Source organism: Urtica dioica, chromosome 5 (genome assembly GCF_054948205.1).
Source record: "Urtica dioica subsp. dioica isolate 48M chromosome 5, U.dioica_male_clone48M_v1_H2, whole genome shotgun sequence".
In the NCBI taxonomy this organism is placed as follows: domain Eukaryota; kingdom Viridiplantae; phylum Streptophyta; class Magnoliopsida; order Rosales; family Urticaceae; genus Urtica; species Urtica dioica.
The window spans coordinates 836,944-889,497 of NC_142760.1; the positions used below are offsets into that span (position 1 = coordinate 836,944).

A 52,554-nucleotide genomic window follows, 5' to 3' on the forward strand; every position below is an offset into this window, starting at 1 on the left:
TAGCCAATCTTTTGTAAATTTTTTGTAAATAACCGGCTCAACTTATTTACGGTACTCATAAAGACAAAAATATTTCCGCTTATTTTGAGTTTTTTTTTTTGTCTTTTTTAGCACCGTAAATAAGTTGAAGTGGCTATTTACAGAAAATTTACAAAAGATTGACTAATATACAAACGCTATAAATCAAATGACTATATAACTAAAAGACTCTTATATATAAAATCGATTGCGCTATTAAATAATAATCAATGAGGTGATAATTATTATGCTATTATCGTTATTAGTACTATACCACTTGATATGTGATACCCTTCTTCTCTAAGTAGCCGAAACCGAAGCGAAACGATATGCAGACTATCATTTCGGATTGATTCATGATAATCAAAAGGGACGTTATTGATCTGTTTCAAGATTTCACAAATTTCTTCCTCGAAATGATACGAGAAACCTAGCCGTTTGAATGTGTCAACCAAATGTAGGGCTTCTGAGAGCTTAGAGACAGAAGTAGCCGTTAGCATCATCTTAACCTCCTCTTTCAGTTGTTTATAATTTTCTTCCACAATCTATACGTACACACACCAATTATTACAATTATAAAAAATATATATCCATCATATGCATCTTTAAAATTAAAAAAAAAAAAAAAAAATACACGCAAATATTTATATATAGAGAGAGAGGGTTTTCTATACCGATGATTGAGAGCCGCAATATTTGAGAAAATAATCGCCCCAAATAGTAGGATGAAAATCCGCAGATCGACGAAAGTCATTTTCCGAAATGTTGTTTGTGGCCATTATTCTCAAGTTGGTATTATATATTAAACAGTATTTCTTTTGAGACAATAAGTTTATGGTTCTGCATCTCTTTATATAGCCTTCAGGCATTGACAGCAGGCTGGTAATTTTCTTAATGTAATGTTAATTATTATTACTTTGCCTAGTCGTGTAATTTTCTTGTATTTTATAAATTTTCCTCAATTGAATGTGTTGGATTTTTTTCTTCTTCTTCTTGTTTTTTTATTGGAAAATGAATGTGTGGAACAGTGGAAAGAGACATTGTTAGATTAAAAGTACATGCAAGACATTGATGAATTCTAACACGCAACCCAACCATTTAGAATAAAATATAAAGTAAATTTTCTATTTGAAGATTAGAGTTAACAAAGTTTTAATTAATTTTAAAAGCTGCGTGACGACAAATTTATGATAAATTCTCAATTTAAAAGCTTTACATTTTTATGACAAATGAAAAGTTATTCAAAAAAAAAAAATACTAATATTATTAGGGTCTAGTGGCTATCTAATCATATGAATTACGTTAGAAATTTTGAAATAACTAACGTTTCGTTAATTTTTTGTAAATAGTCACGTAAATCTATTTACGCTATCAAAATAATAAAAAAAAACACAGAGTAAATTTCTAATAAATATGACTATTTACGAAATATTTACAATAGTTTTTTTGCTATTTACGAAAAATTTACAAAACGTTGGCTAAAACGCAAACGCCTTTAAAGTCTTGGTAGCTTTCTGTCAGAAAAGAATATGCTTATATTGAGTTCTTGTATAGTTGCTATTCGTCATACAAACGCTTATGTTTATGTGACTTATATCGCTAAATTTTTGATATTTTTATCACTGAGTTTGTGAATGTATTATAGATTTTGAGCTATTTAGTTATATTGTGTGTATTATTTTTTATGTTTGAAATTTAGTGTTTTATTCGTACTATCTGTGTATGGATATTTCTCAAATTCATGATGGTCACTAATTACCTTCGTAGATAAATTTGCTCAAACCTGAGAGAAGGATTGCTCAATTTGTTTGCAAATCCACCGTTTGTCTTGTCAGTAAACTAAATTTCTATTTTAATACAGTATCCATATGTTAATCTTATCATGCTATGAACGCGTTTTTCAAGTTTCAATAACAAAATTGACAAGATATGGAGTACGATCTGCCGACATTGTCTATCTTAAGTGTGAATTGATCTATTTTATGGTTCGGTAAATTATCTTCAGTTTCTAAAAAATTAGATATGTGGTACTGTGAAACGAAATAGAATTACTAATACACTTAACACTATTAACGATTTGATGTTTAGAAAACTACTCAATGAATTTCAGTCTTTTGGCTAGGCATTTTCTAAATTAAATTGAGAGATGGATATACTCTTGACTCTTTATTAAATATGGTGCTATTGGATATTATTACGGGTTGACTTTGTAGCTCTGTTTGATCAAATAAACATCTAATACCTTCCTCCTAAATTCGCGTCGAGATTATATTTCGCCTCTAGAATGGTTAGAGCGTTTCTAGTATTTTGGAGTAGAGACTCTTATAATTTTTTTTTTAAGAAAACCACTATAAATATTACGCAAAGATTCGAGATGTACAGGTCAAAATAAGCAAGAATAAACCAAGTTGAATACCGTATTTTAATACTTATCCTGTTATGAATGTGTGATCAGACACACAAAGCCACAGCCTGCCCTGCCCAAGGCCCCTCTCAATTTTTTTTTTTTTTTTTTTATTATTTTTTTTTTTTGCAGTTTTGTCCATGTTTGATTTTTTTTTACCTTAAAAATTCATAAATCAACCTCTTATGATTTTTTTTTTGCATATTAGCCCCTAGTCTAGATTCTCGGATTCATCCTGTGCGTGATTACTCTTTTTCAACAAGATTCGACTGAAAATATATATCGTACGTCAAATTTGCCAATTCTCGCTTTGTATTCTCAATCAATTAAATTTTATTGCGATAAATTCACACACGCAAGCGTACGTGTCGCCGACCTAATATAGTGTATAAGAAGTACGAGTATCGATCTCACGAGAGCTAGTAATTTTAACGATTTTTTTACCTTGACGCGAATTGATTCAAAAGTAAGAGTAAGATGGTTTTATACGATTACCAAAAATAATTGAACGCAAGAAACAAATCTAACGAGTTTAAACAAAGAGAGAAGCAGGGCCACGACTTCACCACCAAACGACTACGTTACTATCCATATATTGTCTATTGTTGTCTCGTTTCTATGTTACCAGTTTCACCCTCTCTAACATATTCACTATCATTGCTCTAGCAAATCTATACAATTGGCAAATTGTTATCCTCTCGGCCTCTAATCCTATTAAAACAATCTACACATAAAGAACGAGAATTTAAACGATGGCATTCTCGCCTAGAGTTTTCTACTAATCTAGGTTGATCATGATGATAGTAACAAAAGCACGATAATTTACTTTTTCTCGAGTAGCAAACGGTTTAAACAATAATTCAAAGGTAGCTAATCAATGAACTAACATTAAGCATGGCTAATAATCATGCAAACAAAATTAGAAACAAGCAATAGACAAATATTAGAGAATCATCAACTCGTAATATCGGTTGGGCTACATCGCAATCGCATAAAAATATAACCGCTAAAAGAATTCATAAATAAGCACAAACACAAAATAATAATAGTAAGCAATAAAATCATTATTGAAAAGAAAAATGAATTCATATTAAATAAAAGATGTTCAACAATAATCTAGAGCAACAAAAAATAATAAACAAAAGAAAAGGAAGAAGAAAGAATGAAGTAGAGATTGAAAGACTCATCAGGTTGTCAGTTCTGGATAATACGTTAGTATCGGTTCGGGTTACTTCGCAGCCGCATAAATATAAAGAATTCATAAACAAGCACAAACACAAAATAATAATCGAAAGTAATAAAATCATTATTGAATAGAAAAATGAATTCATATTAAATAAAAGATGTTCAACAATAATCTAGAACGGAAAAAAAAAAAAACAAAAGTAAAGGAAGAAGAAAGAATGAAGTAGAGATCAAAGACTCGTCAAGTTATCAGTTTCGGGGAAGAACACTTTTTCTCTTCTCCAAAAGCTCTAAAAACAAAGTGTCGAGAACGATTGAGTCTCTCTGCTCTGTACTTTTCTTGTCTTGTTAAAATATTCTTCAAGGAAACAAATAAATTAAAATAATCAGCGAGTAAAGTCAGTAACGCTTTTTATATTTAATATATAAACGTGATGGTCCGGATTTAAAGGGTATAACTAAAATTATGAAAGCTCAGATTCTACGCTAGCAGTTATTTATTGATTGGATTATGCTCTAGTTTTTTTTTTTTTTTGCCCTGTAATATTCAATGGGGAATATTACGTTTCGCCAACAGGTAGGAGATAATCCAATGGCAGTCAATTGGTTGCCCCCAAAATAAACTAAACAAACGAAATTACAGACATTTTCGTATTTACATGCTAAATAGGAAATAGCATATTGATTTTAAAAAGTTTTGAGACATTCATAAATTTAATAAAATTCTGTTTATTTATAATCAACTGATAGAAGGGGAAACCATAAATTTTAATCAGAAGTAAAATAGTCCGAAATGAAGAGTTAAATTTACTATAAAAAAAAAAGAGAAATAAACAAATAATTTAAACATCAATGATAACAACGTTGAAGAAACTACAATTATTTGCCACATTAATGATGGCGCTTGCGCACTCACATTGAGTGAGACTGAGACCCATTTAACATATGAATCTCACAAATTGTGTGTGCGCTAATTAAGTCAATTAAATAAATATGTATATTATTTTTTCTCGTATTTTATAAATTTTCCTCAATTGAATGTGTTGGATTTTTTTCTTCTTCTTGTTTTTTTTGGAAAATGAATGTGTGGAACAGTGGAAAGAGACGCTGTTAGATTAAAAGTACATGCAAGACATTGATGAATTCTAACACGCAACACAACCATTTAGAATAAAATATAAAGTAAATTTTCTATTTGAAGATTAGAGTTAACAAAGTTTTAATTAATTTTAAAAGCTGCGTGACGACAAATTTATGATAAATTCTCAATTTAAAAGCTTTTTAAATACTCATAACATTTTTATGACAAATAAAAAGTTATTCCAAAAAAATACTAATATTTTTAGGGTCCAGTGTCTATCTAACCATATGAATTACGTTAGAAATTTTGAAATAGCTAAAGTTTCATTAATTTTTTGTAAATAGTCACGTAAATCTATTTACGCTATCAAAATAATAAAAAAACACAGAGTAAATTTCTAGTAAATATGACTATTTACGAAATATTAACAATAGTTTTTGGCTATTTACGAAAAATTTACAAAACATTGGTTAAAACGCAAACGCTTATGTTTATGTGGCTTATATCGTTAAATTTTTTATATTTTTATTACTGAGTTTGTGAATGTATTATAGATTTTGAGCTATTTAGTTATATTGTGTGTATTATTTTTTATGTTTGAAATTTAGTGTACAAATATTCATACTATCTGTGTATGGAAATTTCTCAAATTCATAATGGTCACTAACCTTCGTAGAAAAATTTGCTCAAACCTGAGAGAAGGATTGCTCAAACCTGAGTGTCCAATTTGTTTGCAAATCCACCGTTTGTCTTGTCAGTAAACTAAATTTCTATTTTAATACAGTATCCATATGTTAATCTTATCTTGCTATGAACGCGTTTTTCAACAACAAAATTGACAAGATATGTAGTTTATATATGTGTTTTTGGGTGCCTAATTTTGTTTATATATGGTTTACGGTGATTTTCGGAGCTATTTGGACTCTTAAATGAGATCATACGGTAAAAAAATACTTAAAATCGGAAAATTGATGAAAACAAGGTTTTTGGGCACCGTGGCGCGGTGTAAACACTAGAATTTCACTGCAGCGTGTTGAAACTGGAGAGTAGCGCAGTAATTTGAATCGGCCGTAACTTCTTGCTCTATTGTCAGATTTTTGCAAACATGCATTGGAAAGCTAAAAGCAAGCTCTATCCAATGGTGGAGAGAATTCATCCAAAATCATCAAAATCTCAAATCATGCAGAAAAAGACGTCAGGTTTCTTTATTAGCTCTACCTCGTTCGAAAAGTCTTCAAATCATCCCAAATTTGCCTCATTGCTCTCAAAACACTTTTAGTTCATGAAATACCAATAAGAACAAAGAAAACTATAGAAAATACAAAGACACCTGAGGAATAGCTTCGATTCAAACCCGGGAACGAACGATTTGTCTGAAATTGGCTCTCAAATTGGAAATTTGAAATCAAAATCCCCGTAAGCAGATCTGTCAGATCAACGATGCCTTAAACTCGTCGAAATCGTCCAGTTTCTTTTCCTTTGTGCCTCGCTTTGTCGGCGTCGTTGCAGACTCTCCGACCCCGTCCCTATCATCAGCATAGGCTAGGTCTAGGTCGATGAAGCCCCAATCAACACCGACGAGGTTGGAGGTGGGAACCGTTTGGGGTTTTAAGGTTTTTTTTTTTAGGGTTCAACGTGTTTTTTTTTATGAACAAAGGTTTTTTTTATGGACGAAGGGTTGTGGTCTCTTGTTTTTATTTTATTTATTCATTCTTCTGAGTAAATCAATTGAGATGAAAAGGAAAATTGATTTAGGGGGGAATGGGAAAAAAGAAAGAGAGGGTGATTTTAAAAAAAAAATAGTTTCGTAAAATCTCTTAGCACGTGTAAAAATATTATTTATATATATTTTTAAAGATTCAATTTCTGTGGGAGACTTTTAACTACTTTTTTTTTAATACAGTAGTCTATAATATATTATTTACTACGTTTTATATTTCAAATGTAGTCTTGTTACTTCATAAATTCAGTTGAACGTAGTTTATTCTAAAAGACTATTTTTTTTTAGTTAATGTTAATCGCGTTTTGGATTAGCACTAAGAACCGTCCGTTGTTCGATCTGGGGCCGGACCCTATGACCGCTCGTAGGTTGAGTTTGGTGAAGTTCTTCTATTCTCGTCATCCTTGCCTCATCGGAAAGTGGTTTCCAGTTCCTTGTCACCTCGCCAATAGTCGGCCTTCGTGTTCTTCACGTTCTTCGTGTTCGTCGTGTTCTTCAATCTGAGAATCAAGAAACATGAACTAGGGGGCGCGGAGGGTTTTCCTCCGACGCGCGCTCCGACGCTCAACATTAGTAGAGGTGGGGGGTCTCATCTCGTCTCTAGAGGGTAGAGAGAGGAAATATTTCTCTAGTAAGAGAGAGACAGAGGTTTTTCAAGTCCAAAGAGAACTTACTCTGAGAGAGAGTTGAGAGGGGTATTTATAGAGGCTTAAGACTTGTCTTGATTATGAGTTCAAGGAAAGAGAGGCTGGAGGCAAGTGGGGTTGGCAGCAAGATGCTTTGGGCAGGTTGGCGACAAGGAGTCTTGGGAAGGTTGGCGGCATCATAATTAGAGGAGTTGGCGACAACTGCCTCTAAGTTGATTTTTGGGGTTGGCGGAAACCTGGAGTAGGCGGCATTTTGAGTTGGCGTCACCTCAGGTTGGTGCGTCATCAAGTTGACGTCACCTCAAGTTGGTGTCACCGTCAAGTTGACGGCATGACAGGTTGGCGACACTATCAGGTTGGCGACGTCATCAATTTAGTGCCACCATCAGGTTGGCGACGTCATCAAGTTAGTGCCACCATCAAGTTGGCGACGTCATCAAGTTAGTGACATCATCCGGTTAGCGACACTTCAAGTTGGTGCCATCATTAAATTGACTGCATGGCAGGTTGACGACATCATCAAGTTAGTGGCACCATCAAGATGACAGCGTCATTAGGTTGACGGCGTCATCAGTTTGGCGATAAGGCTTATATAATGGCCAAGAAAGTTTGAAGACGAAGCTTGTTTTGTGGCCAAAATGAGTTGGCGTCAAGAGTCAAGGTTGACTCGAGGTTTGACCAAAAGATTTCTCTTGTGAACTTGAGATTTATGTATGAGCTAGCCTTGTCATTTTTGCTCTCGGGGTGTCATTTCTAACTTGTGAAAATCTGATCCAACGGTTAAAATGTAGTCTTTTAACAAGAAAAGAATGTAGTCTATTTAAACTTTTGTGGTAGTGTCAACTCTCTCCTTTAATACTTATCCATATTTTAACTCTATCATGTTTAATACTTATCCATATTTTAATCCTATCATGTTATCCATATGTTCATGAACGCGTTTTTCAGCAACAAGAATGAAAAGATATAGTACGTACGATGTGCCAACATTGTCAATCTTTATTAGGTATGAATTGATCTAGTTTATTAGATAAACACAATGTTGTGTCAAACGATCAATCAGAATTACTAATACACTTAAAAACTATTTGATGTTTATTAATTATGAAAAACCACGGCAATTTCTATATTTTCATTATAATTCTCGTGTAATAGTGATCCGTACGTAAGTTGTAACAATATAAAAACACAAAAGATAGAGTTATTAATATTTAAAGAATAAATCACAAAAATCAACCCTAACCTAAAAGTTTAAATATGACCTGAATGGTAATATACCCTTAAATTAGTAAGAGGTGTATTTGGAATTGCCAAAACTATGTAATAATAATAAGAGGTACATTTGAGTAATAATGTTGAAGATTTGTCTACAAACACTATTTGTAATCAAAGCAAAAAATTGTTCATAACAGCACCAAAACGAACGAGAGAGAGAGAGAGAGCTTAATAAGTGGAATCAGTGACAATTAGACTATTTGCTCTCTTTCAGCAATAGACTTTTGGGACATATATACCCTCAATAATAAAATAAATAAAATAGAAAATAAAAAGGTTTTCAGCAATAGCTTGTCTGTCTATGTTCACTATTTCGGAGACAATTCTCGTACAAGTGTGTTGACCGGCAAAAACAGTGATCTCAAACCTTTTGGATTCCTCATCTTTAATACGCTTCAACCTGTACTGAGAGCTTTTATCACAAACTCAATATTATCTTTCACTCAAAAGATCTGAGAGCTTTGTTTTACAAAGCGAACTTGTTTTGAAAGGTCTGACCAACGTAAAGGTCATTGCAACGTAGAGGTTAATTAATTTAATCACGAAAACATGCATGTGGTTCATCAAATTAAATTTTGTGCAAAGCTTTTTTTACCACTTTTATTTTCTTCATGATAACAGAGAAGGGCAAACAATAATCAACATATATTATATAAGATTTAGCATTTAAAAATTAAAGACATATTAAAAGATATTTTTTTTTCAGATTTTAATTTCTCCCAAATAGTCGAGCCCTAATCTTGATACGTAACACTTATTAACATATCCCAAAATGTTATCGACCTTTTTTTTTTGTCTCATTGGTGATTGTTACCAATAAGCTATCAAGAAGCGGCGAATAACGTAAAGCTGAGAGACTCCATGGATGAAGAAATCAAGCCCATCATGATGAATGGTACATGGGAATTTACTACAATTCCACGAGGACACAAGGCAATTGGAGTGAAATTGATGTGGAAAAAAAGAAAAAAACTGGTGGCGAAAGATTATAATCAAAGACATGACATTGACTACGATAAGGTATTCGCTCCCGTTGCTCGAATAAAAACATTTAGACTAAACATTTCTATGAAAGTCCAAAATAGATGGAGGATCAACCACATGGATGAAAAGTCTATATTTCTTAATATAATGAAAGTCAAGATGAAGTGTAAAGACCAAACCATGGACATATTTATCAAGACTTGAAAACCGGTGGCAAATTTCTTAATAGTGAAAAGAGTTTTCAAGATGAGAAATTTGTTTGGAGAAACAAAATCTAGTTTAAGAGAAGATGTTTAAATAATAAATTGATTTTGGGTTTGTAGTTTTGGGCCTTCGGAGTTTTAAGCCCAAATATTTGAAATGTGTTTAGTAGAGTTTGCTAGAAGATGGGGGAAATGGCCTTAATTAGTATCAATTTTGATAATTTGGACCACAGTAGTAGCAACTGTGTTTTTGGACACTTTTACTAGTAATTGTAGACATCAAAGTATACAGTTGTCATAAACTGTAGATTTACAAGTCTACAATTAACAACAATTGTAGATATATAAGTCTATAGTTACTAGTAAAAGTATTCAAAAACATAGTTGCTACTATTTTTGTCCAAAATATCAAAATTGCTACTAGTTAAGTTCAGAAGATAAGGATATAGTTGAAATTGTGAATAACATTCTAGAGAGGCATTTATAGCCATTAGATTGAGATTTGTGGAGAGCATTTTAGAGAGTCATTTATAGCCATTAAATTGAGTTTGTATTGCCAAAATCTCAATCATTCATCTAGGAATATATAATATATATATATATATATATATATATATATATATATATGTTGATGTACTTGTGTTAGTATCAACCAAAAATTATATAACACTGTATTCCTCTGTTTACCAAGTATTTAATTACTTCCTCCCCTATCCAAACACTTCACTCGCCACTCAAAAGTAAAAGGAAAATTGCCAAAACTAGGACTAAATTAAGGGACATTTCCATTTTTCTACTTTTTTAAAAAATTTACCAAACTAGGACCGGTCAAAAAAAAGTCAAATGAGAGATACACAAAATTCTACCTATTATACCATCATACTAATTACCAACCTACAATCTTCCCCAATAAAATCTCTTATTTTTTTTCTCTTTCATTTTATTTTCCCGTTCAGCCCATCGAGAAAAAGAAATTTTTTTTTTTACTAGTCCTAGTTTGGTAAATTTTTTAAAAAAGTAGGAAAATGGAAATGTCCCTTGATTTAGTCGTAGTTAAGGAAATGTCCCAAAAGTAAAAAATTGCCCCTGTAAAGCTGAAGCGTGTTCCCGAAAACAAAAACTTGACGACGTAAATAAACTTCAGACGTTGGCGAATGGAATCTCAAACGAGGGAAAAACCAGAAGCATTACGAGCTTCTTGAGCCTTCTACAAATCACAAGGATCAATGTTTTGAAGAACAACCATGTCTCTCTTCTGAAACCAATTGCAGACTAAACACGTTTGCACGAAACTCTAACGACCAGGTTCGCATGATCAGATAGGAACCTTAAATCACATCTCGTAACTTCTGTTGTCCACACACCTACCGGAAGGGAATAAAATGAAGTTTTTGTTAGCCCGTGATTATTTATTTGGCCTTGTAAAGAGAAATTATGATCTTCATTGAATTTTAGGTTCTACAAAAAAATAAATATCATGATTGGTATAGTTCTCGTGTAATTTTACTTGTATCACAGAATTATTAGTGTTCAAGTTTTACCAAAAATTTTCAACGAGCAAGTCGTTTGCTGTTTTATTTACAAAAAATTGGCTACGTAAGCCACCTAAACTATAGGAATTGTAAATTAGCCAACCTTTAGTAAATACTTTGTAAATAACCAACTTGCATACGTGACAGCCTATTAACTACCTAAAATATATGTTTGACTTTGTTAAATAAGTTTTTTACTAATCTGTTAATAAATCTACTTGGTTATTTACAAGAAATTAACCAAATGTGGACTATATCTCAATTCACTATATCCGTGTGGCTATATAATTTAATAACCCTAATATCTAATAACCGAGGCGGACAAAGACATACGAGAATAGAACACGTCTCAACAAAATATACATAGAATGTCTTTACTAAAACTATTATTATATCATCACTCACTCTCTAACTCACAGTCTTCTCATTTGAAGCTAATTATTGACAAAAGAAACTGTACAAAGAGAGCCGCTTATTTGAAGGAAGATTCACACTTTGACACCTATAATCTCAGCAACCTGAAAAAAGAAAAAAGAAAAAAACATTGTTATAGACACTTGTGAATAAAGTGAATTAAGAAAGGCTAAATGAGTTCAAAGTACAGTTCACCATACCTATTTAAGAAAATAAACACAAATTATAAAAATGGAATAAAATATGCAATGAAAAGACCATTAATCAACAATATACCACATATCAGAATAATCGCCTCGTCCAGGCTTTCTTATTGATACCAAATTCATAAATAATGAAGGTCTAGATCCTAAATTATGCATATGTTTTTCTTTTTAGATTCAGTGAAATGAAAGACGAGACGCTTAATGTAATTATATAAACTGTGGACACTAATTAAAATCGACATCAGTAATTGGACTTGGTTAGGTATGTCAAATCAATAAGATCAGTAAAATTGATATCAGACATACATACCACAAGCAGGTCAAAGCCAATAATCTAAAGTCTAAACTACGGCGGCTAATATGAAAAAAAAAAAAAAAAAAAAAAAAAAAAAAAAAAAAGTTCAGCCGAGGGCTGATTTGTAAATTTTTAGGCTAAAAAAAATAGCGATAAGGTCCAAAAAAAAAATTTGAGAAAGGCTATAGCCTCCTAGGCCTATACTGGTTTGGCCAAAATAAGTAGCCGGTACATCAGTCACTAAAATCAGAACCTCGATATCGGTATCAGTACTTTAATCATTGATTAAGACACCTTGAAACGTGAAATTCATGAGAGAGAGAGGCTATAGCCCCTTGGGCCTATACTGATTTGGCCAAAATAAGTAACCGGTACATCAGCCAGTAAAATCAGAACCTCAATATCGGTATCAGTACTTCAATGATTGGTCAAGACACTGTTAGAAAGTGAGAATCAAGAGCCCCCCGGGCCTATACTGACTTTGCCAAATTAAGTAGCCGGTACATCAACCATTAAAATCAGAACCTCAATATCGGTATCAGTACTTCAATAATTGGTTAAGACACCATGAAAAGTGAGAGAGAGAGAGAGAGAGACCTGATTGAAGGAATGGACGTCGGTTCCCCAGAGCCAGGCGTCGCAACCGGCGTCTCTGGCGCCCCAAACATCGTTCCTCCTATCGTCTCCGACATGAACCGCTTCCTCCGGCTCGACCCCCAAAAGCTCGCAAGCCCTAAGGAATATCGTCGGGTTCGGCTTCTCCGCCTCGATTTCAGCCGAGACCGCCACCTCATCGAACCACTCGTCGCACCCGAGGCTCCTCAGCAACGGTCTCAGCCGCGTGTCGAAGTTCGAGACCACAGCCAATTTCACACCGGCTCGCCTCAGAGACTCGAAAGCCTTCTCGGCGCTCGGGTCCACTAATCGCCACGCTTTGTTTGTCGCAAAGTAGTCGTAGAGCTCTTCGAAGTATTGTGGGTCCGAACAACCCGTCGAAGCCGCAACGACGTCTCGCCAGAAGGGCTTTCCGTCGTCGACGTATCGGAGATGGGATTTTCCCCACGGCTTCGCGTACGCTCTTCGGTAACGGTGGAGAATCTCGTTTTCCGAGTAATTTACTCCGTATTTCCGTCCCATCTCTTTGTATACCTATTCATATTAGACCATTTACCAATAATTATCATCATAAAGAGGGATATAACCCAATAAATTGGGCGGATTGTGAAGCAAAATTCGCCAAGAACTGAAGAAAAGAAAGAAAAAGACAGTTCTCTCTCTCTCTTTTTTTTTTTTTTAATTTTAAAAATGAGAGCTTGATGAACAAGGATTCCTAATAATAATAATAATTTGATTTTCCCTTATTTTTGTCTCTAAAGTCTTTTCTTCATGATTGATTTTCCCTTAATTTCGTCCCTATAGTCTTTTTGCTTCAATAAATCAACTCTAATTGTTTTTCTGTTATGGATGATGGATCAGATGAAAATCATAACAATTTCCACTTCCGTTACTTTCGTCTCTAAAGTCTTTTTGCCATAACAATTAATCAACTCTAATTGTTTCATAATAATTTCATTTTCCCTGCCATAACAATTAATCAACTCTAATTATTTCTGTTATGAATCGGAGGAAAATCACACAAATTTCATTCTTCCGTAATTCTCGCCTCCGAAGTCTACTTCCCTTTAATATATTATCATTATCTTCTAGATTAAATAATTTACTCATATGGGTTTGAAGTACAAAATGAAATATTTCAAAAAAAAAAAAAAACGAAGCCTAAAGTTGAGTATTTTTGGGGCAAAAAATTCGAAGAAGAAGAGAAAACCTGAGCGGTGGGTTGAGAAGGAACGAGAAGAGTTCCAACGGCGTCGACGAGCAAAGCTTTGTGAGTGATTTCGCCGTAAAGAGATTTCCGATACTCAAAATACTCTTTCACTCCCATCATCTCCGCCGCCGCCTCCGAGTACCACCGCCGCCGGAGATACGCCGTCGTTTTAGACGACAAAGCCTTGCTTATCACTCGCCTTCCTATCATTTCAATTCTCAAGTTTCTCAACACAAATCACTTCACTCTCTGTATTTTGATGATTTACACACAGACACTTCTTTTGCTACTTTTAAAAAAAAATGAAAACAAGTTTATGACTTTATTCTTCAACTTTTACTTTTACGGTTATACCCTCGTTCTTTTTATTTTATTTTATTACAAGACTCTGATTTAATAATTTTGAAAGCAATACTTATAGTTGTAGTTATAGACTTGAAAAATGTGATACTTTGCTTAATAATATTTGTGTAAGAATTACAAAATGTTTAAACTCAACCCAACAAGGCTAATTTGGAGTCAACCAAGATGTCCAAAAAGTTACCGAGGATGAATTTCGTTTTTACTCGAATGTAAATCTCAATCTCAGCAAGCATTAAGGGCGTGTGGTTAAAACAGGAAATGATTGGGTTTGCAATACTTTTATTTCAAGTCTTCATAAAGAGAAATCAATGAGTGTGTGATTTGACCGAACAAATGTTTGTGCCCATATCTTTTTAATTGATCGGAATAATGAAATTTTTAGGATCCATTTCCAACAGAACCCCATTAACAAAGTGACACGTAAGAAATATTATTGACAATACGTTGCCTTTGTTGTCATTTTCATCCAATTCCAGCCACAATTTTTCAACTTTCAGAGGAATAAATATTATTGACAATGTTTTCGTTTTTCTGTCACTTTCCTTCATTTTTAGACCACATATTTTCTACGCCACACAAGTTTTTCAAGCATATTTACCAATCGCAAGTTGACAGCTAAGCCACTTTTTCCCTCATAAGATACACAAATCGGGTTCGTGATTGATTACAAAGTTTGAGTTGAGATGCAAAATTAGGTTAAACAAATACTCTTACTTATTTTTTAATTTAAATTAACCAGTTAAAATCAATCAAAATTTCGATTAATTTTAATCGATTAATTTTCGGTTAATCTAGATTATAATACATTAAATAAAAAATAATACAGTGTATAATTTTTCAAATTAAATTCATTAATTAAACCTTAATTATAACTAATAATATATTATAAACAAAATTTATTTTAATTAAAATGAAATTTATTAAAATTTATTTTATGAATGCATAATAATTTTAAAAAATATATATCAATTTACTAATTAATTTAATTATAATGAAACTAAAGGTATTAATTTCTTAAATAAATTTAAATATTAAATAAAATATATTAAAATAATTCGGTTAATTTCGGTTAACCTAACTAAAAAAGTTCGATTAAGCGGTTAACCTTTAACCAAAATTTTCGATTATAGGTTAACCTAGATTAATTGAATTTTCATCTTGAGTTGCACACAGTAATTCATTATTCATTATATTTCATAAGTTAAATACTTTACATGTGATTACCGATAAATGATATTGATCATATAGCTTATTTGGCATGCACCTCTCGAATCTTAGAATAATATTTCTAGTAATTTGTTTAATTTTTTAATAAAAGCCTTACCTCCAAAACATTGGAACTACTATAACCCTTCTCGATGAGAGAAATAATCTCAACATATTTTTTTGGAGGGATGAATTAGGCGCTTTTTACCAATCATAGCAAAAAAGTAAATCTGTCCAATAGACCAGATATAGATTTTTTTTAACCAAACTCACATGACGCAAGCGCACGTGTCCCCCATGTAATAAAGCATGCTAGAGCACGATTATCGAATCTCACGAGGAACTCGTTCTATTTTTCGATGCAAACTAACAAGAAAATATAAATGAATTGTGAAAATACAAAAGAATGGGGGTTTTGGCTGTTTTTATTAAAAACTAATTAAAATTTATAAATGAACAAAGGCAATTAAATAAAGACTTGACAAATTAAGGAGAGCGAAGAGGCACGACTTTGTTGGGTTCTTCATTTCGGTCGGTTCTAAGGATTCTAGTAACGACTATTGTTTAGATAGATCTAGTTTAATTCTCTCCTGAATACGCATTAATCTCTCTCGAGTAGAAACGGGCCTAATTGTTTGAAGAAGTTAAACCTCTCGGCATGGATCCAATTAAAACAAACAATTGCATTTTCTGGACCTCATACAACTACACAAACCTCCTAATCTTTCTATATTCTAGGTAGGTGGGTGAGAGAACGGGTTGAACACACTCGATTATCACTTCTCGGTGTCTAACGGGTCTAGAGATTCATTACGTAATTAGTTAAGCCAAGTAATGATATTAACCACACCGATTCTCTTGATTATTACAAAACAAACTACAGTTAAGCACAATCCTTTAATAATCTTCTAACAAAAAAAAATCTCAACCAATTTCATCGCACCCCTCCTATGTGTTTAGCTATTCGTGATTGTGATTAAGCAAAGCAATATTGAATGACCACAAACATAAACACAAGGAGATACATAATCATTCAACAATTAATATACCACAATTAATATCCAATTCAATGAAATCCAAAGTATAAATCAAGATCAACAATAGTGAACTTAAAAAGCTTAAAAGATTCAACTAAGAAATGAAAAAAGATAAACAAAATAGAGTAATGGATATGGTACGGGTACTACCCATTAAATATTATATGTGTATAAATACGGTTTGATTTTTAAGTATCCTACAAAAGACCCTACCCATACCCTACCCATTTAAAATTATTTCTGTATTTATGAATTCTAAGCAAATTTTAGTGTATGTATTTATTAATTTAAGTATTTTTTTAGTTTATATTTTTATTTTATATTAATAAATCTAATATTAAATTGGTAAAAAAAAAAATACCCATAGGTTATCCTGTTCCCTCTACTATTTTACTCAGACCCATTAAATATAAATAGATATGAACAATGTATGGTTTCAAAAAAATTCGGGGGTAGGGTCTGGTTTTGCAGGACCCTACCCATTTTCACCCCTAGTCTTCAATGCTTCTGGACACTCATGCGGCGCGCCAAGGTCAGGCGCTCCGCGCCGTGTCCCAGTTATGCTATCGGTGTTTCGTGAACTACAAAAATAATATCAAACCTCAAGAAAAAGTCTCGATTCGCTTTCAAAAAGCGTTTTTAAGTGTGAATTAATCGTTCTTATCAAAACCATATTCCTAAAGAGTCAAACGTATATTCATCTCTCGATTTAAGCCATAAAAAGCATAGTCGCACAAGTCGAGCACGCCTTAGAACGGCCGATCAGGAAAGGCTTTCCAAGAGTGGAGGCAAAATATTTGATCTCTATCTACCATGAAGACCCTTCTCATACTTAGGTCTTGCACAACTTTGCCAATCTAGATATTGATCATGTCCCAAAAGTTGCACCATATGGAGCTATGTGAACTCACGAGGTATGTCATGTAGGCTTAAACCCTAACTTATTCCTAAATTTAATTCAAGAAAAACAAAACCAAATATCTGAATAATGGAAGCATATCCGAGTCTATTAGACATAGGTAGGTTCGCCCAAGTTTATGGAGATACAAGAATATTACATACTGAAATCAAGGACCATATGTGTTATAAAAATAATTGTCACACAGTTAATAAGAAATATTGGTTATTTCTTATTTGGCCTTTAATCAAATTAGAATCAATATTTGTGATATCCACACAATGAAAAATTTGTTTTTAAGTCAGCATTTTATCTTAAATTAGACTACAAAAATTTTGACTTATCTGCTAATGACTCAACATATATATATATATATATATATATATATATATATATATATATATATATATATATATATATATATATATAAACTTATATTCCCAAAATTAACTGAAATCTCCTATTTTTAACCACGCTTATCATAAATAATTTTCTCTAGGTGGTGGAATGTAGCGACTCGAAGTTTTAAGGTTAATTTTGTAAATTAAGTTAATCCAAGGACGAGAAAATTTTGTAAATTAATTTTCTAAGTAGTATTTCCAGTATTTTGGATTTGAAATATATTAAGGTAAGGAGAAATCTCGGAATAAAATAAAGGATTTATCGAGTTCGTCGTGAATGATAAATTATTTTCCGATGAGATATTCCGGAATTTAATTTAAGAAAATAAATTCTTAAGGATGAGAATTATTTCCGAGAAACCTTGAGTATATTTGAGTTATTTGAGAACGAATGAGAATTTTCTTAGTTTTGAAGCTTTTAATTAAAGGTTCGATCGGTTATGGTTGAAGTCACAAAATTTTGTGACAAGGACGTGGTTGTCATGTTTTTCTGGAGTTAATTGAAATAAAAAGCTTGAGTCGGGGTCAATTTGATAGCGGTGGAATTAGGAAGAATTTAATTGCAAAGTTTGAAGAATTCTCTACACTCTTCTTTTCTTTTCTTTCTTCTTCTTCTTCTATTCTTTTCTTCTTCTTGCCTTTCATTCTCTCGTGCGTTACCTGCAAAGAGAAACAGAGAAAAAAAAAACAACAAAACCGACATCAAGGACATCATCGTCACCGCCACAATCTTCACCACCACCGTCATCTTCTTCACCTTCCTCTCTTCTTCTTTAGTCTTCGCGCGCCGTCAAGCCACCGAGCCATCACCGCGTGCGCCCGCCGTGACCGAGAGAGAAGAACGCCGCGAGCTCACACCGCCGCCGACCGGAAGAGAAACACCGGGAAAAGAAGGGAATAGCATCAAGGAAGTCGAATTTCTCGAGGAAAGGTAAGGAATCGTTCTTTCCCGAATTGATTTTGGAAAAGTTTAGGATCTGCTCATTGAATTGGGGGTTTTCAATTTCAACGAGTTTTTTTGTGAAATCAACTTGTCATTGCTCCTGTTTATGATGGATTAGTGATGATTGTTACTCGGATTGGAGAGTTTGAGCATGTTTCTTGATGAAATTTTGGATTTTGGACGAAAAATTAGAAGTTTAGGGTTTGTATAAATCTGAATTGGGGGTTTCGATATTCTGGATGTGATTTGACGATTTTGGACTGAATTTGTGTTACAAAACTGAGTTTAAGATGGATTGTGTTTGGATAATTGGACGAATTGTTATGGATTTTTGATATTGAACATTTGGTTTTGGTTTTCTTGCTTGGCCATGAGTTTGTTTGGCCGTGAGTTTGTTTGACCGTGTGATGTTGATTTGAGATTCTGGTTTTTGGTGATTAATGATTCGATATACTTGAGATAAGTTATTCAATATGGATTTGGAAAAGAAAAGAATGATACTTGTTTCGTTAGAATTATTTTCAGATTTCATTATGGAAATGAAATTAGACTCGTTCAAGAAATGCGAATTTTGGACTTTATAGTTAGAAATGTCTTTGGGTTATACGATTATTAAATCGTACGTTTGAGTTTGAGTATCGTGAATTATTCATAGGATTCTGATTCAGGATCGGTTTGATTTACCGTGATAGGACTCAAGACTGAAAATCGTTTAGAGGTTCACGGAGTAAGTGAACGTCTGGATTCTTGATATTAGTGAACGTTCAACTTCACAGGACGAGCGGACGTCTCGTGGAAGAGCGATATAGACGCTTACTCTTGAGGTAGGTTATTATAACCCTTCTCTCCTGATTTTATGGTTTGGCCTCAAGTATATATTATTTTCGAAATGAAAATGTTTGTGAACGTGCCACGAAACCTAGAATCGTTTTAGAAAATGTGGCGGAACTTCAACTCGGGATATCCGATAATGAAGTTGAGAATATTTTTCGATATTATACATATATCCCGTATTTACGAAAGAAATGTTTCGTATATCCTGGACAAGCCGGTTTCACACACATGTTTACGGTGCGGAGAGTGCACCTTGCTCTGATCAGAGGACTGCCACGGGTTAAGTTGGCAGGCGGCTCAGGAGATAGTACACGTTTTAGAAGTATCTAGGGACACATTTAAATTTCTGTCATTTACATTTCTGCAATTTACATTTCTGCAAGGTATACTTGTACGTGTATGGTGATTTACACGTGACAAGAATAGTAATATTATAAAGCTAAGTATTATTTTCGAAAATCTTTTTAAAATCAAATCATTATTATAGCACCTACTGGGCCTCAGGCTCATCCCTATTTCTTCAATTTTTTTTATAATCAGGGAACGAGAAGAAGGGTTAGGACAACCTCGGAGTTTTACGTCGTCAAGTTTTTGAAGTTTTTAGTTTCGTTATCTAGCAGGTCTGTATATAAGCTTTTGGTTTATCAAAGTTTGTTATATTTTCTGCATTCTGTTTTGTTTATCTTTGGATCTGTAAAGCGAATGACTGAGTATGCACTGTGGGATGTTTAGTTACTCGTTTAGTGTTTAATAAAGTATGTTTAATATCGCTTATCTTCGCTTAGTTCACGTCTCGGTTCTCGGGGCGTGACAGGTTTGGTATCAGAGCGTCTAGGTTATAGAATCTCTAGGGAATGCATACTCGGTTTGCTTTACACTCATGGTCCATTGATTTACTTTCAGAATGGCACGACGTGGTAGGCTGCCAGGTGCGAGACCACATAACGTTCCACCATTACGAGGACCCGTGCGACCCCCTGAACCTCCTGAAGATGTGGCTGCTGCGATGTATCGCGCCTTTCAGGAGATGGCCGCACGTGCACGGAACGAAGTGCCAGCTGTTCCTTCAAGGAGTCAATGTCTGAGAGAGTTTCAGCGACTCCATATCTCTGCATTTAAAGGTGATGCTGATCCATAAGTGGCAGATCATTGGTTTCAGAACCTTATAATGCAGCTGGATACGATCAGAACTCCACAAGAGTATCGCGTAGAGTTTACGGCTACTAAACTCGAAGATCGTGCTGGCGTTTGGTGAAGGCAACTGAGGAGGACACATGACGTTGACGCCATGACGTGGGAAGAGTTTGAAGAGCTATTTTACAGGCAGTTTTTCCCACAGAGCTTCCGAGATGAAAAGGTTAGAGAATTCATTGGACTTACTCAAGGAAGCATGACGGTGTTTCAGTATGAAGCGAAGTTCAGTGATTTAGCTCGCTTTGCTCCTTCGATTGTGGAAACCGAGCACATGAGGTGCATAAGGTTTGAAGATGGTCTGAAGGCTTCCGTTCGAAGGCAGATAGTTGCTTTGGAGATCCGCGAGTATGCTAGACTCGTGTCAGCAGCTTTACGTGTCGAACAAGACAGCCTAGCGTATCAAAAAGAGCGGGCTGAGAAAGGTGAATCTTCTGGAGGACCAACCAGAAATGTTCGTCGTTCAGGAGCTGGACGGGGGCAGTCCAGTAGTGTTGCAAGCGCAAGCCAAGCTGGAGGAAGTGGTACCCGAACGTCTGGTAACAGGTTGTCTGGTGGCAGCAGCTCTATACCGTATGGCTACACGTGCTACATATGCGGAGAACCTGGTCATCTCAAGCGAAATTGTCCGAGGAATCAAGGACAACAACCTCCGCAGACTTACGTTCCACCGAGTTATGGGCCAACAAGTTATGGTCAGCCAAGCTATCGGCCGTTTGTGCCTCAGCCACAGTATCGACCACCAAGCTTCCCACAGTCTTAGGGAACTGTGCCTCAATACTTTCCTCAACAACGACCACAGTCTTCGGGAAGTGTGCAATCCCCGATGCAGAATCAAGCTAGACCTGGAGGCCAGAGAGGTTCTTCTGGAGGAGGAAAAGGACGAGCCGAGGGGCAAGCTAATGTGGTGATCGGAGAAACTTCAAAGGCTGGAAGTAGTCACACTGCCATGGACGGTATGATTCTCATCTCAACATCTTGGGCTAAGGTGTTGTTTGACACTGGTGCCACGCATTCGTTTATTTCGGAAGATTTCCTTAATATCTTGAGATTAGAAACGAATTCGTTAGAGAGACCTTTGTTTCTGCATACACCCATCGGTGAGGCCAGAGCGACCCTTAGTTGTCACAGTCAGGTAACCAGTGGAAATGGTGAGCAACTAGATGTGAATTTAATCGTGTTGCCTATGACTCTGTATGACGTCATACTTGGCATGGATTGGTTGTCAAAGTATAGAGTCCAACTAGATTGCCATAAGCGAAGAGTAACGCTACATACGGGGTCTAGGAAAACTGTCCTATATCGAGATGGTGAAGGTCAGGAAGCAGGGAATCATATTTTGAAGGCATCTGTTGGAGGACGGAAGAATTTATCGTGTTATGCACTCATTGCCTCGTTAGAAGAAGGTGTAAGGGATGCTCAGGAAGAGTTAGCTATTCATGTTGTGGATGAATTTCCAGATGTTTTTCCAGAGGAATTGTCTAGCTTACCTCCTGATCGAGAATTAGAGTTCTGCATTGAACTTATTCCTGGTACAACTCCAATCTCTATTCCTCCATACAGAATGGCACCTGCAGAGCTACAAGAATTACGAAAGCAACTTAATGAGTTGGCGAGTAAAGGGTACATTCGAAATAGTACGTCACCATGGGGAGCACCTGTGTTGTTCGCTAAGAAACACGATGGAAGTCTGAGATTATGTATTGACTACAGAAAGCTGAATGCAGTGACGATAAAGAATAAGTACCCATTACCCAGGATTGATGAGTTGTTTGACCAACTGGGAGGATCTCGATTCTTTTCCAAGATAGATCTGAGATCTGGGTATCATCAGCTGAAGGTTCGTGAGGAGGATATTCCTAAGACGGCTTTCAGGACTCGTTATGGTCATTTTGAGTTCCTGGTAATGCCTTTTGGATTAACGAACGCTCCTGCAGCTTTTATGGACATGATGAACCGAGTTTTTCGACCATTCCTTGATCAGTTCGTCATTGTCTTCATTGATGATATTCTGATTTACTCGAAGGACGCGCAAGAGCATGAGCAACATCTTAGAGTTGTTTTGCAGACTCTTCAGGAGCATCAGTTATATGCTAAGAATGAGAAGTGTGATTTTTGGTTAACCGAAGTTAAGTTTCTTGGGCATGTAATAACTGAAGATGGAATATCTGTAGACCCTTCTAAGATAGAAGCAGTCCTAAGATGGGAGCCACCAAAGAACGTTGGAGAGATTCGAAGTTTTCTGGGTTTGGCTGGATACTACAGAAAGTTTGTGAAAGATTTCTCACGGATAGCCGCACCAATGACCCGCCTCACAAAGAAGAATGTTCGGTTTGAGTGGGATCATCAGTGTGAGAATGCTTTCCAAAGGCTGAAAGTTTGTTTAACTAGTGCACCAATTCTCGCTATCCCGAAGATGGGCGAGCCGTATGAAGTCTACTCTGATGCTTCTAAAGAAGGTCTGGGGTGCGTTTTGATGCAAAATGGACGCGTAGTTGCTTATGGTTCTCGTCAACTGAAGCCTCATGAGAAGAACTACCCAACTCATGATCTGGAGTTAGCAGCCATCATCTTTGCGTTGAAGATATGGAGATGCTACCTTTACGGTGTAAGATTTCAAATCTTTTCTGATCATAAAAGTTTGAAATATCTCTTCACTCAGCGAGATCTGAACTTGAGACAACGTCGATGGATTGAGTACATGGAGGATTACGATTTCACTCTCGAGTATCATCCGGGCAAGGCTAACGTGGTAGCCGATGCACTGAGTAGGAAAGGTGCAGGTGTTCTAGCAGCGCTAGCATTGCTTGATTGGAAAAGAGAAATGGTAATTGGGGATTACGATCTTAATCTCTTCGAGAGTCGTGATTCAGCGGTGATTTATAATCTGGTAGATCCACCGTACCTGGTCCAGCAAGTTAAAGAGAATCAGCAGCAAGATAAACATCTTCTAAGTGTTCTGACAAGATTGCAGAATGGTGAGACGCTAGAGCATTGGAATGTTCGAGGGGATGGAAGCTTGTATTTCAAGAATCGTTTAGCTGTTCCACAAGTAGACGAGATCAAGAAAGCGATTATGGAAGAAACTCATAAGTCTCGTTACGCCATTCATCCTGGAGCCAATAAGATGTACCAGAATCTGAAGAAACAGTTCTGGTGGCGCAATATGAAAAGAAACGTCCTCGACTATGTCAGGAGTTGTCAGAATTGTCTCAAAGTAAAAGCTGAGCGACAGAAGCCAGGAGGAATGTTGCAACTGTTGCCCATACCAGAATGGAAATGGGAAGAGATAACCATGGATTTTCTCACAAACCTACCGAAGTCACATGAAGGTTTTGATACGATTTGGGTAATCGTGGATCGACTCACAAAGTCTGCACATTTCATTCCCATCAAGGTAACGTACTCCAAGAGGAAACTAGCTGAAGTGTATCTAGAAAACGTGGTGAAATATCACGGTGTTCCTCTGAGCATTACTTCAGATCGTGATACACGATTCACTGCTCATTATTGGAGAAGTTTCCAGGAAGCCATGGGGACAATACTGAATTTCAGTACTGCTTTTCACCCTCAGACAGATGGACAATCTGAGAGAGTTATTCAAATCCTGGAAGACATGTTGAGAGCGTGTGCTTTGGATTTTGGTAACAAATGGAAAGACAATCTCTCGTTTGCTGAGTTTGCATACAACAACAGTTTTCAGTCCAGCATAGGCATGGCCCCATTTGAAGCTCTGTATGGAAGACCGTGTAGATCTCCTGTGTGTTGGATTGAACCAGAAGACCGTGTTCAGACAGGAGCTACGATTATTGAAGAAACTAATGAGAAGATCGCGATCATTCAGCAGCGACTGAAGACAGCTCAAAGTCGACAAAAGAGCTATGCTGATAAAAGACGAAGACCACTCGAATTTGAAGTAGGAGACTATGTGCTCTTAAAGGTATCTCCACGTAAAGGTATTTCCCGTTTTGGAAGGAAAGGGAAATTGTCTCCTCGATACGTAGGACCTTTCCAGATTACTGCACGAGTAGGTCTTGTGGCTTATCGACTTGCTCTACCCCCAGAGTTAGCGTTTGTGCACGATGTTTTTCACGTGTCAATGCTTCGGAAGAGCGAACCCGATCCTACAGCTATCGTTCAACTCGAAGATGTACCGATTCAAGAGAATGTCACTTACGATGAAGTTCCAACCCAGGTTGTCGATAGAAAGATGAAGAGTCTTCGTAACCGTGAGATTCCGTTGGTGAAGGTTTTGTGGACTCATCATGGAAGCGAAGAAGCGACTTGGGAACTGGAAAGCGATATGATGGAAAAGTATCCGTACTTATTCCATGTGGGCAGTTAGATCTTAAATTTCGGGACGAAATTTCTCTAAGGAGGGGAGAACTGTAGCGACTCGAAGTTTTAAGGTTAATTTTGTAAATTAAGTTAATCCAAGGACGAGAAAATTTTGTAAATTAATTTTCTAAGTAGTATTTCCAGTATTTTGGATTTGAAATATATTAAGGTAAGGAGAAATCTCGGAATAAAATAAAGGAATTATCGAGTTCGTCGTGAATGATAAATTATTTTCCGATGAGATATTCCGGAATTTAATTTAAGAAAATAAATTCTTAAGGATGAGAATTATTTCCGAGAAACCTTGAGTATATTTGAGTTATTTGAGAACGAATGAGAATTTTCTTAGTTTTGAAGCTTTTAATTAAAGGTTCGATCGGTTATGGTTGAAGTCACAAAATTTTGTGACAAGGACGTGGTTGTCATGTTTTTCTGGAGTTAATTGAAATAAAAAGCTTGAGTCGGGGTCAATTTGATAGCGGTGGAATTAGGAAGAATTTAATTGCAAAGTTTGAAGAATTCTCTACACTCTTCTTTTCTTTTCTTTCTTCTTCTTCTTCTATTCTTTTCTTCTTCTTGCCTTTCCTTCTCTCGTGCGTTACGTGCAAAGAGAAACAGAGAAAAAAAAAACAACAAAACCGACATCAAGGACATCATCGTCACCGCCACAATCTTCACCACCACCGTCATCTTCTTCACCTTCCTCTCTTCTTCTTTAGTCTTCGCGCGCCGTCAAGCCACCGAGCCATCACCGCGTGCGCCCGCCGTGACCGAGAGAGAAGAACGCCGCGAGCTCACACCGCCGCCGACCGGAAGAGAAACACCGGGAAAAGAAGGGAATAGCATCAAGGAAGTCGAATTTCTCGAGGAAAGGTAAGGAATCGTTCTTTCCCGAATTGATTTTGGAAAAGTTTAGGATCTGCTCATTGAATTGGGGGTTTTCAATTTCAACGAGTTTTTTTGTGAAATCAACTTGTCATTGCTCCTGTTTATGATGGATTAGTGATGATTGTTACTCGGATTGGAGAGTTTGAGCATGTTTCTTGATGAAATTTTGGATTTTGGACGAAAAATTAGAAGTTTAGGGTTTGTATAAATCTGAATTGGGGGTTTCAATATTCTGGATGTGATTTGACGATTTTGGACTGAATTTGTGTTACAAAACTGAGTTTAAGATGGATTGTGTTTGGATAATTGGACGAATTGTTATGGATTTTTGATATTGAACATTTGGTTTTGGTTTTCTTGCTTGGCCATGAGTTTGTTTGGCCGTGAGTTTGTTTGACCGTGTGATGTTGATTTGAGATTCTGGTTTTTGGTGATTAATGATTCGATATACTTGAGATAAGTTATTCAATATGGATTTAGAAAAGAAAAGAATGATACTTGTTTCGTTAGAATTATTTTCAGATTTCATTATGGAAATGAAATTAGACTCGTTCAAGAAATGCGAATTTTGGACTTTATAGTTAGAAATGTCTTTGGGTTATACGATTATTAAATCGTACGTTTGAGTTTGAGTATCGTGAATTATTCATAGGATTCTGATTCAGGATCGGTTTGATTTACCGTGATAGGACTCAAGACTGAAAATCGTTTAGAGGTTCACGGAGTAAGTGAACGTCTGGATTCTTGATATTAGTGAACGTTCAACTTCACAGGACGAGCGGACGTCTCGTGGAAGAGCGATATAGACGCTTACTCTTGAGGTAGGTTATTATAACCCTTCTCTCCTGATTTTATGGTTTGGCCTCGAGTATATATTATTTTCGAAATGAAAATGTTTGTGAACGTGCCACGAAACCTAGAATCGTTTTAGAAAATGTGGCGGAACTTCAACTCGGGATATCCGATAATGAAGTTGAGAATATTTTTCGATATTATACATATATCCCGTATTTACGAAAGAAATGTTTCGTATATCCTGGACAAGCCGGTTTCACACACATGTTTACGGTGCGGAGAGTGCACCTTGCTCTGATCAGAGGACTGCCACGGGTTAAGTTGGCAGGCGGCTCAGGAGATAGTACACGTTTTAGAAGTATCTAGGGACACATTTAAATTTCTGTCATTTACATTTCTGCAATTTACATTTCTGCAAGGTATACTTGTACGTGTATGGTGATTTACACGTGACAAGAATAGTAATATTATAAAGCTAAGTATTATTTTCGAAAATCTTTTTAAAATCAAATCATTATTATAGCACCTACTGGGCCTCAGGCTCATCCCTATTTCTTCAATTTTTTTTATAATCAGGGAACGAGAAGAAGGGTTAGGACAACCTCGGAGTTTTACGTCGTCAAGTTTTTGAAGTTGTTAGTTTCGTTATCTAGCAGGTCTGTATATAAGCTTTTGGTTTATCAAAGTTTGTTATATTTTCTGCATTCTGTTTTGTTTATCTTTGGATCTGTAAAGCGAATGACTGAGTATGCGCTGTGGGATGTTTAGTTACTCGTTTAGTGTTTAATAAAGTATGTTTAATATCGCTTATCTTCGCTTAGTTCACGTCTCGGTTCTCGGGGCGTGACATGGAAAGAATTGGACCTTTAATCAAAGGTACCATACGCTCGAGAGAGATTTGCCGAGTGCTACTTTTGGATGATGGGAGTTTATTTTGAGCACAAATATGCCCTTGGGAGAAAAATTCTGGTGAAAGTAAATTTTATGGTGTTAGTTATCGATGACACGTATTATGTTCACGGAACAATCACAGAGCTTCAAGCGTTCACAAAAGCGATTCATAGGTACGTTTTCTTAATAATAAAAAAAAAACATATGTAAATGTCATTAAGTTTAATACATGGAGGACGACTACTTTGGTCTAGAGACTTCCTGTCTCGATGATGACGTCGGTTTCGGGGATTGCAAACGTGAATGATTACAGTTTAGTTCTCGGAGACGTTCATCGTATAATGAATAATGAATATAATTACTACTGTATAATGAAAAATACTTTTCAGTTTATTAAAATGAAGAACATAATGAATAAGAAGGAAAGAGTTTCATTTACTAAACTTATAGTTCTTACAATCAATGAGTTCTCATTCAGACTAAAGGAAGGTACAAAGAGTAAATGAAAACAGACATTAACAGGCTAATCACAATCAACGACCAACATAACATAATGCATTAATTCACGCGAGTAGAAAGGTAATAAGCAAAGCAAAGCAAAGGAATCCATTAAATGCAATTGACCTATACATGTCCTTGGAGAACCTTGTCTCTAACAAAATACAAATACATTTCTACACGCTTAGTCAAAGCATGAAGCATTGAAATATGAAACAAATTATCTAAGAATTGAATAGATAGTATGCATATAAAGTCAAACAACCTTAATTTGAAATCAGGCAAGAACAATTAAATTAACAAAAAATTGGCTGCTTAAGCCACGTAACGTGTAGCAATTTAAAATTGACCAACCTTTCGTTAATATGCTGTAAATAGCCTAGATGATTACGTGGCAGCTCATTTAAGAAGGATTTTTTTTACTTATTTGCCCTTATTTGACCGATTTTGTTAATTCTTTTTTAGGCAATTCTTTTGTTTGAAATTTGAAAAAAATTTCGGCAAGTTTTAATTATTCAATATTCAAGTTGGCGAGATTGTAGAAAGTTTTGATTCAAAATTTTAAATTTGAATTCGTGCATGTAGTTATTTATGAACGCATATTTTTAGGAAATTAGTTTCTAATTTTGTTACAAAATATATTCTGAAAATCTGTTAATAATTAATAGCCCATTTATTGTTATGTTTTTGGAAGTTTTTAGCGTTGACTTTAGGTAATTAGTATCTATTTTCGTGGTTAAACTCTGTAAATATATTCTTCATTTATATTTATTATTTTGTCTTCCATATATTCATAATTTCCAGAATTTTCGTGCTCAAAATATTTCCAGAATTTTTTTTCAGTTCAAATATACTGTAAATATGCTTCTTATTTACAATGAATATACTGTAAATATGTTTTTGTATTTACAATGAATATACTGTAAATAGGCTTCTTATTTACACGAATATACTGTAAATATGTTTTCTATGAACACCAACCAAAAAAAAAAACTGTTCTTCGCGGTGTCGCAGATCGGGACCTTGGACGCAGATCGCGGAGACGAGGACGAAGTGACGCTTTGACGGCGGTGGTGACGTGATGGTGGTCGTGATTATTAGTGGTGGTCGTGAAATCAACTCTCCGGTGCTCTCTGCGCCGTTTACCGGTGTCTCCTCTCAGTCCGGCATCCTTGGCGGCTCGTGGTTGTCCTCGTTTTCTCGGCTGGAACACGCGCGGGTGGTGCTCGGTCTCGGCCATTGATGGCGCGCAAGGAATGAAAAAGAAGATAGGAGAAGGAGATGAAGGAGACGGTTTTTTAACCATGCAAAGAAAATTAAAAAAGAAGAACAATACGATTCTAGGTATTCGATTTATTTACTAACCTCGGTTCGTCCAATTTCTTCGTCGCTGTTTTTGATGCTTTCTTGTCTGGGTTTCGATTTTGTTTGTAAATAAAGGGGTTGGATTTTAATTTCGGTTCAAATTTGGGCAGCTGCATTCTCGCGTTTTTTTTGGGGTTTTTCTTCTTTTTTTTCTATGGAAATTATTAATGTGGGCGGTTTTAATTACTTCCTTAATTTTCGCGAGCATTAATAACGAAATATTTGAGCTGATTACGTTGACTAAGCTGCTAGAAACTGGGCGGGAAAAAGAAAAGGGTAGTCTAGTCAAATTTTGGCTGTTAATAAATCATCCGGGCTATTTACCACTTATTTACAGAACGTTGGCTAAAAATAAATTAGCTATTTTCAGGAGGCTATTTAGCTTAATTACCCTTAAATTAATGAATCGTCAAACGTGTTAGAATTCGACACACAAATTCGACAAAAAAAAAATAATAAATTTCGCAAATAACAAAATTACACACACAAATTTATAGTGATTCATTTTCAATGCGAAAACTACGTCCGCTTTGCCGTTACAGATTCTCACTAAAATAATGTGTTTACAACTCTCTTGCGCTCTACAAAGAACATCAGCGCATCGAGTGTTTATAAGAAAAACGTTAGGGCTAACAGACAGACCTAAAATTTCCAAAATAACATCAACTAATAATGAAAATAAACAGCGTCGAAGTGACGAGCTGACGACTTCTGAAGACCTGAAGACCTGATGACGATGAAGACCAAGAGGGCCAATCTGCAAGCCCAATTGAGAAAGCCAAAAGTAATGAAAATATGTAAAATAAAAAAAATATATAAAAAGTTAATGATTAAATTCTTGTTTATAGCATCACGGACACTGGGCAGTGACGACGTATAATAAAAATGGAAAATGATTCAAAAGTCGAGAGAATGGGGAAATTGCCAAATCCTAAACCCTATTCATTTCCATGAATTAATTTCTGTATATTTGACACAAAAAATGTATATATACATATATTTATCAAATAATATATAAGGAAAATACGAAACAACAAAATATAATACAAAAGTATTGGTTAAGAAACGCAATAAATGCAGGGTAATTAATTGTACGATTCTTACTAAATATATTAAATAATAATAATAATAAAAGGAAAGTAACCATTATTTGATTTTATAATTTAGGTGAATACGCAAGTATAGCGATAGGCGGTTCAAGCTTCAAAGAAAGAGTATAAATAGGGCTAAAGAAACTAAGAAACCCTAAGCCCCCGAAAGCGCAGAAGCGATAATAAAAATATCCAAAACAATGGACGACGACTATACGCTGAGCGAGATTCTTCTCCGGCTACCGGACGCCGGAACCGTACACCGGAGCAGTTTGGTTTGCAAGCGGTGGTATTCGCTCATCCACGGCGGCGGAAGCTTCATCCGGACCTGGAATTCCCGGCGAGCCAACACAGTTCCGGCGGATCTGTTGATCAACTACGAGGTTGAGAACTTATCCGGCGGTCCACAACAACCGTTCCAGGAGCTGAGAGGGTCGACTCTGAAGCCGTGCGATCTGAGCTTCGTTTCCGATCATTATCCGATGATCATCAGAGCCACGCTCGGCGACTTGGTGTTGCTTTCCCGCGACGGAAGCAGACAAATGTTCGTCTGCAATTGGCTCACAAAGCAACGACTCGCTCTACCCGAAATCCCTCCGATCGACCTAGTCATCGGAGGTTGTAACGGCTTCGCCATAGTCCGGAACCTAGACAGGTATTTGTTCGACATACCAAATTACTTGCGAAACAAGTAACACGAAAAGTTCCGATCAAGACGATCCTAAGCTCTAAAGTTTTATTTTTATTCTTTTTGATATCTAATGCTTTTACCATTATTTTCACCATTATTTTCATGTTAGCCCTCCTAGATATATTTTTTTTTTTCAATTAGCACACTCCGTTTACACATATATATCTATAATCTATAATATATTATAAGTGAGAATCACAAAATCACTGTTCATACATTGACGGTTGATTTTCTTTTTAACCTACTAGATCACGACACATCATAGTTTTTTTTTTTCATCATTTAGACGCAACTCTTCGTATCCTAATTATTTCTCAAACAAAACAAAAACTATATATATATATAGGTACAAGGTTGTGATCGTATACGCGTGTAGCTTCCTCGGAACAAAGTACGAATTCAAGGCATTGATCTTCGAGAACGGCGAATGGAGTTTCTTCGAGATCAACATTCCGTGCTCTTACTCGCAGCCCGACTTGGCGTTTGAGGTAATACCTCTTCAGGTGGTCATGCATTGGCTCGTCGGAGGCGAGACTATATTCGGCCTCGTGGCCTTCGACCCATTTTCCGGCGAGTCTCGCTTGATTTCCTTCCCCGACGCCGCTCTATTCAGCACCGTCCCATTGTGGTGTTGTAGGCACAAAGTGCACCTCGGGCTCGTCCGGGGCCGCCTCAGGCTGTCCCTATCGATGACCCCCGGCCACGGATTATACGAAGCCGAGAGGTTTAGGTTGAGAATTTGGGAGTTGAACGACGACTCTTGGAATTTGGTGCACGACGTCATGTTTATCCCGACGAGTCCGGCGTCGTTCTTTGTGCTCGCGTTTGATCCGAATCACGACGACGCGATCATCGTCGTGTGTGACATGCAAGTCTTACGCTATCGCATCTCCGAAAAACACTTCGACGTAATTTGCGAGTTTGTAGATTTAGCGATTCCCGGCACGAAATTGGCGTTCATGGAAAGAGTGGCTGTCTTCTTGAATGTCTTGACCGTTGTGCACCCACCTTGGCCAACGCCACTTTCTGTATTATCTTAATTTTTTTCCCTCTAAGCAAAAAAGCCTTAGGTTTATAAAGGCATGAAAATCCCGTAATGTTTTCCTTGGCTATGATGTTATCGCTTGTTTACTTATTTTTCATCTCTACTCATTAGATCAGTGGTATTGTAGATTAGCGTAAGGCTTACGCTATGTGAAGAAGAATAGTAATAAGGTAAGAAATTAGACAAGCGTCCCTCGACATGTAGCTATATTTTTATGAATAGGGAAAGTTTATTTTATGATAAATACTTTTGATCTTAGCTCGCGTTTCATATTCCAAAATGTTTTGTGTTTGTAACTAATTATAAGTTGTATGCAAAACTAAGAATTTAAAGAGTTATGGACTTATATACAGTGCAGCTACTTCGTTAGATTACATGTTTCGCTACTTCAATAAAAATAAAAAAGAGAGAAAAAGGAAAGTAACTATTATTTTATTTTATGATTTTGAATGTAGGAATTGCGGAAGTAGCCTTGGGCGGTGGTGGAAGAATGGGTAATCCAAACAGTATAAATAGGGCTAAAGAAACTAAGAAACTCAAAGCCCCCAAAATCTAAAAAAGCGAGAATAAAAAAATATCCAAATAATTGGACCACAACTATACGCCGAGCGAGATTCTTCTCCGGCTACCGGTCACCGGAGCCATACACCAGAGCAGTTTGGTTTGCAGGTGGTGGTATTCGCTCATCCAAAGCGACGGAAGCTTCATCACAACTTGGAATTCCCGGCGAGCCAACAACATACAACGGAGTGCTTTACGGCTTCGCTATCCATGGTTCGGATCAAGACGAGCATGCGCTCTTATGTTTTATTATTATTATTATTATTATTATTATTATTATGGAGAGTTAGGCATATAATTCATTTAAATCTCCTACATTAAAATTCTAGCCGAAGTTTTTAAAACTCAAAAAATACGCATGCGTCATATAATGGAGACATAGACACGAATTCAGCAATTCTTTTATTTGAATAATTTAGCTATAATTTTAATTGAACATGGCCATTTGATTATTTCATATAGTTTTTTGTTATTTTTAACGTTGTGCAGTACCAATTTTTATTAATAGATCTTACTTATGGTGGAGGAAAACCGTTAGTTACAACCGTTAGAATATGAAAAATATGGCTTCCGGGATTTAGTTTCTATCATTGTTATTTTGTTCTACATCATTATTTTAACACATAGAAATTTCAAATTAGTCCTTTTAGATTTTTTTCCCCAATTAGCACCCCTAAAACAGCATATGTTTAGCTTGAGAATTTGGGAGTTGAACGACAAAGTGCATCCCGAGCCAGTCCGGGGCCCGCCTCATGCTGTCCCTTACGACGACCCCTAGCGACAAAAATAGAACTACAACGACGACAATGATAACGACGAAAATATCTTTAGCTTGAGAATTTGGGAGTTGAACGACAGTTACTCCTGGATTTTGGTGCACGATGTCACCTTGGTCCACGACACCATCGTTCTTCGTGCTCGGTTTTGATCCGAACAACGGCGACATGATCTTATTGCTGCGTGACATGCACGTCTTTCGTTATGACATCTCCAAAATTTTAAATGTATGTGTTTCAATTTTTGTTGTTAGAGCATACTATATTTTGAAGATTAGCTTTAGGCCTACAAACGTGTCAAGCCGGCCCTAGTATAAGGTTCTGATCATATAAGAGTGTAGCTTCCTCGAAGAAAAGTACACCTTCAAGACGGCCATCTTTGAGAACAACGAATGGAATTTAGACGGATTCGAGTTTCCGTATGTCTAGCCGCGTTGGGGGTTGAGGTTTGAGGAAATACCTCTTAAGTTCGTTGTCATATGCGTGGGAGTTGCGTATTGGCTCGTCGGAGATGCGACTATACTTGGCGTCGTGATCTTCGACCCATTCTCATGCGAGTCTTACAAATTCAAGGCAAGAAATTTAGAGAGAGATATATACTTAGAGTAAATGGGAGAGAAAATGAAGAGTGAAATAATGAAGTGGAATAATTTTCACTTCTTTCCTTATGCATGTATTGGTAGGAAAATTTGGGACAACAAAGTCAAGGTAAAATAATTGGTACACTGCCAGACACCAATTATAGAGGGAAAATAATTGTGAAGTTATTAATTATTTACAAATCCTTTTTAGCCCGAATGATCCAATCAATATTTGTAACACTCGCTTTTGGGATACTCATTATGATATTTACGTGTTCACATTGGCTCGTTGAAAATCTTACTTGAAAATATCCAGCGGGATAATAATAATAGTAAGGGAAAAAGAGTACAATACCCAAATTAAGCTCCCCCTCATGCTGACATTGCTGCGTTTCTTTATAAATTTTGTAAGTTACACATTTCAATTTCATGATAGTATTCTAGCTAAAAGTTGGAGGGGAGGGTGCCTTTGTGAGAAGATCAGATGAGTTCTCACAAGAACAAATGTACGTCATCTTGATAAGATTGTTCTTTTTCCAGGTCTTGAGTGAATGCAAAGAACTTCAAAGTGATATGCTTTGCTATATCACTACTCTTGATAAATCATTCGTTCATTTGAGAAACACATGCGGCATTAACTTCATTAAGTGTGATTAGATACTCGATTGTTGAATGAAAAGAACTTCAGAAGAATATGCTTTGCTTTGTCGCTCTTGATAAATTCTTCCTTCATTTGAGCAACAAATGCGACATTAACTTCATTAAGTGTGATTTGATCCTCGAACCACTTGCGGCTCTAATATGTTGCATCATGAATCTCGGTTAAACTCATTAACACCTTGCTTCATGTAATGGAATAATTTACGCATGATTTGATGATTTAGCGATGAGCGTTTGTTTTTTAGAATGCCAAGAAAAAGTAGTCCCTCCGCATGTAAACACAGATCCAGTTTATGATCCCTTTTTGTGTAGATCTGACAAGTAACTTGCATCTGCATAAGTAGTAGTAATGACGTTTTTTTATCAACGACGCCATCCGAACTAATATCATTAAAAGCATTATTTGTAGTAGTTTATGCTTGTTTTATTGCTTCTTTGTGTGATTTTGCATAAGTAATTAATTGATTTGACAAGTAACTTGCATATGCATAAGTATTAGTAATAGCGTTATGTTTTTATGAACGACGCTATCAAAACTAACAACGTCAAAAGCATTATTTGTAGTAGTGTATGCATGTTCGATTGTAATTTTAAAAACCAATTTTTTTTTCCTTCCAAAAGATGTAAATAAAAAGTAAATAAAATTAAATAAACGCGCTTCACATCAACATCATCCAGTTAGAAGTTGGAACGTTGAAAAGTTTATTTGTCACTCATCTAACCATTGATTGAAATATTAATGAACCTATATAAGAGTTTTCACACCCATTACATCTATTTCATCCTCACCAATATATATATATAATATATATATATATATATATTAAATAAAATGATGAACGAGTTTCATAGCAACAACGTTATGTAACAACGTTATATATATTAAATAAAATGATGAACGAGTTTCATAGCAACAACGTTATGTTACTGACTAGTGAAAATTATTAAGAAAATTATTTATTACTCATCTAACATTGAGAGAGAGAGAGAGAGAGAGAATCTGTTTCCCAGAAGTTGTACCTTTGAAATACTTATTTGTCACTCATCTAACCATTGGGTGGTTAATGAACGTAGATAAGAATTGGAAAAATGATATTTTTGGTCATTCAACTTTGCTATCAATAATAAGTTGATCCCCGAATAAAAAAAAATTGCATTTTTATTACCTCTTCATCATAGTCACAGTTTCCAATTTGATCCTTCTATTACTTATGTCATCAAAATAAACGGGATTTGGCCATGTGATTGTCATGTATTGGCGATCTCCCACAGAAGAAATCCATTCGACAATGAGCCCAAAAAAATTGGAAATTAAAACGAGATATTGCATTTCAAAGTTATCTCAGAAATTCAAAAATAATTACTTGTCGAGTCTTAACTTTTTAAGGACTTCAGAGCTTCTGTCTCTACCGGCAACGATATCAATATACCTTTTTTTTCAATACATTACAGTCAAATGGCCAAATTCCGTTTATTTTGATGACAAAAACAAAAGAAGAACCAAATGGAATACTGTGACTATAACGAAGAGGTATGCAGTTTTTTTGTTCGGAGCAATTTGTTATTGGTGACAAAGTTGAAAGACTAAAAATATCATTTTCCCATAAGAATTTTTAACACCCATTACTAATCTCTCTCTCTCTCTCTCTCTCTCTCTCTCTCACACACACACACACACACACACAAGCGATAAAGAAATAATATATGAAATGAAATAAACGAGTTTCATATCAGCAACGTTATGCTACTATCCCGCTAGTTGGGACTTTTGAGAAAATTATTTATTACCCAACTAACAACCGGTTGCAATGAAGCTGATCAGCTACATACTCATTATCATCTAATATTTCAGCCTCTATAAATAAATACGGAAAATCAATGATCATACCATAACCAAGCATCACATAAACTTGTATTACTATTAAAAAAAAAAAACCCTCTTCGGAGAGATACTTGATCAAACTAATATCCTCTAAAGATGTCAATCCCTCCAACTTCAGCGGAGAGAGGCTGCGCAGCTATGTATCCGCAACCTCTAACCGATCTCGCCATACAGGGAATTCAAGCAGTGGTGACACTTTTGAACACCCACACTGTTTGGAGAGATGTTTCACCATTGGATCATATCACATACAGAAGCGGCGATAACAATTACGACATCCGCCACCACGTGTTCCGTGATGGATTCGAGACGAGGCGTGAGGAAGGCACTCCCGACCGAACCTACTTCGATTTGGATCACCAAACCTAGATATAACGAGGCCTGCAGCACACGTCTTCATTAGCACCACGGTGAACAGCGGATGGCGTCCTCGTGTTACCGTTCAAGCAGGGGAGCAGGCTGAAATCTATCGCTACGAGATCTATGCTCCCGGTGGTATTTGGGTTAACGAGACCCTTGGCGATAGCTACCGCTACCGTAGACAACAGGAAGTCGCCTTTGTTGGTGCGATTGCACGTCAATACATTCGTTGTGCTCAATTAGTCACTTGCACTCGTAATTCTACCTCGAGGTAACTACTTGCTTAGTGATCTCATTTTAAATTAGGGTCTTTTAGCTATATAGCCATTTGACTTACAGCGTTTTGTATAAAAGCAAACTTTTTGTTAAGTTTATGTAAATAGTCACCTCAACTTATTTACGATGCTAAAAAAGACAAAAAAAAAATCCAAAATAGGCAAGAATTTTTTGTGTATTTTTTGTCTTTTTGAGTGCCATAAATCAGTTTAGGTGTTTATTTACAAAAAATTTACAAAAGTTTGGCTATCTAATAATTCTTAAACTTTTGGTGGCTTATTTGGCTAATTTTTTGTTTAAATTAAGGTCTGGCTAAATAACTAGCCCAAACAGTTCTCTTCTTTTGATATTATAGCTCAACTATTAACAAATTTAGGAAAGTAACCAATTTGTTGTAATAACATTCCAATAATACCATTTAGGGTTAATTTATTAACTATCAGAGTAAATAATATTAATGCTAACAAGAAAAATAGTGTATGTCATTAACGGTAACAAGAACAACAGTAAATCTCATTAATGGTAACGCGAACAATAGTAAATCTCATTAACCGTAACAAGAACAATAGTAAATCTTATTAACCTTAACAAAAACGACAACCGTAACAAGAACGACAATAAATCTTATTAACCGACAGTAAATCCCTCTGAAAACCCTCGTCGGTTTCACTTTGTCAACGTCGGAGCCAGAATGGAAACCTTGTGATTCTCCTATGAATCGGATCGTACACACCTCCGACATCAAGAACAGCATCAAGACCTTCCAAAACCTAGAATAACGCTATAGATTTTGATGTTGCCGAATCGAAATTTAGAGAAATCATCTAAAAACTCTGTTGATTTCATTACTTGAGAGTCACGAGTATGGACGAATTCGGCGGCGGAGAACATTCTGGAGAGGCGGATCATGAAACATCTGAGGGCTTCGTCGCAGTAGATCCGAGAGGAGATGACTACGCGCTCTTAGATCTTCTTGGTGATGGAGAACGTCCGTGGCGGCGAGCTCTTGGCCTGGGCCTCCTGAGAGAGAAGAATGACGGAGAAAGTGACAAAGAGAGCGAGAGAGTGGGATAGAGGGAGAGATGAACGATGGAAATGGTTAAGTTAGAAGGGTAATTTTGGAATCTAAAATAATATGGGTCATTTTCTTAATAAGACTGATAGTTTTGCTATTTTTTAATTGACTCCATTTAAATTGCCTAATTTGTTACAAATCTCTTAAATTAATTTCCCAAAAAATATAATCAATTAAGAAAAATTTGTTGCAACTAAGCCAATTTTTAAAATTAAAAAATTAAAATTCTAGTTAAAGTTTCATTTTATTAAAAAAAAAACATAGCCCATCAGACTGAAACTAATTAATAAACTAATTAGGTTAATTTAATTTATTTAAGTTTGGTGGACTATTTTTCGAAGTAAATTAAGTTAATCTAATCAATTAATTAATAATTTATGTATAATTAGTTATTTTCTTAATAAAATTAAACTTTGACTATAATTTGTAAAAGAGGGTGACTATTGATCTACTGACTTAATTGCCCCATTAATTAAATTAGTTTTTTTAAAATATAATTTTTTAATATTATTTAACTACGTTTGCGCTAATGTGTACTGTCAAGTATTTTAGAACTTCGAAATTAAGGGATCCAAATAGTAGTTAACACTATTAAAAAAATAGTCAATTTAAACATTCGACATTCCTAAATAGCCAACATTTGATAAATCTTAGGTAAATAGCCACTTTCAGACATAAATCTTAGATAAATAACCACTTTCATATATACTAAACGTTGGCTATTTACTTAAGATTTACGTCTGAAAGTGGCTATTTACCTAAGATTTACTAAATGTTGGCTATTTAGCAATGTCAAACGTTCAAGTTGACTTTTATTTTCCTAATTTTATGTTAAATTAACCTAACAAGTTAATTAATTTACTTCGGTCTGGTGAACTATTTTCTTAATAAAATTAAACTCCGGCTAGAGTCTTAAAGGAAATTTAAGGATTGACTAGTTGCAAAAAATTCTTCTACATTATTTTTCTGATTTTTTTTTCATTTTTAACTATTTAATGTCTATTTTATATTATTTATGATATAAAACATGCTTGTAAATTTTTTCAATGTCGTGTCATAATTATTTGTATTTCATTTAAAACTCAGTTTTATAAAATAAATAAATAAATAAATAAATAAAAATCATATATGTGTAATAGGAAACACCTATGTGGTTCAGGAATGAACAAATTAAAGTGTGTATATATATATAAGTAAATTTTTCTGGTCTTTTTTAGAACGTGGTTAATTTTGAATATGATTACAAAAGGCCTATTTTAATATATCGCCCGAGACCCCCTAATATCTTAAGCCACCTCTGTTTGTCAGTGAGTAGTATTTCAGTAATTTTTTCATTGGTACCTCGTAAGGAATTTCAAATAATTATATAATATTGTTTGATATCTTCGTCCGTCGGTAACTGATATCTCACTATAATCAAATCATAGATATCTAAATACTTGCTTTTATTACCTGACTAACCGATTATAATACAAATTGACAAATTGGTTAATTTTCAAGCATTAAATATTGAATTTGCATGAAACTGGCCCATTAAAATACTCACCATTACAGGTATATCCAAGGTATAGGATTGGCAGTCCAATACCAAACCATAATTTCAATCCACTGTCGCATCCTTACATGAATTTACGAATCGTGAGACCTATACGTCAACGTGCCAGGTTATTGAACGAAACAGAATGTGTTAATGGGAATCGACATATAAGAAGTGTCTCGAAGGAGATCGCTGATCGGTATGATGTCTCGGATGAAATCGTTGATTGGTATTATGATCGTGTAGAAGACTATGAGAAATGTCAAAATACTCGATGGTCCTATGAGAATCGATAACATGTTCCCTTGCCTCAAAGGCACGGTGTTCGAGAATTCCATTGACGCGGCATTTGCAGCAACTGCGCAGAACGAGGCTTACTTATTCAAAGGCGAACACTACGCACTTATAAATTATGTGTCCAAGACTTCCATTCCCATCCGCAAGATTTCTGAAGGCTTCCATAGTTTGGTAAACACAATCTTTCAAACTGGAGTCGATGCAGCTTTCGCTTCTCATCGGAGGGACGAAGCTTACATTTTCAAAGCATACCAATATGCACTTATCAACTTCGCCCCAGGCAGTGACGGAGCCAGAAAAGCCCATCAGGGGGGTTAATTTGAAAAAAAAAATTCAGGGGGGCTTGATTGTAAAAAATTTATAAAAATTGGGCCAAAAGTATAAATTTTCAAGGGAAAAAAATGTAATTTTTTTTAAAATGGGCAAAAAGTGCAAAAAAAAAAAATTTGAGGGGGGGCTTAAGCCCCCTGGGCCTTAGCTGGCTCCGTCATTGGCCCCAGGCACAACCGATGACTACATTATCGGCGGCGTGAAGCTTATCGATCCCAATTGGCCCTCTCTTCGCAGCATATTGCCTCGCAAAAATATTGGGCTTGATCATGATCACCACAACCAAGTACAAGCTGATCGAGTCCACGATGAACTTTGAAGCTCAATTTCCTTTACAGAAGTTCATTGTACGAGGGTGTCCATGTTGAATATAGTTCCTATATACGATATAGTGTGATGTGATCATAATAATAAAGACGTCTGTTGGACGTGGATGTGTGCATGTTAAATAAGGTTCATATGTATGATATAGCCATTGTGATCGGAATAAACACGTCCATTGTGGACGAGCTTGCGTTTTTTATTTTCTATTATTTTATGTAAGTTACGCCGTTGAATAAAGGGTGGAGTGGCACTACTACAAAACTGAGATCCTACAACGCTTAAAAACAGTTGTAGAATGATTCTACAACGCTTAATAAGCGTTGTAGAATCCAGCGTTGTAGAAGCTTCTACAACGCTTAGACATCCGTTGTAGAAGCTTTACGGCTTCTACAACGCTTAGGATCCATTGTAGAAGCTTCACGGCTTCTACAACGCTTAGGATCCTTTGTAGAAGCTTGAATTCTACAACGGATATCTAAGCGTTGTAGAAGCTTCTACAACGGTACAATTCCATTGTCGAATTCCCAAAAAAGACCAAAATTTCTTGCCGCGGCAACGCATATTTTTCGCCGCGGCGAGACATTCTACAACGGATCAGATATCCGTTGTAGAAAGATCTCGCCGCGGCAAAAAATATATGTCGCCGCAGCGAGAGTTTAGTTTTCTTTATTTTCAGTCAATTGTTTCCAGAAAAAGAATAGCAATTAACAGAATACATTTCATTCAAATAAAAAATTAAATCGTACAGATTCATTATAGTAAAAATATTGGGCTTGATCATGATCACCACAACCAAGTACAAGCTGATCGAGTCCACGATGAACTTTGAAGCTCAATTTCCTTTGCAGAAGTTCATTGTACGAGGGTGTCCATGTTGAATATAGTTCCTATATACGATATAGTGTGATCATAATAATAAAGACGTCTGTTGGACGTGGATGCGTGCATGTTAAATAAGGTTCATATGTATGATATAGCCATTGTGATCGGAATAAACACGTCCATTGTGGACGAGCTTGTGTTTTTTATTTTCTATTATTTTATGTAAGTTACGCCGTTGAATAAAGGGTGGAGTGGCTTTCTGCTTGAATGTCCTTACCGTTACGCACCCACCTTGGCCTACGTCCCTCTCTTTATTATCTTAATTTTTTTTTATTAATTTACAATTTCTTTTGTTTTACCACGAAATAGCATTATTTCATGGAACCGTCATTTGATTTATAGGGTTAATCAAAATTAGTTTTTTAAGCTGATCTTTTAGTCATATGCCAATGGGTAGTAAAAAAAAAAAGTAACTATTACGAATGATAGCCGTATTTGGTGTTATACTTTATAATACTTGAGTAATTACGTACCTATCCAATGAAGTGATTAGGCTGGGAAACCCTGATTGTCCGATACGAAACTTTGAATCCAATATACATGAAATCAATGGAAATGACGATGGACGATGATGTTTTAACGGGAGCTTCATCAACACGTGGGTTTTCCCTTGAGTGAACACAGTGGTGGCAGATCTCTGGGTTGAGCCCAAATGTACACTAAGAATCACAATACCAAGAGAGGCACGTGTTGTAAATTGTAATTCAGGCAGAATTTATGTCATTAATTCTTTTTTTTTTTTTAATGAGATTCCGTTCAGTTAGCAACAAGCAATTAAAAATTGGGCGGACTAATTATCTAGTCCAAATAGCCTCTTATTTTAAAATTATAGCCTAATTATTAACATATTTTGGAAAGTAGCCAATTTGTTATAATAACATTTCAATATTCCAATAATACCCTTAAAAGTTGTTATTATTAACTGTAGCAGTAAATATTATTAACGGTAACAAGAAAAATAATAAATCTCATTACCCGTAACAAGAACAACAGTAAATCTTATTAACCGTAATAAGAACAACAATAAATTTTATTAACTGTCGTCTCCGCCGTCTTCGGCGCCGGAATCCGAGTTTTCATAAAAGTTTCAAATTGCGAAATCTCAACCCTAGCTTTCGATCCGAACGCCACCGTTAACTGGATCGCCTTAAAACGTTGCTCCATTCTCCGGCGAAATCTCGCTCGTCTACATCGAAAACAAGGTCTTGACATTCGGCGACAAAGCACTCAAATCTCAACTTCTATTTCAAAACTGGACTTGCGACCTTTAAATGGTCGGATCGGTGCAGCCGTGAGACTCACTGACGTTCGAGATCGTCACGGTTAATCGAAATAACCTTCACAGTTAATCCATTAACTATCACAGTTAATATTCAAAACTGGACTTGCGACCTCGAACGACCGGATCGGCGCAACCGCGAGACTCGCCGATGTTCGAAATCATTTTCGGAAGAGGTTTGTCATAGTTAATCAGATTAACTGTGACAGTCAATCGAGATTAACTGTGACAGTTAATCGGCATTAGTTGTGACAGTTAATCGGATTAACTGTCGAATGAAAAACCCTAGAATATGAAATCCTGCCACAGTCATCGTCTTCTCCGTCGCCGCTCCACAGTTCGCCGGCGTGGCCGTGCTCTCTGGCCGACCGCCTAAAGTCATCTCTCAAAACCTAGCTTCCCTCTCCAGCCAAGCTCGAACCTTGAAACCTTGACCGGAACTCCGTGCTTGAAGACCAGCTCCGGCAACAAATGTCCATGCGGATCTGTGCTCTGCGAACAGACCTGGGCTTGTCTTCTCCGAATCTTCAATGCAATCCCGTTGGTTGATTCGACCTACTATGGCTCTCAAACCCGCATATTATACATATTTCTTTTTACATATGCGAATGATATCTTACAGATTGTGCTATTATATGATACAGTGGATATGAGTTTTAGTGCAGGGTAACATCCTTCTCTAGAAATGTGGCTCAATTGGGTTTTGTAGCTGAGATCATGACGAAAGCTCTGTTCTTAGGAAAAAAGAGTTTTTTCGGGAATATAATTAATATTGGCTATTCTCCTAAATAAATCAATAGTTTGACTATTATTTTAATCTTTCCTCCTTAAAATGGGCTAGTTAGTAACAAATCTCTTAAAAATTAATAAAATTGTAAAATAAAATTTTACCTATAATGCTTTTGCAGTTTCTACATGCGATGAAGTTTCGATTTTTCTATTTGGCTACGATTTATTAATTACATGTTAATTCTATTTAAATTAAAAATGGAATGATTTTTAAAGAAAAAACCAACGCTACTCTTCACAATGCATGTGGGATATATATATATATATATATATATATATATATATATATATATATATATATATATATATATATATATATATTAAAGTTACCTTTAGACACAAAAACCATTTTTCACTACTTCAAAATCAATATGGGATTCTTTTAATTTTTAATTCTCATCCTCGACTTCAATTAGGGGTGTAATCGGGTTGAGTTAGTCGGTTTTTTCATGTGCTATCAACCCGAACCGCTACAACTAATTTTTTAGTTTTAAAATCCAAACCAACCCGATTGAAATGTAAAACCAAACCAAACCAACCCGAAAATAATCGGGTTGGTTTGGATTGGTTTTTTCATATTTTAATTATCGACAAATGACTTTATAACTCGAATGAAAATCATATACGTATATTATATCTAAAAAATTTTGTCAAATAAAATCAAAATTTTACTTATCTTTAGAAAATTTACATATTAAAATAAAATTTACGCATATTTTTAACTACCCAATTTTCATGTAGTCGCAAATAATGAAGTATAATACTGAGTATTTTTTATTTAATTATAATAATATTAGAAAAATGATATTTTTTAACAATAGTACATATAAAATATTTGCAATCTTAAAAAAATTAAAGAATTAATACTATCGGGTTGGTTTGGTTTAACCCAATCTCACGACTATAAAAAACCAAACCAACCCGAAACAATTGCGATTTGGGTTGGTTACAACCAAAACTTCAGCGGGTTTTAATGGGGCGGTTTAAAAAGGAGTGCAATTTGGTTTAGATGATCGGGTTGTTCGGTTTGACGGTTTTGATGAACACCCCTAACTTCAATAGCCATTGATGTTCATCACATTAGCTTGGGCTCCACAATTGAGCCCAATGGATTTTGTCAAGGCGAGGTCCAAAATTATTTTCCAACCAGATTTCATGCTTAAAGCTAATGTGGCAGATAAGATGTAAAGGAATTCCGACCAAATTGAACAACATGTAAGATGTAAAAGAAATTCCAAAATTGTCCGATTTCATGCATCACATCACATCAAACGCTATTTTCTCGTTAAAATTGAACTAGGTTTGGGACCAAATGGACCAAAATAAAGCTTTAATTACATGCCAAGATCTCATTTATCAAAATATTAAAAGCTTTATTGTTTTAGACTTCTAGTGATCTTTTTCAACTTGATTATAAGCAATTCACACTCAGTAAATTGTGGCCAACAAATCGCAATGACTGATTCAATGATCTCAAATCTTTCACTACGAACTTAGTTTATTTATTCACATTACCACCAACGAGAATGAAGAAGCGTTAAATTTACGAACTCCATATTTGTGAATCCTGAAACCTTGTAATAATATATGAGATCATGCTAAAAACAGCCGAGGGATTTTATCTTCAATTACCGCTCACTAATTTAGTAATTAGTTATAATCCAAAATTTTAGTAATTCATAATGTATAGCTGTATTTTTTTTTTTAATGGAGTGATATGAACATGATAGTAAAATGAATCAAATTATGTTAGAAAATATGTTGCGTAGAGTTTGTATTATTTTAGAAGTGTATTATGTATAACTGTATTTTTTTTTTTTGCAATACAGCAATCTTGGTTTCCTTTTAATATAGCTGCACATTTAATGGCAAAATGTACTCTCACTACTAAAGCCCTGAACATTTATTGCTATTTTCATACTGGCCATCCTTAGTATGAAATGAAAATGAAGAATACAATTATTGCTTGAAAAAATATTATGCCAAAGAAATATCAATGCTATAAAGTTTGAACAGAAGAATGATAGTCTTTTTTTAACCACTCGCTTTCCTTGCAAAACCATAATACATCATGACTAAATAGGAAAAAGTAAGTGTTTTTTTTTTTGGATGATTCACAATTAGCTAATAAGAATATCTTTTTTTTTTTAACTTTTTGTGCAACGTGAATCCGTGATATATGGGAAAAAAATGTGAAACCAAGAGTGACAGATTGATATTAAATTGAACAGTACTTATTAATTAAGAAAAGAAGAAACCAGTAAATAACCATTATTATTTTAATCAACCTACTGTGGGCTATCTATATTTTTTTCAAGTTCATTATGATGCTCTGTTTGAAATTCATAATTACTTTCGGTTACGCTTTTCATCTAATACGCGTTTACATCCTTTTTCTCAAATTTAGTTTTATCTGTCGTTTTTACATCTTGTGTCCCATTGTTCCCTTTCATGTCGTTTTTCAGTATTGGACAAACATTGAATGTGGTATATGTTTGCGTCAGATTTAATAACATGTTTATGAGTTGTATTTATTTTATGGGTATACTAGGATAATTAACTATATCTTATATTTTTTTTTTTATACTCTGAATGTATGATAGAGTTTTAAGCGCATTAATATATGTATATATATATATATATATATCATATTCTTGAAAACTAAATTATAATTTTTATTATTTATCCTAAATGTATATTAGAGCTTTATATATTAATACACATATATAAGTCAAAGGATCATTCTAAATATATACGTATATAATACTTATGTTTATTAGATATGCACACCAAATTACAAATATGCATGTTTATTGTACTTTAAATCATGAATTACATAAATTTCCTAGTCTAAGATGCCTATATAATACATATATATATATATATATATATATATATATATATATGCATTGTAGTCTTACTCTTCAATTTAGATGGGTCAAATGATAATGCAACAAATTCAATGGCACGATCATATTCATGATTCGACAAATCCAAAAAGCTCACTAAAAAGGAACCCAAGGAAAAAAAATGATTAAGTTTGATTTGGTCGTATAGTCCAAAGCACCAAAAAGTCTCAACCTTTGTCCCCTTACATGCATAACGAAATTGGGTGCCAGAATCCTTTTCAATTTCATCCACTAAGGCCTATCAAAGTTTCCTCCTTTTCATTAGGACGGTTAAAACTATTGAATTCCAAGTCAAAATCAATCGGTATCAAGCGGAGAAATCTAACTAACATATAAACATATATCTATTCACACACACAACACAAACAATGTGAGACTTTCTCACTTCAATACGCATAGCGTGATCAGATCGGGTAACAATCTCTCTCACACTTTGCGTGGACTGGCCCAAATTCAAGTTATGTGAATGGACAAGACTCTGATACCATGTTGAAATTCCAACACAAAACCAATTTGTGTCAAGTGGAGAAGTCCAACTAATATATAAACACATGTCCATTCACACACACAACCAATGTGAGACTTTCTCACTTCAATAAAAACTAGGTTTTCGACATTTCAAGTTCTCGACGTTTTATTAGTAAGATAAATGGGTCTTCAGCTAATTTTTTATTATGAACATTTGAATGCTCAATCTTTTACCATGCATCATTCATTCACATCATTTTCTCAATAAAAAAAATAACGTTCCGTTATAGTATTTGGAAGCAATTTATAACTTTTATTATAGTTTTATTAATATGCTTAGATATACACTACTACAAAAACGAGTATTAGTGGCTTTTAAAAACATATTTTAAAACACTTAGCGACCCTCATAATGATATATAAAAATAAAATAAAAAAACTTTTAAAAGAAAATTAAAATCATTTGGATATAATTTTTAAATTTTAAGTTTTGTGTCTAAGCTCTTGGCTCAATCTCAATAAAGAGGAGATATGCATCAATGGCCACCGAATGTTGACACACTCACATTATGTGAGTCATATAGGTGGGACCCACCTGTCAAGTGGATTCCACGCGCCCTCTCACATCAGCGGTCTGATGGGTGCTGATGTTTATCATTTTTTTTTTATCTCGATAACTAGTTATTCTTATTAGTATATTTTTTTATAGCATAGCTATGATGCAGTGAAAGATTTTCCATTGGCTCTTGTTGATTCCTGGATATTGTGTGACGAGGTGGTACTGGTGTTGAATAAATCTTTGCTCCGATCGTTTTTATTTTAGCCATCCCTATGTAGGCAATGGACTCTTAATAAAATATGTATACGCCATTCTTATCTATAAATACTCAAATTTCTAACGATCATAGTTGGTCAGTGCACACTTAGTTTTTGATATATATGATGATGCATCTTATGACCACTTCATTGTTCCAGATTACCAATATTTTATTTATATATACAAAGAGTTATATGTAGACTTCAAATTCAAAATGAGTATACAATGAAAAGTATGTTGTTGAGTTGGTGATCCCCGAGGTAGGATATTCTTCAACCTATCAAACTAAACTCTGGGCACTTGTGCCTTATTTAATTTGCTTATACGAAATGAGTCGAGACTGATATATGAAACCATCTCATTAATTCACAAGCATGTCTTATTGTACCACTTCATTCAAGCACGCAATGTTGCCATCTCGTTGTTTGATATCACATGTTTCATACAAGTCCAAAGTATCGAAATGTGCGTTGCTTGATCACATGATTAAATATTTCTACAAAGTACACGCATGGTTTCTAAGCACATTTCTGCTAGCCTCACCTTGTAACGTCGGAGTTGGACAGTTTCATTCGTGTTGAATTTCACCGAAAAGACCTACTTGTTTCCTACTACATTTTCAGTTAGCTCGAGTGGCGTACCAAGTCCCAAGTTTCTTTGCCATTACAACCTCTATCTCTTTATCTATTATTATCTTCCAACCAGATTCAGATAGTATTACAACTTCACAAGTCAACTCATCTTGACATGATGCGAGAATAAGCACATGTTTTGTGGTTGCATAGACTTTTTTTTATTAGTATATATGCATGCCTAGACTGTTAGGATTCGACACACAAATCCGACCTACAAGCAAAAAAAAAAATCGCAAAGAACAAAAATAACACACACAGATTCATAGTGGTTCATTTTCAATGTGAAAATTACGTACACTTTACCACTGCAGATTCTCACTATAAAACTCATATCGGGAGAAAATATGTTTACAACTCTCTTGCGCTCTACAAAGAACATCGGCGCATAGGGTATTTATAGGAAAACGTTAGGGCTAGTAGACAGGCCTGAAATTCTCAAAATACCTTCAACTAATAAGAGCTCTGCTCCGTACGACCCTCGGAAAGGGGGTGGTAGGGGTTTACCACCCCCTTTCCAAATTACACATCGACCTGAGCGCAGGTCGATCCGCAAATCATCGTCGTAAGTTCTTCAGTCGTCAGTTCGTCACTTCGGCGCCGATTAGGCTCCACGCCTCTAATATAGACAAGATCAAATAGCTATGTGGTGTCCATGGTGATTTTTTCGATAGAATGATGTGGATATTTATGAGTTTCAGATGAATTATCTTATTTTCTTCAATGAGCTATGTTAAAAAAGAGACGAAGGAACACAAAATTTTGGGATAAGAAACTTTAATAACGCAACAACGGAGAGAACTTTTCCGTGGAATATCTTGGTTTCCATTTCAATAGCCCAAATTTAATAGAGATGAAGTATAAAATTTAGGTTTATCCCTACCATACATAACTAGAAAACACTATATACTTTTCTTTTGATTGTTTTTTTCTGTTGTAAATGAACTCATCAACTCACCTCTTCATCTTTATAACCAATTCCAAATAGTCTTAAATATCGTAGTGTAGAGTATGGCTGTTCTATACATGTATATTACTGCTTCGCAAATGAACGGCTTTCACTTGTGGATATATATATATATATATATATATATATATATATATATATATATATATATATCAACTTTTTTTTTTATACTATATACACGCGTGTTACAATTACAAAGAGTACTTAAATCATAAAGACTAAACTGAAAATTAAATCAAATAAGATTGATGTGATTGCTGTTTCCATTTATTAAGACCATATCTTTGAATTCTTCTACCCTTAATAGTTCACAATATCATAATCTTCCAGACAATAATCAATCAATCTAATTCCCACCGCTTTCCACTTTATCTACATTTTTAAATAGTTATTTTTTTTAATGCAAAACTATGTTTAGATTCGATTCTCTTTCTAACTATTTTTTTGTTGGTACGTACGTAGACTTCAGTGTCAATTTTTATTTATTTATTTGGATAACTATGATATGACATTTTCTCTTGGCGATTTATCCTAGAAAATCCAAGAAATTATACAAACCGTCACTCTCACTGCAAATTAAATAAAAAATTAAATGATTAGAGATATTTGGTCGTCAATATTTAGTTAGCAAAAAGATACTTTGATAGCAAAATATTTCAATTAGTTCAAATGTTTTACATCAAACTTAATGAATTAATTAGATCTAGTGATAATTATTAAGAAAAATAATTGGCTACCAGAACGATGAACAGTTATCTACAAATAATTCATAGTGAAAAAAAAAAATTAAAGCATGTGCCATTTAGCAAGAAATTTACCATATGTTCATTATATTTTTTTTTAAACAACAACTTATTTATGATAATGAAATTTTTTTAAAGATTAATTATGATGAATGTGATTGGAATCATGATAGTTTATTATAGTATTGCAACAACAGCAAAAACTGTTGAGATCTATTTTGTTTTTAATATTGATTCTCATTTGTTAAAAGGGAATTTGGACCTATGAGCACGTGAATGGTTGGTTTATGAACCATGTAAAAATAACGTGCTCTGTCCAAAATATATATATATATATATATATATATATAGAGAGAGAGAGAGAGAGAAATCGTGTGGGTGTAAAAATAACGATTTCTAATTTTTTTTTTCAAGAATATTGTGTATAAAATTTTATAGTAAAATTGTATTTTTCAAGTTATAAACAACTATTTTATCTTATAATGTTTATAAATGTTTTATAAAAAATCGCTTACTATTGTCTTGAGCTCTATCTAAATTTGTTTATTGTTTTTGTTATATTGTCATTTTTCTTAAGAGTAAAACAACGCCCCAATTAGTAAAATGACGTTTCAATTGTAAAACGACGTCACAATGCAAAAAGACAATTAGTCAAATGACCGAAAATATGCTTGACCAAAACCAATGGTCAAGCACCACGCGCCAAGCGTCAAGCGGCAAGAGGCAAACTCCAGAAGGTAAGTCATTCTCTTGACTCAGATTCCTCTCTCAACTCAGAATTCTCTCGACCTAGAATTCTCTCAACTCATAAACAAAGACCGATGATCTAACCATTCGACGAGAAAGAATAAGAGAAAGATTGAAGATCCGATTACCCAACAAAGCGAATAGAAGACGAATTGTCCAACAAGAACAACAGGGAAGGCAACGATAAAATATTCACCAATGCGAAAAACTCTCCAAAGGATGGCAACTCTTCACGATCTTTTTTGAGAACGCAAGATCAAGACACGTCGCAAGCTCGCACACTGACACGTGTCCCGTAAATGTTATATGAGAAATCACATTATCATTTTTGAAGTTTATTAACTATGTTTATTATTTACAATTTTATTTATAAAGAAATAATTATACGATAAAAAATACTATTTTTGAAAGGATTCAAAGCAATCATTATATTTGCACTTTTAAAATGCTTTCATTAATAATATTATCCATGATTTATTTTTCACCGGCTAAATCAATTTATTTTAGAGTCTTCTTCGCTTAATTTTTTTGGGCCATTTATGCTTTAACTACTAACCAAATAAAATTATTTAGTGATTGATTGGGCAATTAGTGATTAACCAAAAAATAATTAAATTTTAATCGAATAATTAAAAAAATTTGATAAAATGATCAACGGTTCAGTTATAACTTTTTTTGTTACCTTTTTTTAACCGAACGTGTTCTACTAGGCCACAAAAATGGTCATACACTTCTTACCCCAATTAATCACATGTAGTGTATAAAAACGACAATTTTAGGTGGGCCAAACCCTCACATGATCAGCTGAGAAATCAACATTCCACTACAAAACTCACACTTGTCAAATCAAGGTTTTAATGAACAAAATAAAATAAAATAAGGAAATATGCTTTGAGTGCATGCATATTCTAAAAGGAGAGTCCTACAAATATTGATTGATAATTGATAGCTAATTGAAAACGACTTGAAATAATTCTCATAGTTTGCGAGAGCGTGACTCGTTTGGGTAATTGCCCTTTTCTTTTTCCCTTTTATGTAGTTGTGTCGTAGTCTTCGCATTATCATCTTCACGAGTATGAACAAAACAAAACTACAAAATTATTTAATCAACACCAAAAAGGAGAGTAGGGGAATCCAAGTTGAGATAAAACACACACCTATTATTTAACAAGGAAAAGAATAATATTTGCACAATTGTTTGGGTTAAAACTATATTAATTATTATCCCAAATCACATATAGTACGCCAAGTAGTCAACAAACAATGTGTTTGAGTTCGAGTGAGAGAAAGAAATTTTATCGATTAGTATTAGGATAAGTTCAATCTCAGTCGTTAGATAGAGTTTGTTTGTACATCAACGGCTGAGGTAGAATCTTACTCTTGTATTTATACACCAAT

At 34.9% G+C, this 52,554-nt stretch overlaps 2 protein-coding genes, 2 long non-coding RNA genes and 1 pseudogene across 4 annotated transcripts in view; 3 read left to right on the forward strand and 2 right to left on the reverse strand.

Moving 5' to 3' along the window:
• The window catches only part of LOC149394669 ((-)-germacrene D synthase-like), a 5,117-nt gene extending 4,215 nt beyond the window's left edge, over positions 1 to 902 (reverse strand). The window contains exons 1-2 of the mRNA XM_089615772.1: positions 693 to 902; positions 293 to 563 (exon numbers count right to left, since the gene is read on the reverse strand). Coding sequence (XP_089471898.1) covers positions 293 to 563; positions 693 to 887 — 466 coding nt within the window. The 5' untranslated portion in view covers positions 888 to 902. The remainder of the gene's footprint in view (positions 1 to 292; positions 564 to 692) is intronic.
• A 10,430-nt stretch (positions 903 to 11,332) lies between these two features.
• On the reverse strand, positions 11,333 to 14,120 carry LOC149394670 (Haloacid dehalogenase-like hydrolase (HAD) superfamily protein). Its single transcript, XM_089615995.1, has 3 exons — positions 13,790 to 14,120; positions 12,562 to 13,113; positions 11,333 to 11,567 (listed from the first exon to the last, which is right to left on the reverse strand). Exons 1-3 carry the CDS (start codon positions 13,997 to 13,999, stop codon positions 11,538 to 11,540), a joined length of 792 nt encoding a protein of 263 aa, XP_089472121.1. The 5' UTR covers positions 14,000 to 14,120; the 3' UTR covers positions 11,333 to 11,537.
• A 4,230-nt stretch (positions 14,121 to 18,350) lies between these two features.
• Positions 18,351 to 20,338, forward strand: LOC149394671 (uncharacterized). The gene is made up of 3 exons (XR_016296937.1): positions 18,351 to 18,625; positions 19,330 to 19,461; positions 20,012 to 20,338. It is a non-coding gene; the product is annotated as an uncharacterized LOC149394671 (long non-coding RNA).
• A 5,273-nt stretch (positions 20,339 to 25,611) lies between these two features.
• On the forward strand, positions 25,612 to 27,298 carry LOC149394672 (uncharacterized). The gene is made up of 3 exons (XR_016296938.1): positions 25,612 to 25,873; positions 26,578 to 26,709; positions 27,260 to 27,298. It is a non-coding gene; the product is annotated as an uncharacterized LOC149394672 (long non-coding RNA).
• Positions 27,299 to 36,820: 9,522 nt separating this feature from the next.
• Positions 36,821 to 41,032, forward strand: LOC149394673 (uncharacterized; annotated as a pseudogene).
• The last annotated feature ends 11,522 nt before the right edge of the window (positions 41,033 to 52,554 follow it).

What these genes read in the sequence shown, in the direction of transcription:
- LOC149394670 (XM_089615995.1), bottom strand. Translation starts at nt 13,999, where the DNA reads ATGATAGGAAGGCGAGTGATAAGCAAGGCTTTGTCGTCTAAAACGACG. An exon ending in CTTCTCAACCCACCGCTCAG is followed by an intron (nt 13,114 to 13,789) that starts GTTTTCTCTTCT and finishes TAATATGAATAG; the next exon opens with GTATACAAAGAGATGGGACG. An exon ending in ACGTCCATTCCTTCAATCAG is followed by an intron (nt 11,568 to 12,561) that starts GTCTCTCTCTCT and finishes TTCTTTTTTCAG; the next exon opens with GTTGCTGAGATTATAGGTGT.